At 24.5% G+C, this 72,089-nt stretch overlaps 4 protein-coding genes across 4 annotated transcripts; 2 read left to right on the top strand and 2 right to left on the bottom strand.

The window, feature by feature from the left end:
- Window positions 1-13,540: 13,540 nt before the first annotated feature.
- On the bottom strand, window positions 13,541-18,396 carry LOC145838252 (uncharacterized). Its single transcript, XM_082945816.1, has 7 exons — window positions 18,242-18,396; window positions 17,348-17,796; window positions 16,837-16,982; window positions 16,248-16,355; window positions 15,373-15,578; window positions 14,885-15,136; window positions 13,541-14,624 (listed from the first exon to the last, which is right to left on the bottom strand). Exons 1-7 carry the CDS (start codon window positions 18,349-18,351, stop codon window positions 14,381-14,383), a joined length of 1,515 nt encoding a protein of 504 aa, XP_082801942.1. The 5' UTR covers window positions 18,352-18,396; the 3' UTR covers window positions 13,541-14,380.
- An 11,905-nt stretch (window positions 18,397-30,301) lies between these two features.
- On the top strand, window positions 30,302-36,632 carry LOC145838595 (sialin-like). Its single transcript, XM_082946213.1, has 10 exons — window positions 30,302-30,447; window positions 31,434-31,643; window positions 31,877-32,110; window positions 32,444-32,618; window positions 33,390-33,520; window positions 33,736-33,891; window positions 34,474-34,714; window positions 35,090-35,226; window positions 35,593-35,725; window positions 36,190-36,632. Exons 1-10 carry the CDS (start codon window positions 30,322-30,324, stop codon window positions 36,234-36,236), a joined length of 1,590 nt encoding a protein of 529 aa, XP_082802339.1. The 5' UTR covers window positions 30,302-30,321; the 3' UTR covers window positions 36,237-36,632.
- A 4,115-nt stretch (window positions 36,633-40,747) lies between these two features.
- LOC145838636 (uncharacterized) lies at window positions 40,748-43,151 on the bottom strand. The gene is made up of 3 exons (XM_082946260.1): window positions 43,075-43,151; window positions 42,522-42,720; window positions 40,748-41,565 (listed from the first exon to the last, which is right to left on the bottom strand). Exons 1-3 carry the CDS (start codon window positions 43,121-43,123, stop codon window positions 41,433-41,435), a joined length of 381 nt encoding a protein of 126 aa, XP_082802386.1. The 5' UTR covers window positions 43,124-43,151; the 3' UTR covers window positions 40,748-41,432.
- Window positions 43,152-54,883: 11,732 nt separating this feature from the next.
- LOC145838388 (large ribosomal subunit protein bL27m-like) lies at window positions 54,884-64,390 on the top strand. Its single transcript, XM_082945968.1, has 4 exons — window positions 54,884-54,947; window positions 57,483-57,620; window positions 61,508-61,578; window positions 63,953-64,390. The coding sequence occupies exons 1-4, from the start codon at window positions 54,902-54,904 to the stop codon at window positions 64,154-64,156; spliced, it is 459 nt and encodes a 152-aa protein (XP_082802094.1). The 5' UTR covers window positions 54,884-54,901; the 3' UTR covers window positions 64,157-64,390.
- Window positions 64,391-72,089: the final 7,699 nt, after the last annotated feature.

The following is a 72,089-nucleotide window of genomic DNA, read 5'->3' as shown; positions in this document are numbered from 1 at the left end:
TTATCCTAAAACTTTTGAAAAAGTGAAACTAATATCGTATGTGTGAAATACGCATTTTGTTTTATGCTTTTTTTAAGATTTTCAGGATCTAAATTATTTGGAAAAATAAAAGTTAGTTTATAAACATTTTGTATCGAGTAAGATAATAAAAACGATTTATAGAGAAAAAAAAACGGAAATAAAGAAATGATAGGATACAGCATAAGTATTTTTTAACATTTTTTTTCATTTTCATTAGTTTAACAAGTTATGAAAAGAAAAGAAACGGTGTTAAGTTTGGGAAAACAAAGAAAAAAGTAATTTAAAGAAATATTTTAGTCCGATTTAAACAAACAAACTATGTTTTATGTCAACTAAAAGCTGAAGCTTATAATCAATTTGACTTTTGGTATATGGAACTACAAGATGGTCTCAATTATAAAAAACAGTTACGTATATCACACTTGAAATTGACAATAGTCGGAAAGCAGTTCATCAAATGAAATATACATAAAGCTACATACGGTCAAATAAATTCAGGAAGTTAAATAATTCAGAAAAAAAACTTTTAATAGCTTTGATATCTGGTACTAACGATTTTTAATAAAACATTGGTCATATACAAAGTCAGAGACACAAGATGTCGATAAATGATTTATTCATAAACAAAGTAAAAAATATTTCGGTTATTTATTTAGTACAGTTGTTTGCAACTAAATAAAATCAATCGGTGATTAGGATTTTCAAGAAGTCTTTTTAACGTAATCACTTCCACAGAGACAACTAAACTATTAAAAGATATACATTTTTCTAGTTGGAGAAATATCTTTGTAAATTCAATTCAAGAGTGTTTTATTTTAATTAGTTGTATGTTTGGTATGATTTTTACATATCAAGCTAATTCAAATAGGTTTTAGGTTCTACTTTAGCGTAAAAAGGCAGTTGTTTCATATTCTTATTTGTTTTCCTATAAAGTATAGTCATGTCTTCTACATTTACAAGTTCACAATGTCACGAATTATATATAAAGCAAGATGAGTATTAAAAAAAGTTAACTATTTACTAATTAATCACACATTTAAAGTTAGTAATAACTTTGAGATAAAATAAGTTTAATATTAACACTAAAAATATAAACACATAAATTTCATTTAGAAAAATTCAGTTTTTCAAGCAACTTTTTTTTTTAACAATAGCTAAAAACATTTAAAATTCCCAGTCGGAATTGCGACACCAGCTGAAGTAGAAATTCTAACTCATTTGAGAATTTTTAAGCCGCAGTCATCATTCGATAACCTTGTATATTTTCTATTAGAGTAGACTAGAAAAGGATTACACTTAGTAATAAATCAAAAAGCACTCTAGTGGTATAAGCTATTTGTAAAGTAGAAAACAAATTGATCTAACAGTTTCACTGTCTCTATTCTTAAAAAATGATTAATAGCTTTATTAAACCATAAAAACAAAAAATTAGTGTTTTTCAAAAGCTTATCCTAAATATAGAATTGTAAATAAAACAGTACAAATGTAAAAGTTATTAAAATAAGTGATGTTTATATATATCTTACTTAAGTTTGAAAATTAAAAACAAATACAGTAGACTCACTTAAATTTTATTGTTTAAAACCAAACTTTGTATGATAATGAAGTTTTTTAAAATTGATTTATTTCCTAAATGACAAAAATATCAGAGGTTTTAATAGATAATGTAAGTTATACTTAGATATATGCATTTAGTTTTGCTGTTTCAAGTACCATAAGAGTTGTTTTAAGCTCATAAAAATTTTAGAGAGTAGTGACTAGTGTGTGAATTTTCTAGCTGCTTATATTCGGAAAATAAAAATCCCTATAATAAACGAAAAAAAACCTAAACGATTAAGTAGTTTCATTTTAAAAACCGTTATGTAATTTTAAACTTTATAAGTAAGTTTATTAGTTTACAATATTTCCCTTATAAACACTTTGAAACTACGAAACAGAATTGTTTACGTTTATAGTTTGAGACAGTATGTAGTATTGTTTAATAATTACTACAAACTGTTTAAAGCAATCTTAACGTAAAATTGACTTTAAAATTTTTATTTTTAAAAACAACTCTGAAAATAAAAACAAATAAACAAACAGTAACTATGTTTTTTCGTAGTGAGCATAGTGAAAAATAAGAAAACATTAATTTTTATCTTTGTACCACCGTTATTTGTTTAGACAATTAGGTGCTTTAAACTAAAAAAACAAAGTAGACTATAGAAAATGATTTTATTATGTTGACGATGCTGTTTCTTTCTGTATTATAAATCTTCAGTCTACTGTTTGCAGTAAAGCTCAAATCTTTAGCTCTTGACTTGTCTTCATTCAAAACTCTTGTAAACAAAATATCTTAGTAAATTTTTTTTAAATAAATTCTTTAGTTTGTTATATTATAATTTCGATGTATAATTTTTTTTAAACGAAACTATCATAAGTACAACGGTTTAGGAAATATTAAGTTTATGTTATATGTTAACCAGTGTGTTACTTACATAAGATTAAGAACTCAGGTACTAAATTGTATTGTTTAAAGTTTAATTTTTAGTTGTATAACTTTTTTTTGTACTACTATTTACTTCTTTCACAGTATTCTTTACTATGACTAAAAACAATATTTCTAAAAATGTCACTACAGAAGATTAACTTAATATTTAAATTTATAGGTTCTGAACAAATTATTATCTTATATATGAAAAAGTTTTTATAAAAGCATTTATTTAATGGTTTGTTAAAAACTAAAGGTTTGTTTTTATGGCTATCTACTTCTTAAAAGCAAGTATAATGTGAAGATTTTTAAGTTAAAAAATATTGCATACAATAATCTTTTTTATCACTTTTACCTAAAAAATATGATACGTTTACAGCTAAAGTATTATTTTTAAAGCATAAATAATACTATGCTTTTTATCATAAATAAATAAAAAAATAAACTTTCTTGAAGGTTAGTTATGAAACCATTAGGCCAACTGTAGGGTTTCAAGTGTTTATGCATGATTACTTATCGACTATCAAAATGGAAACTAATTTTAGATTGATATAAATAGCTTTGCATAAAAGGTTAAATTTTCGAGTATTACGTCTTTTCTGTTTATGATTTAAACATCCTTGATTTATCTTTAAGACTTTGTATTACATCTATAATCCTTATTTTTATCAAGTAGTGATGTATAATACTGCTTGATTAAAATAACTAGTTTGAAATGGTCTGCAAAGCTTATAATCCTACCTACAATTTCTTTTTTGTAACTCAAAAATTGTTAAAAATTTTTATCAGAAACATAATTAAGAAAAAAAACTGCTGTGGAAATGTTTTGTAGCAATTTCTAAACCTTTTTTGGTTAGGTAAAGAATTTTAAGTAGCTTTTAATTCAAGTGCAGAGACAATTTTTGGAAACGACGATTATTTTCATACAATTAAACCTTCGTTTAAATATTTTTCGTTTATGTTTATACTTTGAAACTTACGTTTACCTTTTATTAGAAAAAAATGAAAAAGATTATTAAAGTAGCTCAAACTTTTATTTCAAAAAGTCGTTTTTAGTAATACAAAAGTCAAGTCATTGGTTATATAGCTGGGACAAATAGATACTATTTTAGCTAACAGTTTAAAGAGGCTCAATAAAATGTTTATTCGATTTTTTAATAGACAGTAAAGTATGATTTTTTTAGTTTTACAGCATTCTCTTAACAAAAAATGTAGAATATAATTTCAGGTTTGTAATTCTGGTCGTAAAACTTTTACTTTTCAGTTTTTAGTTTACATTTTTAAAATATTAGCTTCTAAAAATATAAATGACTTATTTTAGTAGTCCTTAAATGATGACTTGGTAAAAAAGTTTAAGCCTAAGAAAAAGTACTTATTGTGGCATATGGTTATCAAATGGAAATATGATGTGACGTATATTACAAAAATAGCTTACCTTTACGTTTTATCACATGTTATACTGCATGACTAGAAAAATAAATATTTGAAAATTTGTTCAATTACTATTTTATGTAAATAAAGTAAATAAACAGTTAAGGTATGATGAACCCTTATATAATAAATTAAAACCTATTCGTTAAGAATACTGAAAGGGCTTTGAAACGTTTAATAACAAACAAAACAATAACTTTATAATATGTTATATAACTTTAGCAACTTAAAAATACAATCACACATATATATCATGTAATAAAAAGATTTGAAAAATATCTCTTTACTCTTTTTTAAAAATTACTTAATACTTTAAATATTACCTTTAGAACTGTTCTACTACAAATAAGAAATTACTTAGCTTTAACTTAGTTTAATTAATTTTGTCATTTGAAAATTGAAATTTTAAAACTTTAAACAAGATTAAAATTTTTTACGACTTCACAAATTCTAAAAAAAATAATAACAACTTATACTTAAATACAATTAAAATTTTTTTTAAACTTTATTCTTTAGCTACTATTCTAATTTAGTTACAAAAGTTTTTAAAGTTATATTTGAAAAGTTATGAGTTTAGATTACTTGATAATAAAGCAAATTTATTTCTAAAAGTAACAATATAGTTTAAATAATTTAAAATTTTGATAAAGTTGTTTTTAACTTTCATTAATAAGTTAAATATTTTTGCTTCTACTTAAAACTGTTTTTTAAACTTATTGATTATCCACAAGGCTCTTACTTATCTTTAAAGAAAACCTACAAAAAAAATTCAAGCTTCAAAGTATATCATTTTAATTAGTATAGAATAGATAATAAAAAGATTTTCAGTTTTTAATTTTTTATCGTTTAGAACAAAACTTTAGATGTCTTTGTATAAAGTATAGTACTTTTTTTTTGTTTCAATACCTTATTTATAAACAAATATTTGGTGGTGTATGTTTCATGGTATCAAAAAATTAATTGCTGTTGTATAACATCAACAGATAAGTTACAAAAGTTAGGCTATTTCTATTTGTAAATTATTATAGAATATCAAATTAGAATATGTTTTCTAATTATCATTTAAGTTCTTTCAAAGTTTTAAAAGAAATTTGTAGAACTTTATTAGTTAATACTCTAATTTAGATAACATTACAGCTGTTTCAATATTTTGAAAAAAAGTATCAGTTTTTATTTATCTTTATTATGACTTATAATAATAAATATAGCTGTATGTTAAAATACAATTGTATGTTTGAACGTATTTTGTACGATTTAGGTAGTAAATACTTCTTAATAGTTTCGTTTAATTTTTCAATTTAATTATTACATAAAACTCTTTTATTTTTCAAAGCTATTACAGAGGAATTTAAATTTTGTAAGCAATTTTCATTTTGTTGTTTAAAAGGCGCTTTTCATTTGTTCATATTTCTTTCAACATTTTAAATTAATCTAAAAAATAACAAAAATATATCCTAAAGTACATCCTTTTAAAATTTATAAGACATTTCTAAACTTCCTTTTACGCACTTTGAAACATAAGCAAAGATAAACATCATCCTAAATGAACTTTATATACGTTTTATATTACGTAGTTGTGTACTTGTTCAATATCAAGTACTTTGTGTTGTTTATGCTGTTTGTATTCTGTGGTAAATTTTCAATATACTTTACTTTTTTAATGTAAAATTCATTTAAAAATTAAATGTAAAGACATTTCTTTAAAAGCAAATATATTTTTCTGTAAAACTTGTATTTTGGTAAATCTTTCTAAGTTAAATATATATATATATCTACCATATTTAAACTACAACATAAAAAAATATATATACAGTCAAACAATAATTTTATGTTTACATTACTTTTTAGTTCTAGTTTTCAAAGAAAATTTTTCTTTATTTAAAAAGAACATAGTGATTTTTTGCCATTTGAAATAATTTTTTTCTATCTTTATTGCAATTTAAAATGTTATAACTGTTTATTGGTTTAGGAAAAATACACTAAAGAAAATTTTAATATATTTCAAATGTTTTTTATAAAAGTCTTAGCTTAAAGCTATTTGACACAATTATAAAAGTTTTGGATTTTCTAAACTTTTTATCAAATAGAAAGTTTTTGTATATGCATATTAACAAAAAATATATTTAAAAGAACTTCCAGTAATAGAACATAATAACGTATTCTTTTTTATTTAAGATAGTTCTACAGGATAAATATAGTTTAATGTTTCGTACTTAAATTAATTGGTCATGATAAAGTTTTTAAAACATAAAAACAAGTTTTATTATGTGATACATTAAATTAAGGTAGAATAGCTTTTCTACTCTAAAAAAGTTTGATATGCTTTTATATGTGTATAAGTTTATTTAAATACTTTTTAATAAGTATTCAGTAAGGTTTGAAAAACACTTCGATACAGTGTTATAGAACACTTTTGTGTATTATAAAGTAAAATCGTTGTGAAACTCATCCTTACGTAGTTAGCTTTTAAGTAATGAATACCTAAAACCAGTGAGTTTGAAATGACATGTTTAGTCGTGTGGTCGCCTGAACAAATACGAATGACGTACACCGCGTTGTTTCTACAGCTTGTTAAAAATAAATGTTCGTTAGAGTAAAACTTTTTTTTTGTTTTCTAAAGTAATATAATATTTAATTTTTTTTAACACTTGCAACTTTCAAACAGTTGTTATAAATAAATAGATGGTTTAGTTATAGTTAGAAAAAAAAGTTTATTAGTCGTGTATACAGCTCAATTTTATATAAAAAATAAGAAAATTAATACATCTTTTGTAAAAATTAGTATAACTCTTGAAACTTTATAAAAGCAAATGATGAAATCTTTTACAAATTAACAAAGCTTAATATATGATAGCTGAAGTTCACAAGTTTAATATGAAACAAAAAATGATAGAATAAAACAGAAAACTTTAAACGTTATACCTATAAAAACCTTTGAAGTAAATAAGTTGTTGTAAACAGAATAAAAAAGACCTGCGTTTATAAAACTTGTTTTATTTTTAAACTTTTTTATACTTTTTTACTAATTTATTATCAGTAGATTAACTAAAATACATATATTAACTATTTACAAAAAATCCCAAAATATGTTATTTCCAAAAATGATTTTTTTAAATAGTGTTTCTCGTTTGTCTAAATTACTAAATTAAATAAATTGCTTATGTTTTTAAACGTTTTAAAAGAAACTTAATGCACATGCGATCAAATAAACTGAACTTTTAAATGGTTTGTAAAGTTTTTTTTTTCCTTTTACAATAATCTGTTAGAAATTAACGATAAAGTTTTTGGACTAAATAATAAGACGTTAAGAGATATCATCTAAGTTTGTTTTGTTTCCTAAGGTTTATATTCTGATATTACGTAATTTCATTTTACGCAAAAAAATTATGTGCTAGTCTTAATTCATTTAACTTTCACTTTAAATACATCCAATGCTAATTCGGAAATGTATACTAAAACACTTGCATATTGTTTAAAAGTTTTGAAAATTAAGTAGAAGAGTATATTTAAGTTTCTAAAGAAACATACAGCAAACTGAGAAAAACACAACTAGCATAGTAATTGTATGTACTAACTTCTTAACACTGACTTTATACTAAGCACTAATCTGATGTAAAAGTTACTTTAACATAATTTATAAATACTATAACACGTTTATGCGCTCTATAACAGTAAAACTTCATTTCACACGACTTTAAGTTATATGCAATAGACTGCAGTTTTGTATAGCTTGCATTTTATCAATAAACGCGAACAAGTTTTATTAACATATAAACTTCTTATTAGCTTATATGCATTTTTTCCTATTTTTAACACAAACTTTTAAATTTAACTTATTAATATATTGAAATAGTTGCAAAAAATTAAAGTGTTTCGTAAATTCAGTTTTCTGCTCTATACAATTTTCAAATAACCTTTACAATAGATTTCAATTTATACTACTTTAATAAACTACTCATAAACCCTTAAAGAAAAATACATATGCAATACCTAAAACTTGCATGACAAGATATTTAAACTTTCTAAGAGTTAGTTAGTTGAAAAATAGTTTTTATTTGAAAGTTTGTTTGAAAACATTATAAACTAAAGGTTTATTATAGATAATAAAACTATATTTGCCTATACAAGACATTAAAAGGTGTCTGTGGTCGATTCGATAACCATTAGGTTCTTCAGACCAAACATTTTGAGCATCTTTTTTTTCGTTCAATAAACTATAACTATGTTACAACTAGTAATAAATTTTAAAAGTTAAATAAAAGTTGGAAAAAAAAATTTGTTTACTACTTAGGTTATTATTTTCATAAAATGTTTTTATTTGTTTTGTAAAGGTTTTTTCAATTTAATTAAAAATACAAAGTGTTACTACTTAAAGAATTACTTTTAAGTTAATCTAACTTTTAACCTAGATGTTGTTTGATAATAAATAATCAAATAGTTTCCTATTTTCACCAGAAAAACATCACGAGTTTACTTTTCAAAGAAGGTTTCAAGGAAATGACCTATATAGTTATTATGATGTAAATTATTTGTCAAAGTTTAAGCAGATTTAAAAAACAAAAAAATCTGCAAACATCAAGTACTAAAATCACAAAAATAAAAAACTCATACAGTTTTAGTTTATCTACGTTTAATAATATTTATTAATAAAATGATATTGTACTAATATAAGTCTATGAATTTACTTCAAAGAAAACTTATAAATACAACTTTTATATAGCAATGTTTTAATAATTAAATACACATTAATTACTTTTTTAAATAACTTCTAATTGTATTTTTTTATTCACAAGCAGTTTTTATTTACTTAAATTTTATTTGTTAAATAATATTTTTACCATTGATTTTAATATTAAATTTTTAAAAGTCTTATACTTTTAAGATACTAATCATCTAACTTTTTTGTTTTTCTTTATTATATTTAAAAATATATCAAAATAAGCTTAGATAAAAATAAAAACAAATTAATTACAAGCAATATATTTACAAAAGTTACATAAAGTTTCACATCATTAAATAAATTTTTAATGTATCTAAAAGCATTTGCAAAGATAATAACGATTGTTCAACGTAATTGGCGGTTTTTTATTAAAAAAACTACCACTTATTCGAAATGTAAGAAGTTATACTTTTTAAATTTAAACAAGGAAACTAATATAACCTGGTAAAAATTAGTTTTCTTCTATTAGAATTTGCTTAAAATGTACGCACTTTAAACAGTAAAGAAAATAAAACTACTATTTGTTTACAACTATAGATTTATAAAATGTGAAGGAAAGTGAAAAAACAAATACATATAGAGCAAAGTCAATCATTTATGTAGTTAATTAAATGTTATGATTATATAAAAAAAATCTGCTTAATTAGCAAATTATTAGCTATTTTTTTACTTTTATCAATACTCAAAAATTTCAAACTTACATTTTATTGTATATCGTCCAGAAAGATCTGAAATACTTTAAGTTAGTAAGATACAAAATATTTAAAAATGTGATTTTTTTTCTTCATGGCGTTTCATAGAATATAAATACTTTAAAACAGTTTTCTTAGTAATGTAGCTTAAACAGTTGCTTATTTTATTATTATTTACTAATGCACTCAATAAACTTCATTTTAAACAACATTCTTGGAACTTTCTTACAAGTACTATTTTTGTAAACTATGCAAGTAATTTATATGTAACAAACAAAAGTTCATACTTTATTGTAATAGCATTTAACATTATACAGTTGATATTTACAGTGTAAATTTTACACATTAAATATCTATCAAACCTACATCTATTTACAAAAAATTCCAACATTTAAAATAATGATTGTAAACCATGTGTGTTATGCTATTAAGCTCAGTTTTTAAAGCTTTTGTAATTATAAAAATATCGGAAGTACTTGAAATAAATGAGTGTTTAGCTTGAGTTCATCAATTACTTTAATTATATACTTTTTTTTTCTTTTCAGTAGTAATAGAAAAAAATATAAATTTAAAAAAAAAAATTAAAATCTTATAACTGTTTTAAATTGCTGATTGATATAGTTTTTTATGCTTCTTGACCTTAATATTAAGTGTAAAAAAACTAAATTCTACTGTTAATAGTAATTATTTATATTTTTTTTGTAAATACTGTAAATCTTTATTCTATTAGATTTAAAAAAAAAATCTTATAAATAATTTAAAAAGAAAATAGTCGCTAGAATTTAGTAATGATTATTAAAACTATGCAAAAACTTTTAAATATAGAAAATTATGTTTTATAACTGTCACTAAATTAAAATTCTATAGGTGTAACCTGGCTCTTATATCCTTTCACATTTGGTTTAATTTTTTAAAATAACTTAGCTTTATTTTCTTATCAGATCTTATTAACTAATAAACTTGAATATCACTTATCCTCATTTACATAAATCTTTCGTTGCATTTTTTGCTAAACATGTTCATTAAGTTATAAAAGTTTAATTGAAAATTTTTAGACTCATATTTAATGTATTTTTGTATAAAAGATAAGTAATCTTAACGACAAATTACTATTATGAAAAAACAATAAAACAGTCTTATTTAGATTAAAAAAAGAAATCTTGATGAAAATTAAACAGTTTTGCAGAACTAAATATTCGCGAGTTTTTAGGTTTGGAATTTTAAGTGGCTGTAAAACTAATTTTGTATGCACACGCAAATACCATACAATAGTGTAAAAGTATTAAGCTATTTGAAGTAATGATAGTCTAGATGTTTGATTTATATTTGTAGTGAAGCTGATATAATATTGTTTGAAATCGCTGTTTCTTATGTAAGCTTGGGTTTTAGAAACAATTAAAATAGGTGATTTTACATGTCTAAAAAACTTTTAAAACTTTGAGACAACGCTAGAGTATTAGAATGTTTTGGTTTAATTTCATACATTATTCGAAAAGTATACAATTTGATAAAACAAAACTTTAAAGCTTTTGTTAGTAAAAGGTCATATGATTTAAGAACACAGTCATTTGTATTCTCCAATTTAGCTTTGAACAATTTAAATAAATGATTTAATTTGTATACAGGTGTTCAGTATCAAAGTAATAAAAACTATTTCAAATCTAAAGACTTTCATTTTAAATTAGATTTTTTTAGTTAAAAAATATAGTTTAATTGCTACTGCTACATACTATTGAATTTATTTCACATCTTTGAAAAATTTCTAGCTAAAAACAGCTGTGTAGTGTTTATGACGTATCGAATCCATTTGTTAGCGCAGAATTTTAATCGTGTTAAAAGCTTTTTGTTTGATTTGAATATGAACTAAAGTCGTAGAAAGATTCTAGTTTAAATTTAAACCGTTTCAATCATAGATTAACAAGAAGTTTAAAGAATAATAAGTATTATAAAGTTTTACAGACTGTATTGTTAATTAGTTTCGTAATCTTTCAAACTGATGCATTTTAATAGTATATCTGAGAAAATTCAATAAAGGAACCAAAAAGTAATCAATAATTAAATTTATTAACTACAAGTGTTTTTATCTACAAATGTATATTCAAATTTGGAGATAACTTAGATACTTCGTTTTATAATTTATGAAAAAAATTCATAGTAGAACATATTTTTGTCTTAAGTTAATCTTATTTTTTACTAAATTTTTAAATGTCTGTTGTCGTCATTATTTATTGATGCTTGAAAAATATTATAAATTTTTAATAAGCCTTCGAAAAAAGTTTATAGTCTGAATTTATACTTTGTAAAATTTAATATATTTGTAACAAAATTTACACAAATTTTATAGTATACAAAGTTTCTATACAAGTATTAAATAAAAAAATGTACAACTTGTAAAACGTTAGTACTTGAAACAAAAACTTATTGCATTATTTACGCTTTATATATTCGCATCATTCTACTATGTTTTATCGTATATAAAGCACAACTTTTTAAATGTTTATTTTAAAAACAAACATAAAGTGTTTACTTGTATAAAAGCTGAACTAAACGTTTTGTTATTCACAAAAGACTTTTTTGTCTGTTTTGAAACATATGGCTGTTCATATAGTTAAGTTTTTAAGATTTTCATTTGATATATTATTTTAATGAATTGGATAATAGTATATTTAGATACAATTAAATCAAGAAGTATTTTGTTTTAGTTTCGAAAAAAAAAGGCAGTATTTTTGATAGTCGTTTAAATTCTAAAATATTTTAAGAATTTTAAAGCTTACAATGACCAAATTACGACTATCAACTTTATTTATTTTTATGTTTTTTTTGGTCTGGTATTTCTTTCAATTTTGATCAAAAAAAAATATATGGTAAATTTGTTCTAAATAGTTTAAATAATTTTCAGACTAAAAGCTGCTAAAGTCGATTAATTAGCGATAATAAAGAATTTTAGTTACATTTTTTAATTAAAGAAAATAAAATTATTTAAAAACTTCGTCCCACATTTAACCAACATTAAACCAAATAGTGGTATAATTAAAGTTTTAAAATAAATAAAGTAATATATTGATTCAAAACAAAACATGTTTATCAAAAGATTCAATCATTACTATAGTTTTAATTTATTTTATAAATATCTTATATAATAGCTTAAGTTTTGTGAACTTCTATTTAATAAATAGATAAAATAACATCAAGGCTTAAAATGTCTGTTTAGAATAATAAAACATACTTATAAAAATATAAATATATATACATGTTTGATCATGAAATACTAATTTTGTTACTTTTTTTTATCCGAGTTAAGGTTTTCTAAAACATGTATAAAAAGTTTAATATCAGTTTGTTTTCTAAATATGTCCCGAAAAATTAAAAATAAACACTTAAATAAAAACATAAGATATTGTTTTGATATTTTTATAAAACAATGGTAGCTTATGAGTTTAAGCCGGAAATAGGCGAATGAACAAAAGTTAGTTTTTACTTGTGCTTTAGATTTGAATTTGTTCTATATTAAAAAAAATATTTTGGTAAAAACTAATTAATAATCGTTAAGTTAAAATATATTTTTAAGGTTTAGTATAAACAGTAAGACTTTTAAAGAATAGTATATATTTATTTCTGATGCATTAAAGCTTAGATAATCGTTTTAATTAAAATATAGACTAATGAAAGTAGTTGTAAAGTTAAACGAACTGTAATAAAAAGGAAAACTCTAGGTTCTCTCTACTTAAAAGGGTATTTCGTTATTTCAAATTAACTCCATCAATATTTTATAAAGTTGACAACTTAATTGCATTACTTGTATGCTAATTTCTTCTAATAAAAGTACATTGTATATTTTAGAAAGTGTTTTCTAGCTTTTATAATAATTTGAGAATAAAGAAACTAAAATTAGGTAAGCTAGTTTTTAATTTCTCCTTATAATGTTTGCAACCTAAACTAAATTACTTTTAAATAATAATAAAAATATAATGTTAAGTAAGTTTATAAAAATACACTAAAAAAATAGAAACTAAATATAAGTGATTATTTTTAATTTAATCATTAAATTTACACGGAATGTTTGCTTAGCAATTATACAAAACATAAAAAAAATTAAAACAAGCATTAAAATAATTAAAACAATAGATTTTTACTAAATTAAGTTTCAAAAAAAAATTTGTTGAAATATTCAGAAAATAAACAAATAGCATTATTCCAAACTAGTACCTATAACTTAAATATCTAATTTCAAAAAATTTCAACATCTTACAAGAATACTATTTATTAGTATACGCTGTACGTAATAGAAATACGTATTATGTTTTCCTAAAGTAAACGTTTCAATAAATTGTTTAAACGTTTAAAATTTTGTTTGTTTATAATTTTCAAAGACTACTAAATACAAGTAGTAATAGTTGAAAAGTATAACTAAACTGTAAAAAACATAACGAAAACTAATTTAAAGTTTTTAAAACAGTAGTTCACTCAGGCATCTGTGCACAGTATTTGCTATTTGTTTATCACGTTTATTTTTATTATATAAGATAATTGATAATTCAACAGTTATTAACACATTACTTCTGTTTTGATAAGCACAGTATGTAAACAAAAATTTTTTTTTTTTCTTAGTATAATTTTAACAATTGATTTTCAACTGAATTAATACATTCTAGTAAAGGTGAAAACCACTATTTTAAATTTATGTACTGTTATGTTAACTTATAAAAAAACAAAGTTACAAACAATTTAAAAAAATATAAATCAAAACTATTTAAAACATGTTTTAAAAGTTCATGATTAGTAAAAAAGTAGTTTTTTTCAAATCATCTAAAAAGTCTTATGAAAAGTTGGTTTTTGATTCCAAGTGCTTAGTTTATTTTTTCTTAAGAAAAATTATTTTTTCTAAACACATTACACTTGTTAGATAGATTTTCTTGAAATTTGATTAAGTTTCTTTATTTAATAGTTAAAAGTTAAGTTTTTGTCTTTCATTGTAATTTTCAGTTACATTTTGCTACATATAGTTTTGAACATTTAAGATTTCTATGACCTTTGTACTTTTGAAAACTATCTACATATAGCAAGGTGTTTAGCTTTTAGTTTTGAAATATTGTTGTGTAAATGACGAATATCATTATTCTCTATATCATAAAATCTACAGTAGAAAAATAAATTGTGTTCTTTATACTGATGTTCTTCTTTAAAAAGACAAGTTTCTTTTCTTTTATCATTTAATCCGAAGTTTAAACGCTTCTGAAAATTAAGCTTACAATTGTTGAAACGTCTGTTTGCAACTGCTCGATTAAATTTTCTGTTAGAAAATACGAATTTAAACTTAATGGCATTTTGTTTTAAACCATCAATATAAGAATGTTAACCGTCTACTTAAAAAAAAAACTTTAAAAAATACAAAACATCGTAAGAAATTTAACCAGTAAAAACATCATCAGTTTAAAAAAATCTTAAAAAATTATTTTCTAATCAGTATGTCTTTTAAAAAGCTGATAAAAAATGGAACAACATAAACAGAATTTGTAAACATAGGTATACAAAATAAGTTTTAGAACTTACAATAACCACTGCTTGTAATCTGAAAAAACAAAGCATTTTTCTTCCACTGTTGAAACATAAACACAATCTGAATGAGTCGATAAGTACAATTCAAATTTTCTACTCGACTTTAGTAAATTGCAATGCAACTGTTGTTTTTTCTCGAATTTCGTTTTACATGCAGATTTAGAGTATTTAATTTTTTGTTGGGGATTAAATGGATCGTATTTAGACTTGAACTTTTTTCTCAAAGGTTTGGTAAACTGGTTTTTTCTAAAAAGGTCAATTTATTGTACACACAACATACTTTACTTTAACTTTTTTCAATATTTACAAAAAAGCATGAAAATTTAACCATAAATTTCAATTTGGTAAGCATATGATAAACTACAAACCTTTTTTTTCATAAATAAAGTTTAAATAAGTTCAGTTATACTGTCAAAACATAATTATTAAACACAATTAGATTACTTTAATAAACACTTCTTACGTTAAATATTAAAACTCACTGATAAAACCAAATCAACGACAAACGAATATAGTTTAATTCGTCCAACCAAATTGCGCTAATTTTTCCGACGTAAGGAGCCTCGTCATTGTTCGCTCGCACCAATACGCAATCGTTCACTTTTATTGTTGTGACGTCACTAATGTTGTTCGAAGAAACTCGCTCGATTGCCGGATAGCAAACTCGTTGTTGGTACTTTTCTTCTGTCTAAAAACGTATTATGTTTGATATGATATTCATGGGATTTTTGTTACAAATAAAACAAACTTCTATTATCAAAACAAACAAAATAGTTTAAGTCTATTTATTTTTGTTACCTAATTTTGTAGCTTTATTTTTAAGTAAATATACTTTTAAACTGATTGAAAAATTTATGAAAATTTAAAAGACGTTTAATATTAACTTAGTTGAAACGAAGATTCTAATGTTACTGTTGGTTACAATGTTAGTTAATTCGATACTTCAAACATTTGTTACTTTTCCTTCATAAGTCTTTTAGGTTAATTATTCATAAAGTTTTATTTTTAAAACCCTAAAGATTTTTTTAGGAGGGCCGATCATAAATAGTGTTCAGTTTTCTAATTTGCACGTTTAAAACTTGTTATGTTTCTAACTTTATATGCTTATAAATTGACAATTTTAAATTTGATAACTTCTTCACTAACAAAAAGTCAAGTTAGAATTGTATCAAGTTAAAAAGCAAACATTTGAAATGAACGAATAAGAAACGTAAACTTTAAAAAGTTAAATAGACTTATTTTAGTATATTAACTTCAATCATTTTATTGATTTTTTAATGCTTTAGCTAGAGTTTAAAATCGGGTTAGTTAATATTTGTTTAATAGTGTAGCAATACTGAGAAATTTAATAACTTACTGATACAAAAGCAAATTGACTGTATTCCTTTCCTTTTACTACCCATTTGTTATTATTTTCCAAATAATCTGTACTTTGAGTCGAAGTAATTTTTTGTCTCTCAGAATTCTGTTTAAGTGTTTAATAAGATTTAAAGACTTAATTTATAAAATTTCAAATTAATAACTAAAGTATTGTTTTTGTAAATTAAATACCTTTTATTATTAGCAGTCTTGTAATTTAAAAAAGTACTAGTTTTAAATAAAAATTAGTTTTTTTATAATACTAATTTATCTAAAACTCTATCTAAATCATTTCGCTAATGTTTTTTTTTAGTTTTTAAGCTAACTTGTAAAACTAATTAAAAACGTTAAAAGAAAGCATTTAGCTTGAGTAACGGTCAATATTAAAAAAAAATATTATTAAAGTAGAGCTCCGTAGTCAGTTAACAAAAAAAGTAACTTATGTCTAAAAACAAAATTGCAGTTAAATAAAAATATAATTATATTAAATTAATAAGCTTCTCATATCTAAAAAGTTCAGTTGATGCCTTTAAATATTAAATACAATATTATGATTTAACATAAATATACTAAGTAAAGTGTCTAACGTCAAAATTTTTCCTACAGCTGAAACATTTACTCAAATAATCAATTTTGTATTCTTTTTTGAACATTTCATCTAATTGCTGCTTATCCTTTTTAACAAATAATTTTTTTGTTTTAAAGTCATCTTCTGCAGTTGTTTTGGCTTCTTCTGAAAGTTAAATGAATTTTGTAAATTTTTGAATAGTCACAGATATTTTTTATAATGACAAAAAACTAATAAATATGCAATTAATTAACAATAAAAGTATTTAACAACTTAATTAAACCTGTTTACAAAGCAAATATAACAGCTAAGCAAAAAAAAACATACGTTTATAACTATAAACCATGTGATCAAGCAACAAAGTCAACAAGTTTGTACTTATCTGTTGCCATTAAACTCTTGCTAGTAGCTACTATTATTTCAAGCTTTGTATTTACTTACACTTCAAAGCTTTAAACTTTAACTAAAAAACAAAAATGTTGGGAGATTAAATATTTTATAGGTATTGTCAAAGTATTTATTACGCCGACCTTTTCCGAATTCCTCACAAAATTTTAGCTGATTAGATTTGGAGCGTTCATGGTTTATTAATGGCATCGGATTTAAGTTTGCTTTTGTGTTTTTCTTCATGCTCAAATCTAAAGGTTGCTCGTCGACAAAAGGCGAAACTTCAGCTATTTTGCGTTTGACAGTTGATACTTCGCTTTCGTGTTTTGTAATTTTTTCATAGCCATTGGACGAGATACGGAACTTTAAAGGTTCTTTTACCATAAACAAATTGTTCTTAATTGAGTTAGTTTTTACAAATGTTTCCCGTCGGTTTATTTCACTGTTCTGATGTAAATTCATTTCAGGCTCTTTAATCCTCAGCATGGGTTGTACGGCTAATATTGGCTTAGAAATGCAGTTTGGCAAATTTTTGTAAGCACTCAAGTTGCTTACTTTTGTGAACTTTTTAACCGTCCTTGAAGATGATCTTCTGTGAAAAAAATACTTTTTTGTTTATAATTTTATAAAAAGTTTTTAGATTATATTTTAAACTGTTTGAAAATTTGAAACAGTTTTTATTTTCAATTATCACTGCTTCACTTGTATATCTTTTTTTTTCACTTCGTTAATATGTAAAAATATACGTCAAAAAATGTAAAAATTTTGATAAGCTTATTAATTTTGTTTGAAGTTCTTTTGATGTTTTGTATTTAGCAAACAAACAATAGCTTTAATTAAATTCTTTAATATATATTTTTTTTAACAATGAACAAAACAAAGGAAAGAAGTTACAAAATACTTTTGAAATACTATTACGATTTTCGGAACTAATAAGTTTTAATTTCTTAAAAAGTTACGAGTTTAAGATAACTAGTAAAACTTTTACACGTTCGAACAAAATATTTGCTAAACATGTTTATTGTACAAAATCAAACTTGGGTAAAAAATCATCGTCAGCAAATTCTTCGTCAATGAGAAAGTCCATTTTAATTCTTGCATTTTTCGATGCTTCACGTTTTGATCTTCTTTTTAAAGTCGATGACATTTTAGTTTAAAATAAATTTGCACGAAGAAAAGTGTATTTTTTTAATAATCTATAATGTTTTATATATTGCAGTTTTAAGCAAAGTTTTATCATAATTAATATTTATAATAAGTTTGTTTAAAAATTGCCTCTATTAAAAATAAAAATTTAACTAGTTTAATTACTTGGAAATTTAAAAAAAAACTTATTCGACCTTTCTAAAACTTGTTTTTATTACCTTATTTTTTATTGTATTTTAAAAGTTGTTCCAACTTAATGACTATACAAAAACGATAAAAGCATGCAAAATAAAAAGTAATTAAAATTGTATAGTCTTCTACTCAAAAGCTGCTGAAAAAACGTGTTTTACGGTTTTAAACTTTTTTTCCATTTTTTTCTAACTATTTACTTATTAAGTTAGATACTTTTTTTTATATAGAAACCAAAAACTTCCAGCCAAACTAAATTATTAAAATTTAAGTTATAGTTTTAAATTATTAAGAGTACACCTATGGCTTAATTTCGTATATTTTGCTAAAATTATTTTAAAAACATTTCTAAACAAAGATTTTATATAAAAAACAAGTTCACACAAAAAAAAAATTGACGTTAAGTTGATTAATACAAAATTTATCTGAAAAGCGTTTTTGGTAACAAATTAGAATTTGTTTTGCCAACAAACAATTTTAAAATCGATAAAGTTGATACAACGAAGTAAAGTTGCGACATAAAATCTTCTTGCGTTATTAAGATCACAGTTTTACGTCATTATCCTTTTTTTACTTACGTGTTTAAACCGATTAATTGACGTTCTAAAATTTTATCATACATATATGTATTTAGTTATAATTAGTTTTATCATACGATCTAAAAAAGAACAAAAGAAACTAAAAAAAACTTTCAAAAAAGTTAAACAATCCATTGAAATAAAATTTGACCGCCATGGTACAACTATTCTAAAACGTGTTTAAAATTTCACCTAAACATAACGACTAAATATTTAAAACAAGAATTAAGCATATCTTACAATATTTATTTATTTTTTTACGTAAAAACTCAAAAATGTAATTTCTTATGATTATTTTTTTTCTCGAGAAAAATATAGTGTTTTAAGTTTCATCACAACTTGCAATTTAGTGTTTAAACGCATTCTATTAATTAAATAAAAAACATTTAACTTTAAATCTATATTTGTGATTGGTTTTAATTATACAAAAATGGTAGTTTGATTACATTTTTTTATGTTTTGGTCTCTACATACATTTCTTAAATATTTCTTACCTAATTATAAACTTCTGTCAGTAAAATTAAAACAAAACGAAAGCTATTTTTTTTTTTAGCTTTGTGTATTTTTCTAACGATGGATTTTATATGTTACAAACATGTAAACTCTTAAACTGTTATTTTTTAGTTATTTAAACTTTAAATTTTGAAGAAATTTTCTACTAGTACTTTTAAATGTCGTTGAAACTATCTTCTACACAAACAGTTATTATTTAGTCAATGTTTTTCCAAAAGTTGCTACAACTTTTTTAATTAAAAAATTAGCAGACATTCTACAACTAAGTTTTTGTTTATAGAAACTCACGGTAGCACTATTTAAGCTTTTTGAAATATTAAGCACAAACTAAAACACATTAGAGTGTTATAGAAGCAGTTAGATTTTAAAGTTACGTAAACGAACTTTATGATTACAAAACAAACACGTTGGTTGTATTACGTAGTTCTTCTTATCATAAAACTAGCTCATTTTGTCTAACTTTTGTATTTATCATTTCTATTACAGTCTTATAAATACAAAATCTCTTGAACAACGTTTATTTTCAAAAAATTCTAAGTTAAACTTTTTTGTTAGGCAGTTGCAAAACAAAATGTTTTATTAAGTTTAAAAGAAACCAAAGAGCTATAACGTTTAGTTGCTCAAATTTGAACAAAAAAGTTACTCTAAATCAATATGTTCTCTATATTAACTGAAAAGTAAAAAATTTTCTTAAACTCTACAGCTGTAAAACTATTTAGTTTTCTAGACGGAAAGTTTTCTTTTTCTTTTTTACTACTCTCTATGCTTCAAACTTTTGAGCTCAGCAACGCTTTCTAGTGCAGAGTTTATTTGTTGTAAAATATTCCAGTTTCTTGAAAGTCTTAATTCTAATTTAAACTCCGGGTTCACAAAAATGTTATAAAGTTATATCGAAACTATTTTTAAAGTATAGTATTTACTAAAATAGTTTATTTATTTTATTTTATTTTATTTAAATTTGAATTTATTTGAAGCTATGTGTAATGGATATTTTGTTTTACTGAACATTTAGACTCTTTTTTGGACTTTGGCTTATTTAGTTCTGCATATTTTAGGACGAGTTTGCATAAAGTAAAATGCTTATTTATACATATAAAGCTAATAAAATGAACTCTACCCATTCAGTCTTTGTAATGATTCAGATAACAACAAACTTGATTTGCCGAAACCTATGTCTTTCAAAATTCATAACTGTATACTTGTGTATGAGTTGTTGTTAATTCATAAATTAAGCAAAGCAAACCACTTTATATACATAAACTCTAACTAAAAATTTTTTAAGTTCAGTAATCGGCCAACTAGGTACGCACTTGCTAAGTACGAACTGCCAGTATGGTCTGCACTTTTTAGACAAAAAACGCTGTGTTCAAAATGGAAATTTTATTTGGTTCGAAATTAAATAAAAAACCTTAAACTAGTAATACAAAAGCATTATATTTAAGATTAATTGTACTTTACTAAATTAAAACAATTTCAAACTAAAGGAATCATAAAATAATTAATGAACTTACAAACTGTGTATCAAACCCGATATCTAAAACAAAAATGTTTTAGTTTGTTTATTTAAGTAAAATAACGGATAGTGAAATTTGAGTTTGCATACCCTATGATTATAAAATATGAATAAAAATACTTAAAAATTCATACAAAATTTAGATAAACGAAAATAATGTTCAGTGAAATTAACGTTTACTTATGCAATGATTGTATCATAAATGTAATAAGCGTACAGTTAAACAACATTGACCAAATTTAAGAACATTGCAATTGACACTTACATACCCAATGATTGAAACGTAAATGTAAAAATTGTAAAAAGAACATTGTTATTAAGATTTATTTAAAACTAGATGCTTTTGAAAATATCACTGTTATTGTAGGTTGTCGTTTGGGTTTAGCGGACTTTTTTTTCTAAAACCCTAAACTACCGTTTTAGAATAAACACAATTAAATAAAAGCATGATCTATGTTTTATAAATGTTTATTTATTAGAAATTAGAAAACTTAATATTGTGTACTATGCAAATTTAAAAGTACAAGAAAATACAAGATAAATTAAAAATAAAATTGTGGGTTGAATATAAACTACATACGTAAAAAAGTACTTTTATATAAATGCTTAAGTTAAATAAGTACTATAGACTTCTGATACCCTTTTGATAATGTTAAATTCTTAAAAAATATATTTTGTTTTTTTTTGATGAAAGCTTTTACTTTTAAGGACTTTGCTTTGATTTGAAAGTTTAAGTGGCTTTTAACATGTTTGTACTTGAGTTAATGTAGTCAATTAAGGACAAAAAATTCATAGGTACGCACTGCCAGTTGGGTACGCTTTTTTGTGCTTAGTTGAAAGTGTGTCCCTATTTAGTAGGTTACTTTATAATTGTATTATATTTATATGAACAAGTATTTATAAAAGTTTTTTTTTGTAAAAGAAAATTGTACGTCATAAACTATGTATTAAATAGCTTTTACTATAACTTGAAAATTAAAAATAAAGTAATTTTACTACTATTAATAATAAAAGTAAGTTGTTTTAATATACTTTAAAAAATATTTTGTTTAAGAAACTACATATTTTGAACATTGAAACTTTTTTTTAGCTCTTTTATAGTTTTATTGTACACAAAATCATTTTTAATACTCATAATGCAATTTATTTCAATATATTACAAATTTAAAAAACTTTGAAGAAAAAATCAGTGTTACTATTTTTGTGTTACTATTTACTAAATTGTATTGTAAATATTTAAACTTTAGGAAAATCAAAGCATTAAACTATAATTAAACAGAGAAAGATTTTTTTCTTGATCTTCCGTTACTTTTATATATACAGTATGACTCAACTACAGTAAAACTGATTACTTCTGTTTAAAAAAGTTGTCTAAAATTTGAATTAATTTAAATTGATTAAATTTCATGATAGAAAAAATTTAAACAAAATTTTAAACATAAAGTTAAGTGTTTATGGCTAATGTGAAAGAAAATATTTTTTAATTTAAAATTTATCTTCAATGACCGCAGACAATAATGCCCGAAAAATCATGTTATCGCTGAGACAATAAACGTCACGTTCGTATTTTGATACAGACAAACAAAAGTTTACAGACGCAAACTTAATAAGCACTACCATGAACAAAAACAAGCCTTGTGTTTGTAATCAAACACATTTTTTACATAACACTTTTATTTCTGGCACGATAAAAATCTTTTTTACAAAACAATTAAGTAAGTTTAATTCAGATGTCAAAAGTCAACTACCTATATTTAAAAGTTTTTTTTAGTTTTTTTTTTTTATTGTACTTTTTATATCACGTTAACCTTTATCTATAAAGTAAACTTGCTTCCTTCAGTTTAGAAAATTAACATTAGTAAGTTGAAAAAAAAATAAATTTGAGAAATTTTTTTTTCAATAAGTGTTGAAAAGACTCATTAAAAAAAGTCTGACATTTTTTAAAGGTGTTCAAAATTAGCTCTAGTTTTTTGTGTTTTGATTTTTTATATTTTTAGACATAAAACTTTACTTTTCTAGAACATAACTAACTTGTTTTTACTAAGGTTACTTTCAACTTTTTGTTATAAACTAATTTCGTTGTGTTGGGATTAATTTAGTTGAATGCGTCTTGTTTTATGTAATTATTTGGTCTTAAGTTCGAAATAACTTTTCAATTTTCATTAAATCTATGTAATTCTTGATATTTTTAGTTTTGTTTATTCAAATATGATAACATTAAATTGGGTATTAGCAAAGATAATTACAATAATACTGAGATTTCTAAAACTACCAAGTAGTGTAAATTAAAAAAGGTTTTAATGACTATATAAAGAAACATTTTTTTGTATAAAACAATATATTTGTTATGAGTTCGGTAGTTTCGTAAAAGCTAGAATATTAACTATATAATATAAAAACACTTGATCTACAAATCTGATTTTAAAAATTCAACAGCAAATTAGTTGTCAAGCTTTGAAGCTTAATGATTGAATTTATTGAAAAAAATTAAATTTGAGGTCCTAGATTTTTTTCTAAAATATATAAGCATAGTTCAAACGTTTTAGATAACTTTGAAACAATATAAGTTATTGATTTGTAACAGAAATATTAAGACAAAACAAAGTTAAAGTTTATATATATCAATTACAGTTTTAAGCATTAAGGAAAAAATTAAATAACCCTTAGCTGTTTTAAAACAAAGACTGGTTGTTTAATAAACAAAAAGAACTATATTGTTTTGATTTATTAAAACAATATTAAATATATACAACAAAAATTATATTTAAAAATATCTATAACTTGCTAACCAGTTTACCTTTAAATGTTAACTGTATAGTTCGTAGTATTTAGTTGCGTACATAACTTTCAAACTACGTTTTCACAAAGTGGGCAATATCATGGTGCAATATCTAGTGAGGGGCAAAAAAAAATTAGGTAACTAACTAGTAAGAGGGTGAAATCTAATAAAGGGTACGATTTATTTTAAATTTCCGCTAAACGAGGCAATTACAAAATAAGTTTTGGAATCCATATTTAAAACCAACAATTTGACAAATGTAGGCTGTTCATTTTATTTAGAATACTTACAATTGACAGATTTCTTGCGAATTAAAAAGACTATCAACAAATTATCTTAAAACTAGACAAACGAAAAACAAATCTTTAAAAACTAAAACCTAATGCTTAAACCAAACTAGAATTTTTTTTAAACCCTACAGTTACTTAAGTCTTTAAAGGTGATTGTATCAAAATATAAAGTATTTTTTTACAGTTTCTCAAGTTATACGGTAAAACAAATGGTCTATAAAATTCGTATAAAATTGGTTTAAAAAAAATTTGAAAACTCTAAATATGTGGTATAAATCTTTTTAAACTATGCTAGAGTTGAGAATATTTTAATAACTAACTAAAACCATTAGCTGTAGATTTTAAGTTTAAAACTTTAACAAACAAGTGAACTGTTCCTACGTCAAAAATTAAACAAAATTAAATACTTTTTGTTTTTATAAATTCTTTGTTGAAACTTAAAAAAATTAAATGAAGTAATTTAAGCTATTTTAATTTTTATTTGTCAATGAATTATCAGTACTCATTTATTGCTCGTTTACTCACAACACTCAAAACTACGCCTTGTACAAAGTAAATGAATTTAACTAAATACTTAACTAAAGTTACAAACTATTTAGTTTAGTAAATATACTTAACTTTAGTGATTTTTGTTTATTAAAAGGTTGTTTTATTTTAATTTTTTCCTGGAACAAAAAAAAAGGTCTTCAATCGATGTTTTTAAGTGCTCAACAGTATGAAATAGCATAACAACCAGCAACATTTCAATACAGAAATAAGATTAAATTGTCTTAAAAACCTATCATTAGATGTAGCTTGTTTGTAAGAACCGTATACCATAGGACTTGTATCTTAATTTTTTTTCCATACAACTATGTTAGCGCTAAAATACATCAACTATATCTTATTATAACTGTATCGTGATAACACCATTCAATAGTTCTTATTTAATACAATATGATATTTTAAGTATGACTAAATATTTTCTTAAAGAAACTATTGAAAAACGAAACAAATTTAATTTTTTTCAAAGTAAGTATTAGATTTGAAACAACTATGTCTTAAGGACTAAGGAGGTCGTAGCATTACAAAATCAGCTGCAATTTAAAAATATTATGCGGCCTAAGCTGTTTGCTGCATAAAAACATGTTATTCTAATTAATCTAGATTGTTTTTTCCTTGTAAATAACCTGTTTAAAAGTTATTAAAGTTGTAGTAGATATTGCAAAGGCTACTTAAGGACGTTGAAAAGTTATACCACCACAAAATTGTCAATTTGATAACACATTGTCCCAAATATTGTAGTAGTACTATGACTACAGAAAAAAATAATGTTTGTTATATAAAAACTAGTTGTAAAACCTTACTGTAAAAATCTATTTAGTCAAAATTAGCTTTGATTAGACTGTTTTAAAATGCAGTTGTGTTTTTTGATTTAAAATAGTGTACAATAAAACTGAATATTGCTTTGAAATTTTTTAAGAAAAGCTTAAAACTGTCAGACAAACAGAACTTATTAAAACAAATAGTACATACTTCACAGTTATACAAATGTATATTTTTTTAATTTTTAAAAGTTTATTATCGAATTACTGCAATTCAGTTGCAAAGTTAAAAACTAATTTTTCCAGTTATCTACAATACCTTAAAGGTTCCATGATGTTCAAGCTAAAAGTATCAACAAAAAGTTTTGAAATAAAAACAACGCTATTAACAAGTTAAGAAGTCTTTGGAAATTGAAAGGACCATTATATTTTTATTAAATACGCAATTTTGTTACTTCGTAGATTTTATGAGTTAAGTTAATAGCATGGTCGTTTTACACCAAATTTTTCTATTTAAATTTTAGTTTTGATGTCCTAAAAACTTTTCAAGCTGTATTTGATAAAACAAAATAAAAATTATTTTTACAAGATAAATGAAAATGAATAGTAAATTGATTTAATTCAAACAAAAACTTGTTTGCACAAGAACGTTAAAAAGCTTTAAAGTCTGTGTAACAGCTAGTACCAAAAAACCATTAACTAACTCTTTTTTTTTTAATTCAATTTTGAAAGAAAAGTTTAGCTAAGTTTTTTCTATTAAAATTAAATAGTCAGCTAAAAACTAATGAGATTTAAAATTTTCTAGTTACAGTAAAAAGAAAACTATCAAAACTTAGTAAAACATAAAAATAGATACAGAAAAGCCTGCTTATGTTCAAGACAAATACTTTTATCAATTAAAATAAAAAAAAATTAAGGACAATATTTCCCGGAACAATAAAATTTTTGATGATACTTTAACTTCGCTTGAGTGTTCCTTTCTCTTGTTTTTTTTCCTTCGCTTTCCTAAAATTCATTATATCTCCAGATTTAACTGCCGTTGCATTAGTTTCAAACATACAAACTTTATTTGACTGTTCTTAATATTTTGAATTGTAATGATATAAAAATCTTTATTTATTTAACTAACAAAACATACTTTTTTTAAATTTATGCTTGAAAAGTTCTGTGAGTTAAAGTAATGCTTCATATGTTTTGTTTAGACTAACAGTAACACATAATTTATTAAAAGTTAATGTTGTTTTCTACAATTGATACTTTTTTAATTATAATTCAAAAACTACAAACTTTAATTTTATAAATTTAGTATCCAATTGTTGAAAGTTAAATTTTTATAGTGTTACTATAAAGCAAACTTTATGACTACTTAACGTTTTTTATCAACTTGTTCGAAATAAAATAACTTTTATGGTGTACATGTATTTCCTTAGCAAGAGTTTAAAAGTTATATTTAAAGTTAAGAAGTTTCTGTTTGGAATAAAAACTAGTTAACAAAAAAGACTTTTTTTGTTAACTTCTATTAACTATAATTTACAAACTTGTTTCTACAAGGTTTTTTAGTGATAGTTGCGTAGTTCATAATAAACTAGGTTTTTAAAGTGAAAATAATTCCCTAAAAACATCTTAAATTCTGGTAAAGCTTTAAGCAACTGTTTAATAGTATGAAGTTTATTGTAATATTATTTTGTTATAAAAATTTATTAAATTTTTATACCTTTAGTTTGTTTTTCAAGATAAAAAGGTTATGATAAGTTTGTTTAAAAAAACAACATTATACTTACTTTTGGAAATTAAGGAACAGAGTGTTTTTTATAATATTTTTTAATAAAAACAAAGGTTAATAATTGTTTGCTACTTTATTAATAGCACAAACAAAATGTTTGACCTAAAAATACCAAAAAGTATGTTCTTCGTATTGGAAAAAGTATTATAGTTTTTAAATAATAACTAGTTTCATATTTCTTTTACCACTCCATGTTTTTTTACGTAACTTATTAGTAATGGCTTGTAATTTTTGTTTTTTTATGCATTACCAAGATTTAAAGGAGAATATGAACCATAATAAGCATGTTACCTTAAATGTAATTTTATAACTAACGTTTTGTAGAAGGCTGTAAATGAACAAACTATTTTTATTACTAATTTCCTGTCATGTGTAACAGTTATGTTATGTGCTAAGCGCAGCTGTAAGTTAAACTACGCATGAATAACACGAGTGTTAATACATGAAACTGTTTTCATGACAAAAAAAATCTTAAAAAAAAGCAACATTTTAATGATACAGAGGTAAAAAAATTAGCTTTCATTAATTTCAAATAATACTTAATATTTAATCTTTAGATTAAGATAAACCCACTAAACCATTGTTGTTTTAGAATTATTTTAAAAGACCAGTTTATTAACAAATTTTAATACTGTTTCTACCATGTTGGGTTTATAATTTTCCTTTAAGCTAAATACAAATATATGGTTAATGATAACAAAATGTATTTACCTTTTCGTTCAATTTTTTAACAAAAAACACTAGAAATGTCGTACAAAAATAAATTTAAGAACAGTAGTAAACTACAGTGTTGACTCGCGGGGAAAACTATGGGGTACAGAGCAGTATGATATAACAAACTACAATTATATTTTAAGTTAATTGTTTCTTGTCTCGTGTTTTTGCAACTTTACATATTATTGTATGAAATTGTTTATACAAATCTTAAAAAAACTTTCAGGTGCTGTATTTATCTTTGTACTTCTAGTTTATTACTTTGCCGATTATAAACTACCGTAAAAAATTTTTATAAATTAGCTTGATAGTACAGTAAAGATACTGATAAAGTACGCCTTTTAAGAGGTACGCATCCGCAAAAAGTACTTACCCACGTAGGGCACGCATTGAATTTTTGAAGACATTAGTAAATAAATACTTTTTATTTAAAAAATTTCTTGATACCTTATTAAACGAACTTAAATGAAGTGAATCAAACACTATTTTATTTCTATCAGCGCAAATACAACAATACTATTTCTGAAAACATCATAAGATATCTATTTGGATCTTACATTTTCTAAAAATAAGTAGTTAATAGCTACTATTTAGTGTGAAAAGGGTAACATTTCTTTAAAAACTGTAAGGTACGCATTCTACTATCTTTACTGTTTTATAGTTTCAAAAATCGTAATATTTTTACTTATATTAGTTTAGTTATTCAAAAATTGGTAGTTTTTTGTTAAGAAAATTAAGTGTGATACTTTTATTTATTTACTATCATTAAATAAACATTAACTACTGTCATATTTAAAATTAAAGCTTTTTTCAAAACTTTAAAGTACGCGTAAGGTACGCACTTTTGCTCAATGTGTGTACCTTACCGATGTCCATACTGTATTTACGTTCTCATAACAAAATAAGCACCTTAAGTTATTATAACTGATGCGTTTTATTAAAAATATATCAGTGTTTTATAGAATTAAGCCTCGAATAAGTTTAAACTTTTAATAAAAAAGTTATACCAATATGTACATTCGTTCAGGTATACCAGTATTAAATTTAATTTTTGTAACTTTTTTAATATTTTTTAAATAACGTAAGATTTTAGTTCCAATTATTAATGACTTTTGTAAAAGCAACTTTAGCACAATTATAATATAAAATGTTTTAGATTTTAGAGAAGCTTTTGTTTCATTCAAAATAAAAAACTTCAAAGTATGTTATAAGAATAATAAAAAAAAATATTCTTATGTAAATTAATTTTTCCACTTTGCTTTTTCTTAAAATAAATAATTATTAACCACATTAAAATTTTTGTTTTTAAAAAGACCAACTGCAAAATTTTAATTTCTTTTTGTTATAACTTAAGATTTTTTGTGTAAATGAACTAGCTTAAAAACTGAAAATTTTCATGAAAAAAATTAAATGTTTAATTTTATCTAGCTTTGACCCAAGTTTATACATTTAATGTTTATTAATACTTTAATTTGTATTTAAATACATTATACTTCTAACTTTAATCATAGTTTTGTAAAATAATGATAGAGTTTATACTTGGAAAATGCTTAAAATGATGAAATTACAATAAAAGAAAACTTTAATTGAAACGAATTAGATTATTTTTTGATAGTTGTTGTTAGCTTTTACACAAATAAAAGGAATGTTACTAAAAACGAAGTACCAATAGAACTTGATTAATCAACTTTCATAACATATAGTTAATAACAAAATTTGCACTTTAAGTGGTTGTAAAAGCAGTTATGAAAACTGTTCACTTGATATTTATCCCTTTTTTAAAGCACTTTTACGTTCTTAACCGACTTAAAAGTTAATACATTTAAACTTTTTACTGGATAACAATTCCTGTTATTAGTTTAACAGTTTTAACTTTTCTACTAACAAAATACACTCAGAGCTTAATTTAATTTAAAGCAACATATATATGAAAATTGTTTTTTTTTTTTAACCTAACTTAAAATAAGCTTTAAACTTTTTTCATGTAAATCAAGTGTAAAAAGTTTCTACTTGACTGACAAAGAAGAATTCGTTCATTAAAAAGTCTGGACAAACGCAAAAAAGGGAAGCTGATATGAAGATAATATTTTCAAGGCAGTTTATAAAAAAACATAACCAGTTCGATAATAACAAAATGAGTTATACTTATTTTACAGTTTTACTTTAGCCAAAAAAGATTAGACAGAGTTAAAAAGAAACTTTTTTTTTCAAGTTTATTTTCATGTTTTTTTTTTACTGTTTTTTAAAGAAAAGATGTTAGATAAAATTTAAAGCTAAAAATAGATATTTTTAAAGTAAATTTCATGATATGAGTACAACTGCCGAGCCTCCGACTTATGATGCAGTCATACAAGAAAAAGAATTGGATGGAGAAAATGAAGACAAACGTGGTAGTACTGAAAACGGAAAACTTAATGAAAAAATCAACACAATAGTAAATATTCCTAAAAAAAGTACAAATTAGTTCAATTTTTTTTAATAATTTTCCATCTAATACTTTAAAATACCGTAATGCGTGTTTTTCCATCATAATTATAGTTATATTTTGTGAATTTGACAATTGTTTAAAGTCTCCCTTTGCTTATTAATAACTTAAAATTTTAGACCATTTTAGAGTTAAAGAATATTTGTTAAGTGGTTATAAAGTTTGTTATAATACTAATAATAAATAAGTAAAACCTACTTTTTTAAGATTTTTTTACTATTTTGTTAGGACACGGGTCAGTTTTTTACGGATTTCAGTTTTATAATTCAAGTAATATTCAAAATAAATCTGAAAAATCAATAAAATATACCAATCTTGAAATATAAACAATTATTAAAGAAAAACTAAATTGTGCTTCTGTTATAAGTATTAAATAACTTTTACTTATTTTAAAATAACTGTATAGGAATATAGTTTTAAATAAAACTAATTAGTCAACTAAAAGATATAATGTTTATTTAATAAAGTTGTAATTTCATTAACAAACATAAACATGAAAATTCAAAGTAATTACTATAAAAAGTATTTGTAGTTCTGTACTAAATATTGTATTAATATTATACGTTCTATGTTGTCATAGGACTTTATATGCATTTTAGTTAATAGTAATGCACTGAATCTAAAACAGTTTGGAAGTTTATGTCACATATATACTTTTGAAATAATAACATAGGTGTTAAATACACGATTTTAAGATTGATAACTTTGCAGTTTTTTGTTAAACAAAACATGTAAAAAAAACTACTATAAATGCTAAAATATTTGTATAAGTGCCTTAGTTAAGTTGACACATATAATTTTTTGTTAACAAGAAATCATTAATTATTTAATACAACTTAAACTCTGCTATGTTCATAGCTTATTGCAAAGATAAAAATTTTTAAACTCCTTATTTAAAACAAAACATAGTGTGTAAATAAATAACAAAAATTCAGATCAACTCAGTACCGGGGGTGGGTCGCGTCAAAGCGCGCCACGTGCTAGCAATCATGGGCTTCCTGGGCATGTTCAACGTGTACATACTGCGAACCAACCTCAACACCGCCATCGTTGACATGGTCAAGCAGACCCACGGGAAATCTGTTGAAGGCGATATCACCTTGATCTGCCCCGACCAGGGCTTCAGCAAAGACAATCGAAGCAATGTGAGCTTTTAAGGAAGTGTAATTTTGTAGTTGAACACGAGTTTTTAACGACAGTAAAGTTATTAGATATATGTAAAAGGTATTTGTAAAACTCTACTATAACTGCATAATTTACTCCTATGTATAACAACTAAATGTTTAACAAAACTAAATACTAACCGTCGTTTAATAAACACAGCAAATATTTTTGTACCCATTACATTAAAAAATCGCTACAAAAAACATTTTTTTAGACGGGGCTGTTCGACTGGAACTACAAACAGTACACATTAGCTTTGGGCTGCTACTTTTACGGTTACATAGTCAGCAACGTTCCTGGCGGCTGGTTGGCCAAGAACATCGGGTTCAAAAATGTTCTGGGGACCTCGATGTTCTTTTCCTCCCTCCTGACTTTCCTCACTCCAGCCGCCGTCAAGTCGTCTTTTGGTTTGTTTGTTGCCGTCAGAGTCATGCTGGGATTCTTGCAGGTTTTATATCATTTTGTGTATAAATACATAGAGTAGACTGTAATTATTTTGTGTAGTGGAAAGTATAAGTTGATATCTAAACTAGTAACGAGCTATTTTGGTTTGAGTTAGTCTAAATTGTTTTTTTTGTAAATGTGTTTCTGCAAAGTCTATGACTATGAAATTATTTTAATTTAAGTTAATTTAAACTTATATCTAGTAAATTAAAATGGAATGCAAGTGTATTTGAGGTACATATGAGTAAAAAATAGTACAAGTTATATACACAAGGTACATATTAAGAAAATAATAATGTAAGTTGTGTCTGTGAACTACTTCTTGTTTCTATTTTAGGGAGTGGCATTCCCCTGCATGCATGGAGCGTGGGGTCATTGGGCTCCACCCCTTGAAAGGAGCTTCCTGGTTGCAGTTCACATTGCGGGGGCGAGCCTTGGTAGCGTGGTAACCGCACCTCTTGCTGCTACCATAGCAACGTCTTATGGTTGGGAGGTTGTGTTCTACTTCACGGGTTTGTTTGAAATATTCTTTTAGTGTAGTAAACAAGTTGAAAGTACAACTTATCTTAGATTGTTTTGAAAAGGAGTGTTTAAAATTTATAATATAAGGCTGACTTTTTAAAATAATTTTTTTTTAATCAAACATAACAAATTTTTGACTTAACAGAAATTAAACAAAGAAATGCTTACTATAAATTGCATTTGACTAAATAAATGCAGTGCAGATTTCAATTAAACCTTTTTTTAAAAGAAATATATTTTTATCAAAATAGACTTTTAATGACTGTTTAAAATTTAAACAAAACGTACAAATTTACCTAAGCTAAAATATATTAGCTAAATATTAGGTAAATCTAATGAAAAGTTTGTTTGAAACTGTTAAGTTCTATTAGCTTTACAGTAGTCTACTTCGTAGTAACCTCGTCTTGAAACAAACAGTTTGTTATAAAGATTATAATTAAAACAAATTTTGAAGTAGTTTTTGGAAAGCTAACAAAAAAGTCACCCATAGTATAGTTTTAAAAGTCTTATAATATAACAATTTGTTTCAAAATGATGCTTAATAGAAAAATTAGTAGTGCATTTTGTTTAAACAATTTGTTGAAGTTTTTTAAGGAAGTCTTTTAAGCTGAATTTTTGTTATTTTTTTGTTTATTCAATTTATGCCGTAACGATACTCTACTAAACTTTGAATAAGAATATATTTAAAAAGCTAAAAAACATTAAAAAATCAACTTGAAATAGATTAAGGTTCACGGATGAATAACGAGTAGTAATTGCAGGAGGAGTAGCACTGCTGTGGACATTCTTCTGGTTCGCTCTGGTGCACGATACACCTTCGCAACATCCGAGAATTAGCGTGAAGGAAAAAGAGTACATAACACGTTCAATAAACTTACAAAAGAAAAAGAAGGTAAGCATTTTGAAATTTCTTTTTGAAACGAAACAATTTTTGTAGGTTAGTGGTAATTTATTTCAAACGAGTAAAAAATAAAAACTCTTTTAGTTATAAAGCGTTTTGCTTTATAAAAATTAAAATTCTATAAATGTTTTCTTCAAAAATAAATAAAGTAAAAATACTGCTTTAAATTTTTTAGTTTTAATTACAACATCTTATTTTTGTTTCAGACAGAGAAAAGAGCAACACCTTGGCTACAAATGTTGAAATCAGGACCACTTTGGGCAATTTTGTGCGGTCACTTTGCAAGCAACTGGGGAAACTATACTCTCATGACGTTACTGCCCACCTACATGACTCATGTGCTCAAGTTTAATATCAAATCGGTGAGTAAATAAAACATGCATTGTAAAACTTTTTAGGTAAAATAATCCGCCGAATAGTTATAACTTATGACATTTTAATAATTTCGGATTTTACATTAATATTAGTTAAGTAAAAGATAATGTGTTAGAGTTATATAAATTTGTTTTTAGTTATCAAAAAAACGCGTAAAATTAAAATTAAATTCATCAACATAGTCAAACTAAACTATATTATTATTTTTTCAAACAACTAGTAATAACAAATAGCTTATACTACTTGCTAAAATCTAATGATCTAAAAACTGCTTTTAAAGTATTTGAATTATTTTTTTTTGCCAAAATTTGTTTTTAATTTTCATTTGCTATGTTATTGAAATATATAATAAATTTAATTTTATAATAAAACTTATACAAAACTTGAAGTTTTTGCTAATTTGAGAGTTTTAATTAAATTAGATTTTTATTATGCAACAAATGTGTTCATTAACATATTAAGTTAATAACATTCCAAATAAAACAAAATATTTCTAACCTAAATCACTTTAAACTTAATTTAATTAGTTTAACAAAAGAGTTTACAAGAGTTTATACTCAAATCTTTAGAGTGGCTTCTTAACAGCACTACCTTTCCTTTTACAACTCTTTGTCGCCATTGGTGGAGGAAAGTTGACAGACTACATACTGAGAAAAAAGAAACAATCGGTTGTACAGATGCGCAAACTTAACACGGCAGTCGGGCTGATGGTTCCCGCGTTTTCATTGGTTGTTGCCGGATACGTCGGCTGTGATTGGGCGACTGCATTTGTTTTCTTCTGCTTATCGGTTGGCTTGAATTCATTAACTGGTTAGTAAGTTCCGTGTTGCTGTTTAATCTTTCTGACAATAGATAGAAAACATTCCTCATTATTAATCTCAAATAATTAATTGAACCATAAACTTTTGTTTGATTAGTCATGGTAAAAGTTGTGTGTCGTTCGTTAAAAACTATTTTTACTCATAACTAAAAATATCTTTAAATTTCGAAGTTAGTGTTAAATGGTTTAAATTAAAAATTTTTAAATAATCTCATCTAGTGAGTGAACATTTAAATAATTATAATTTAATTATTAAAGATATAATTTAATGTTTTAAGGAAAAACGAAATATTATCTCAAAATTGCCAAAGTTTTATTAGTTTGTATTTGGCTAATTTAGCTTAATTTCTAAAACATTTCAACAGTACCTGGATGCAAGGCCAACGCAATAGATATTGCACCGAGATACTCCGGAATAACATTTGCAATTTCCAACACTTTTGCTAACATTCCTGGTTTCCTAGCACCTCAGTTCGTCGGATACCTCCTTGATTTTGAAAATGTTACTTGCTTTTCAGTTTTTTTTTATTTTATTTTAATCAATAGTTCATATATTGTTCGAAAAAAGTTTAGTTTGAGAAATTTAATACACTTTTTCAGGTTATATTTTCTTAGCTACTACGATACAGTTTATAAAAGTCAAAAATTAAATCCATTGAACAAAAACGTATGCTTTTTATCAAAAACTAAATTTCTTTGGAAGTAGCAATACCTCAAATTTTATTTTACTTTATCTTTTTTATCTTACACTGAACTAAAAACTACTAGTATTCTCTTTTTATTTGTTTTAAAACGGTACAATACCAAAACAGCTTTTTATTCTAAAACATTTGAAAATTACTTATTGTAACCGGAACAAAAATGTCAGGGCTCTATAAGTCAGTGGCAGTTGAGTTTTGTGGTCGTTGCAGGAGTCTACCTACTCGGAACAATAGTCTACCTGTGGCTTGGCTCAGCAGAAGAACAAGAATGGGCAAGAGGTATAATTACAAATAGAGAAGGTTTGTTAGTCATATAGTTATTATAAAAATTCGTACCTTTTGAAGCTTTAAATTAACTAATAGAAAATAAAAAGCTATGGTTATTGTAAATTTTGCCGTCATAATGAATAAGTGTGCTGTTTAATATACTAAAAATTTAATTTTTGTGTTCTATTTATAATTTTGAAGCTGTTTTTTTGTCTTAATTAACCGTTATTTAAAGTTTAAGTACTTGTTCAAAACATTGTATACAATTTTGTCATTAGGCAAATAAAAATTAACGAACTATGTTGAATATAATGTAATATGATTATGACGCTTTATTTTTGTTTAAGTTTTAGTATTTTACGTTATATACAACTTTAATTTCACGTTAAATTACACTTTAAATTGTTTACGTCGTTTAAAGAAAAACATTCAGAACATTTATAAATTTCTGCTTGTAAAAGTTCTACTCGTAATTAATTTGGCATACAATTCTGCAGACGAAAACTTAGTCGTTGAAGAGCGTGGAAACGAGCAATCTCATTAAACATAAATGAAAAAAATGGCAAATGTATTACTTTTTATTACCATAAAAATTAGAAATTATTTAAATTTATCTAAAAGTTTATATTAGTATTTGATTCAAACAAAAACAATTAGTATTTGATTTAAACCTGTTTACTTTTTCATTAAGTTTTTATTTTTATTTTTTGTTACAATTTCTTAATTTTGTATTACAGACGTTTTAAAGATTTCATTTTTCTACACCCATTTCCTGCTTTAAATTGTCTTTACAACTCATTTAAGTAATTAATTTTGTTTTAATTCCTTTTTCACTTGATTAGAATTCTTTTAAAAAACATAGTAATGAACTTATCCTTATTTGAAAAGTTTAACTTAAAAACTAGCAAAAAAAAATTATATTAAGTCTACACTTTTACAAAAATTAAATTAGCATTTAACATGTTCATATAAAAACATATTTGCACAATAACAATTTTTTTTTTGTAAAAGCTGTTTAATAAATTTTGTTCAAACTCTTCAATAGAATTTTTGTAGTCTAACTAATTAAAATAAAATTGAAACAAAAGTCTTCGAAACAATTAATTAAAATAATATTTCAAAATGTAATTTGAAGTTTATTTAAAAAAAGACAATTAAGTCTTGTAAACTTTATGTATAAATACTTCATAAGAAGAACTAATAGATATAAGAGTTTTTTTTCTAAGTATAAGAAGGACTTTTTTATAAGATTTTTTTTAGGAAAAAATGTTAAAAAATTATTATGTATAAAAACACTTTTGTGCGTAAAATAAAAAACAGACGAACTTTTACTCAAAATTAAAAAAGTAAGTATGAACTTTTGTTATGTAATCGAATATTTTTAAAGTTTCAGCTTAACTGTTAATAATGTAAACAGGTTATAAACTTTTTTTCGTTAATTCTTGGTCAATTGATTAATAATTAAACAATTAGAAACAATTACTTAAGAGTGTCTAATACTCTTCCTTTCAATTAAATTATCTTTGCTAAAAGCTTCAATCACCGTGTATTTGTATACGTTTTTAGTAAGGTTTTTTTTTCAATTTTAGTATTTTATTTAATAAATCACTCAATTTTTGAACACGAAAGTTTATAATTTTTATCACTAATCTCTGAAATTAAAAATAAATTCAAAAACGTTTTGACTGTTGTCGTTAAATTCTTAGTTGTATTTTAAACATAATTACAGCACAAAATTGTTAAAACTCAGTTGAAAACTAATGATAATTGGCATAGAATTTTGATACTGTGTTATTATTGTTTATAACACTTAAAAACTTTTACATTATTTTAACATTATTGTACTTAAGCTGGTTCAAGCTTTAACAAATAACATTTAAATGATAAAATACAGACTTTTAAATAATTCCAAAAACGAGTCTTTGGAGTTATACTACGGTATATTAATAAAATAGTTAGTTAAGTTAAAATTAATAACGGCAAACATCGTATCTCAAAGAAAATGTCTTATTAAGATTTATGGTTTAAAAAAATGGCTTTTTAATGAGACGTGACTTCATAAATTATTCAGAGACGCAAGCCATTGTTTAAACGAAATTACAAGAAAAACCACAAGTTTTGGCACCATTGCCAATTATACTGCGTATGCTTTTTTTTTAAGCAGCACATTTAAAAAGCTTGTCAAATCGTAAGTGTTTTGTTATGTTTAAAAAGTCTTATGGTGCTTAATGATTTTATTTTTAGGCAATCAAGCTTTAAGCTCTTAAAATCAGTTTTATTATTTAGGCTTTGCAGGGTTAAAATAAAACAAACAGCAACAAACAGCAGCAGCTCTGTTTTTTTATTGTTAATAGAATATTTAATTAAAATATTAAGTTTAGAAAATTATTTTTCAGGAGTTTCGAAGAGCTTTATTCTAAATATTAAAATTTTAAATTTATGAGAAACATGTTTTTGTATTTAGAATTTTTATTACTTATAAACTTTTGCATTACTTAATAAATTTAACTTTCAATAAAAATAAAAACAAATAATATTTAAATAAGCTTTTTTTTTATCGAATATAACGAGACAAGATATTAAATCTCAAAATTCAAGACCATCGATGCGTCGAATTACGAAACAACTGTATTCGACTACAAAAATTTACTTAAAAACAATTAAACTTATTTTCATTATTTGAATAAACAACTATGCAGATAACAAAAATTTTTACCAATTTTTGGTTTTTGGTAAACTTTTATTTTAGAATAAATGAGTTTTAATAATACGTCATCCAAGTATAAAATGTTTCTTTTTCTAACTTTTCTAATAGAATTTAAATTAGTAGCAATAAGAATTGTAATACTTACAGCAAAAAAAGGCCTAAGTTATTCATGTTTTTAATTTGTAAATCTGGTTTTAATAAATCATTTTAAATAGATTTGAAACTTCTGTTTAGTCAAGCTTCTTTAAAATAATATTTTAAGAAAATAATAAATTATAGTAACTCTTTTTATCTAAAACTATAAATGTAACATTTTTTTCAAGAATATATTCAGTTTAAAAATTATTTTGAAAGCTTAAGACTTTAGGTCCATAATATTTGTCTTAGAATTGTCTTATGTATGTAACCTACTTCTTATCTTATTTAAATTTGTAGTCGACTTTGTGTATAAAAAAATTACTCTTTTTTAAGTCTTGATTTTACTAGCTAAGGTTTACTAACTTACTTATTTTTATCATAATTTAACTTCGACTGCTTTAAGACTTTTTTGTTATTTTCTAATTGTAAATTTTACTTACGTAAGTTATAATGTTTAAACAATAAATACCTTATCATATTTATTACACTACTATAATACCTTGTTTTTAAGAAAAAATTGAGTTTGAAGTTATGCTAAAAGTTATTCTACGAAGGTATTTTTTACGTTTTAATGTTATCTAAACAAAAATTATTTTCGAAGCTTATTTGTATATTTTCTTTAATTAAGTTTACTTAGTCATAACTAATGTAAACTTTGTAGAACATTTACTAAAATGTAAAGTTATATATAAAATAAATTGAAAAAAAATGTAAATACTGATTAATTTACTATAAACTTTTAAAGTATTTATAAAAAAAAGTTTTAGAAGTCTAAAATATTGTTATAAGACATTTGGAAAATATGAAAACAAAAGTAAATAGAAAAAGAAAATAACACACATTTTTTAGTTTTTTTTTTAAGAATAGTTTTATCTAATTAGCAATCAATAAAGAACTTCTTAATTCGATTTTACTAGATTACACACAAAAATTACTTGTTAAACAGAACAAGTGGTGTATCGAATCAGTGTAAAAATTTTGTGTAAACTTTTAAAGCCGTGTTAAACAATATGAAGAAAATCATGATTTTTATATAAAACTTTAATACCTTAAAAATTCATTAGCCAATGTAACAAAAATTTTTGGACTTTTTTTAACAGGTTACCTTTAAAAGCATTACTTTTAAAATGTCAAAGCTTTAACACCCGGTTTTTTGACTTTTATTTAGACCAGAAAGCATAAATACCCTAGTAAGTGCTTAGAACAAAAGAATTTTGGCAGCTAGAAGACTAAAAGGTTATAAAGTTTTAATTTTTTTTGACTTTAGAAGTGTAAAATGAGTTAACTTTTTATTTTCTCACAGAACACTTAAATACTATAAAAAAAAATTAATATTTTTATTTAGTTAATCATGGAACTGTACTATAATTCCTATAATATAATAACACATAACCAAAAAATAAAAGCAAATAAAACAGTTTACAAAAATTTTAATTTAAAACTTGTAACTACATTTTATAGACTTAACTATAAATTTGGCTAAACATGCTCTATGAAGATAGTTTTGTTTTGAACAATACTAAGAATTTTTTTTTGTAAAAAAAAAACTTTACTTATATTATAATCATTATAGATCTAATTTCTTGTAGCGTTTAAATATATAAATATTACTTAGTAGACGGCAACATGGTTTAAAACTTTTTTACAAACCTTTATTGCTGTGGTTAAGATTTGTAAAAATATATATAACTTTAATGTTTTTTCTTCTGTTTATTTAATACAATATTAAGAACTACAAAAATGTGTAACTACAGCAATTATTAACTAAAAATTTAATTTATTGTAGAAACGTTGTTAATTGCAGTTTTAATTAAGAACGATGTAAATTTTTACACAATGCGTATAAAAGAGACAAAAACAGTTTTCTAGTTCAAGATGTTTTTTCTAAACCAAAACCTTAAAAAGTATTTTTTTTAAATGCTTTGAAATGCGTTTATAATTTTTTTTCAGAATCATTTAAAATCACTTTAAACAATTTAGAAAATTAAAAAAAAACCTTAAAACTTTTATGTAAGTTTTAAAACATTTTAAATACTTAATAAACCTCTTAATTAGAATTTGACCCTTTTAGCACTAAACTTTTTCCCTTTTTTATTAATTTAAAAACCTATCAAAATTAAATTTAGACTATAGTATTACCTATCTTGTACTTTAATAGTGTTTATTCTATTACGCATATACTTTTACTACATTTTAACTAGATACAAATCAATTACGTAGTAAAAATTAAACTTAACAAAAAAAAACAATTGTTTTATTCAGTAAGGAATAAATAAACAAATTGCATCCTCTAATGCTAATCTGATAAAACGGTTCAAATAAGCTCAGGCAGACAAAAATTTTATTGATTATTAAATTGATGAAAGTTTATTGAAAGGTTTTATCGAAAACTCTTTTTTTTAACTTTAGATTAGTAAGTTTAAAGTATTATTGTATTAAAAAGAAATAATATAATAAGAATTAAAAAAAAATAAGATAAAAAACTTAAAGAAATAACAAACTTGTTAAACTATTTAAAGGTTGAAAAAAAAAAGCTGTTAAAAAAAGTTCACGCTAGCTTACTTACAAAAGTTTTAACAAAAGAAAACTTCGAGTAAGCTTTTATCAAAACAGTTCTTAAAAACATTTTGTATTGTATTTATATTGTTTACTCATGAATATAAGCATCTTTAGCCTTCGTCAAGTTAACAGGTTTTTATGTATAAATATCAAAACAAGCACTTTCAGTTATAAAACATTAACAACTGTACTAAAAGAAATATGTCAATTTTAATTTGAGATAAAAATTTAAAACTTTTTGACATATGTTTTAATGAAATAAGGTTTAAGATTTCACAACAAGCGAAAAAAACAACGTTATAAGGCAACTATCTATTGGAAACAAAATATTACATATCACAGTAGACTTTCCCCTTTTTTGTTCTGAGTTTTTCTTTGCTCTATTTTTCTTGGCATCAAGTCCAAGATTAAAATTGCTGCCAAAAAAAGAAGGTAGCAGACAGAAGTTATTTGCAAAAACAATCGTACTCTGATGAAAATGTACAAAGGTAAAATATTTTTGTATACAACCGGCAGTTTACAAATTTATATTCTTTATAGTTTAACAATGTTTAAATACTCAAAAACGAGGAAGTTTGTAAATTAGTCTTTATAATTTTAAAGCTCTGAGCTTACATTGCAGCATAAATTACTTTTTGTATTTGTATACTGATATATTAAATGTATGAGTAAAAATAAGCAAACATTTTTCATGAAGCAAATTACTGTTTAAAGTCAAAACTCATAGTAATAACGGGTATTCTAATAACTTTTATTACTAATGCTTATGTAAGCTTGTTATTAGATTGAAAAAAAAACATGTTCAACGATACATAGTTAATTTCAATCTAAAGTGATATAACAAAGTTTGTCATCTTTATAGTACTTTTAAGCCCTCAATAACTTACATGCACTATTTCTAAAACAAGTTTTTTATTTATTTTACTAACAGTTTTGATATTTTAAGCCTCATGAATTAAATTAGTAGAAATATTTTAGGATAAAGGTTTTTATTTTGAATTTGTTTTAATTTTGGAGTAACGTAGAAAATTTCAAAAGTACTACTTTCAAATGACAATTTCACTACATTCTATTTTTTATTTTAAACAGTATTTGTTTGGATTTTTACTAAATTCAAAACTGACTTGCTAAAATGTTTACCCTATGTGTTTTAAAACTTCAAAAACTTTATTTATTTATAGAAAATGTAAAACATAAAACTATATGAAAAATAAAATATGTGCTAAGAGGTAGGACACTATTTGAAACAATAAGTTTTATGTTTTTACAGACCACTTTTAAACCTTTTAAAATTTGCGCTTAATAAACAATGTCAGCTAATGTTTGTAAAAAAAATATTAAAGTTTTTTGATAACTTAGTTTTAAATATATAGCAGCGTGTTATCTCTTTATTTTCATTAATAATACTTTTTACTATTTCACCACCTGTAGTCTGCTTCAATTTCGTGAACTTTGTGGTTACGATGCACTGACAAGTTTGAGTTTTGGCAACAATAAAAATTGGTCTGGTTGTTTTCCTGACAGCAGAAAGTCGCTTCTCTTGGATCGGACATTCGCGGACAGCTGAAGTGGGGCTTTTTGTTAGTCGACACGCTTTGCAGGCAAACCTCGGCTAATGTGGTTGCTGTGGAAAATTTTTAATGCATGAAACTTAATTGGGAAAATTGTGTGCAATACTTTTTTTTACTAAAACAAAAAATATGCCACGTTTTTAGCGTTAATTTAGTATTGTAATAGCACTAAAAATAAATAATTTTAACGTTTTTAGAACATAAAAAAACAGTTTATTTTGATTTTTTGTAGATGAAACAGTTTTAAACTGTTTTAGATTAAACTTTTTTCAAAGTGATAGTTAATATTGATGAAGAAGTTAATATAATTGATGTACGATCACTGCTTTTTGTTTTTAACATAAACTTTTTCCTTTTTTAAATTTATGTTAAGATGTAAAGTTAAAGTAGGATTGAAATGCTCATACAAAAAGCCGTAGATAATGTCATGATCCCCGAAAAAATGTTTTTCATCATTGCTTTCTTTTAACTTATAACAAATTCTGCAAAATTTTGTTTAAACTTAAATAAATTTTTTACAACAAAGCATAAAAACTTTACTAATTATCTTAAACTGTTTATTAAGCTGTTTTCACATTTCAAAAAAACTTAATTTAAAATAATCGGGCTTTAAGGCGCATTCTGAACATCAAAAAATAAATTTGACTTAGCTGCCAAAACATTCTTGTCTTTTGTGTAAGTTCTTTCACGAAATTGCTTCTATGTGTAAATAATTCATGATATCGGCGCCTCGTTATAAAGCTCCCTTTCGACAAATATTTTAATTAACTTGTTTTCCTTTCAAAGTACGTCCTTATATCAAACTTTAAAGTCAAGCATAAGCCATTTACAATTTGCATCTAAAATTAAAACAAAAAAAATCCTAACTTAATAGAAATATTTTAAAAATTTACTTTATTATAATACAACATATATAATAAGTTTAACCTGCAAGTTAATTTTTATAATAAGCTTTGATTTTTGAGTTGTTCTGTAAAGTGTTTTTTTGGGCTGTTGAGAATAGTATTAATAGCATAAAAGTTTTAAAAACAAAAAATTGATACATTTTCAAACGAAGAGAAAGCTTAACTAAAAAGTTGTTCAATTAAGAAATTAAATTAGAGTAAAATTACCTTTGACACAATTAAGTAACCTCATAAAATCAATCTATTTTCAAATAACAACACTATCAAGTATGATAAAAGTGTTCACTATTCAGTTACTTGATATGATATTTTATTTAACTAAGCAAACTTTCCACACAATTAATACATCATAACATTAGTAGGTTACTTCATAAATTAAAATTCTAAACTTTTAAAACAAAAAACTTAGAAACTTGACTAAAACGCTGTTTAAGGCGACTTTATTTCGTCAAGTAATCTTAGCTGTTAGCAAAAATAGAACTTTTTTTTCTCTCTCATAAGCAAAAACGTTTGGAACAATACTTAAATCTTTAGACAAAGTCATACTCGAAAAAATAAAGTAATGTTTCATTTGGCATATAAAAAGCTTTTAATCTACGTTTTATACTTGAAATTTAAAATCAATAGACTTTAAAAACAAACTTTTACCCATATTTAAAACAAACTTATTGAACAAACTTGTACATAAACATTCAAAGTTATAAAGAAATTTTTTTGACTTTATTTGTTTATAACAAATATTATTGAATCTACTTTTGAAGTAAACGCGTTACATATATATTTTTTTCAAATACATTTAGATCTACTTAAAATAGGTTTAAATGAAATTTTAAGAAGTAAAATAAATAACATAAATTTAGGTAGAATATAGTGGTTAAATTAGTTTTTTAAACAATAAAATACTTTAGTTCATATTATATATAAGATACAACTTCTTAAAACAAAACAAAACTCTAGCTATTAAGAGTAGTACTTGTTTTGGAATATCGGTTATTTTAGAGCAGCACTTGTTTAATAATCATTTCATTAAAAGTTTTCATTTAAAGAGTATTTTCTCCAACTTATAAATAATAACAGCCGAGAAAATGTTTTTCTTACAACTCCGACCAAAAAAGAACTTAATATAATAAATCTAGCCCCTCAAATAAGACTGCCGACCATATTGCAAACAAAAATATAGGAACTAACATTTTTTATATACCAAGTCTAAAGTCGTTCAAAACTATAAAATAAATCTTAATTTTTTTTATAAAAGTACTTAATGTGACATCATAATCGTTCTTTAACATTTTTTAAAACATGTAAAATTTTTGATTAAGTTTGTTGCCTGTGTTGTTTGTTTGTTTAGCTTGTCTGCTAATTTGTTTTATCTGTAAAGTTAGCGAGTAAAACGTGGAGTTATCTTGATTTGTAGCGAGTAAGTTTTTTTACAAGTTACTGGTAGTGAAGAAAAAACAAAAAATTACAAACTCATTTAATACTTATGTTAATGATTAAAAGAAAGTAGTTTTTATAAGACTGATAGTTTAAAATATATTCAAACTTTACTAACCACACTTAAAAAGAATAGGTCTGTTATATAATTTATTTTTACAAAGAAATTAACTTTCAAAAAACCGCATGCTTATAATTAATATTACTTGAAGAATATCAGCTTTTATGTAGTAAGTTCACTTTTTACTTCTAGAGATCCTTCGATGCAACATTGAAAATTAGATCCTTGAAGTAACTTTAACAGAAAACAAACAAGATGAGCTGCTCTAGTGTGTGTGAAGTAAATCGTGAGTAGTTTAAAGTTGTTAAAAAGATGTTTAGTCTTTATATAAAACAGTTTTTGTCGTTGGTCTAACAAAACTGACACCTTTAATTTAGTTTAGGAAATTTATCGTTGATTGTATATAAACCATGATCTTATTTAACAAAGTAGTTGTTAGTATAGATTATTTTACGTTTAATTTTTCAAAATGTTAAAGGTGAGTGAAAATTAAACTAGAATATTATTATTTTTTCAACTACTTTACGACACGTACAAATTAATAAATTTAAATGATACAACAAAATATAAAAATACAGAACTGTGCGTTTTTGTGGTTATATGAGCTAATCAATGTTAAGCTCAAATTTTTAAAGCCAAAGTTTCAACATAAAAGTAGTTTTATCAAACCATTTTCTAATTTTTTGATTTACACAAGGTACTTTTTAAGCTAATATAACTAGTATACTAAATTATATGTAATCTGTATAGCCAAGATGTTTTTCAACATCATACCAATGTTTAGAAAGACTTTTACAGGAGTTTCTTGTGACTATGTCTACCTGATTAGTTTTGATAAGAACGAAATCAGGGTAGCAGTCGTGGGAACTGCCGTTGTTGGTCATACAGTGCAGCCTAAGTAGTTTTAATTTTTTTTAAACTGTAATTTCTAAAAACTGTTTGTGATGCTTAATTGCATCTTATATGTATTGCTTATTTTTGTTTTTGAACTTAAAAAATTGTCTAATTTCATAGTTTATAAAATTTTCAGGCGAAGAATTAATTAAAAGATTATTTATAAGTTTAAATTTCTGTAGTTTTTACCAGCCCCATTCTCCTTATTCTATCAAAATGTTTTATTAATTATATCTTTGGAGTTTAATGAATTTAATTAAATTTAACCTGGTTTTTTTTTATTAAGTAGTTATATTTCTATTCGTAGGCAAAAAACGTTTTTATTTGCAGTTAAAGTTTAATATTTAACTTATTTCTGTTGCCTTTACTAATATTTTGTAAGTCTTTATAAAATTAAATACGCCCAGAATGGCCAAATCTAAATAACAATGTCATTTAAAAGTTGCTAATAAAAAATAAATTGTTAAAATATTATCTTTTAAGAATCCCATAAAGAGTTCGTGAAAAAGTTATTTTTTTAAATGTGTACAAATTGCTTTATACTAAAGATTTAACCATATTTTATTCCATATTGGTGCAAATCAAAAAATAAATTCCTTTTAAATAACTACTCTGCAAAATCCAACTTTAACGGTTTTACTTCAGTAATTAGTAAAAACAACTTTAATTCAAAAAAAAAGTCAATTGAAAGCAAGTGGGCTTCAAAGTAATATAATAAAAGATGACTTTCGTTTTCAACTATGTTTTTATAAGCATCAATATTATTCATAAAAGTAGCTGAACTGCTAAAAAAAGTTTATTTTTCAGTACAGTTTAAAATAGATAAAAACTAAATGTAGTTTTAAAAATTTTAAAATACACATTTATGTTATTTGAAGTACAAATTTTATTAATTAACCCTGAACTTCTAAGACACTATTTCGTTCAATTCTAATTGCAAACCTTATGTACAGTTGTTTAAAGTCATTCAAAAATAACTTTCTCTGATAAAGCATAATTGGAAGACTAAATGTTATTTTAAGTTTGAAAATAGATTTAAACAAACTATACAAAATTTGAACTCTTTTAGTGAACAGCTTTAACAAGCACACAAACACATTTAGCTTAGAAAATAAACAATTGATGGTTTAAGCGTACATAATGTCTCCTTGTAATCCATATGTTTGCTAGATTTTTCAATAAAAAATCTTTAGTACAATTTAAGGATTTGGATTGTTTACTAAGCTCACAATTCATTGGTTTCCAAACTTCTCATCCTCAAAACTTAAAACTAATGTTTTTAAGATGGCAAAACTAATCATAAACCAAACTCTTTTCAGCAACCAGCTCTGAAAAGCTGGGCTTGTTCCTGACTGCCGTCTCCATGACATTCTCCCTCGTCGTCGGCTGCTTCTGCGCCACCAGGATCTACGACGAGGCCACCCAGCACGTGGCGTGCCAACAGAGCAGCAGGAGAAGAAGACAATCGTCGATCACCGCGGAAGACTTGAAGAAACTGCTCATCCCCGACGCCTGGTACGCCTTCAAAAGCGATCCGGCCAACAGCGTCCGCATGTGGTTCCGGAAGGTCACAAGCAAAATGGCGACCACGGCTGACTACTTGGACCAGGTGTCCGGTTTCCTGAGCGACCCTGACTGCAGCCAGCAAAGATGTGAGTGAAATTTCTATAATGTTGTAAATTTGTAGAAAAATAAACATTTAGAAAGAATTTAGTTTGCTAACTTTTCTTGATGTATTTTAAAACATTTTTTAACCGCTTTTTATTTACCAGGTGATCGAAAATAAAACATTTATAAATATTTTATATTCTACAAAACTTGTTTGTTTTACTTTATATATGTAAATATGTTAATTACGTATGTAATTATTTTTTTACTTTTTAGCTAAGCTATTAAGTACAAAAAACAGTATTTTTTTGTCTATTTTTTTGCTTATTTTTTCTGATTTAAGATTTAAATATCTGTATAACTATTTAAGCATTGTATTTTTTAAGAGTATCAACTGTCTAAGAAAAGTTTATAAGAGCTTTTTTATTGTTTTTGTTTTACTTGATTTTTTACTTATTTTTTCAAGAAAACTCATCGTTTTTAAGCTTATAGACAAAAGTCTAAAATGTTTTTTTTATATGGTTCACTACTTTACAAGAAAACTCTTAAACAGTTAACAAAACTGACATTTATTATACATTTTATAATTAAATGTTTTTAGTATTCCCTTTTTATTCATACTTTTAATGATAACTTTAGAATAAAGAAAAACTTACAAACTATGAAAATAGTTTATTTATTCATGAGTATTGAAGTGTAACAAAAAATAAACTATAGCTCCGGAATGTGAACCAGTTGTCTGTGCACCAGTTATCTGTGCACCAGTGGTGTGTGCACCAGTGAGAAGTGAATGCTCAAATTGAGGATAAGTTGAATAAACATACAATAATAAAACTGTGGTTGTTTGTGTTATAATCATTATTTAATTTAAAAGTATTCGAAGTACTCGTGACTTCATAATTTGGTATGGCGACAGCGCGATTGCGTTTTGATTCTCTAGTAGCTTCACTTCGATCGAGTGCGGCTCTTTCGGCTTCTAATTCGCGTAATTCTTGTAAGGATTTGGTTAGGGTGAATCAGACGAGGAAAACTCTGTTATTAATGTTTTATATTTGTCTTGTTTAAATTCCTCCCAGTCCCTATAAAATTGGCATCTATTAAGCCTAAAATAAAGTATATCCTTGATACTATTAGATTTTGTTTAAAGTCTTAATAAAGTCTTAAACTAATTTTGGGTCACCACTACGAAAAGTAGAAAATAAAAAGAAGTTACGGACTTAAATAAGGTGCGTGTTACACAACTAGGGGTCACCATTTAACTATCCCAAATTACTTATGTTACTTATACGCGCGATGCTGGTTATTATCTGACTCCGTGCGCGTTATAAGTATTTTTCGGTGATGTTATTTAAATGTTTAGATATGACTTAGCTAAGTTTTTTAGCTAAGTCGACTTAATGAATTGCGAACTAAACTTAGACTATCTTTTAAGCTTAGTTTAATTAAATAGTTAGATTGTTAGAATGCTTAACTAATTGTATATAAGAAATCGAGTCTAGAAACACAAATTGTATTGAAATGAATATAAACTGCGATACATGATAACAAAATATACAAACAAGCTATTCCAATTTACAAGTTAATATAAAAAACAGTCGCCTTCGTACAAGAAGTACGAGGCGACCACAATCTTTTCAAACAATATACTATCAGTACAAAGGTAAAACTAGACTGACTAGAAACTCGCGTTTTACTCAACTTAAGCATTTTTTGAGAGAAAAGGAAGAAAGAACAGCGATGCTGTTACACTAATATATTAGTCTTATTCGTTGTCCTTGTGGGAGAATAATTTTAATTAGGCATAAATTTATTAAGATTTCAATTAAAAGTAATGTTTTGTTTTAATAGCTTGTTTTTCGAAATAATTTCGTCAGTCAAATTAATTTTAGTATGTTGCTACAGTGTTATTGTGTTTTTTTTTTGTATAATTCAACTTATTTCAGCAATTTTTAACTAATCACTCTGACTTAATCTACCTTAAATTAAGATTGATATTTTTTATTAATTTTCTTTCCATTTCCAAAATATATTTTTTTTTAACTGAGAACAGCTGATATAAGAAAAGAAAGATACGTGTTCAATTTTATTAAAACATCAACGATGGTAACCGTCTTTAGGATACAAAGTAAATTAGTGATTGTTAAAAGTAATAAATAAACAAAATTTAGTTATATCTAGAATTTTTTCAATAAAACGAGTCTAAATCTAAAAGATATCTACATAAACTTAGTGCCTGGATAATAAAAAGTATGTTTTTACCAATAACTTAATTTGATTCTTAAATTTATTAGCTGCATTAATGTATAAAAAAAAACATTATAGAAGTTCTTTATTTTTCTGCTCAAACTTTAAAGCATCATTGCCTGTATATTAAAATATTCATCTATGCATTTATTGTAGAAAATACTATAGTATTTAATATTAAGCTTGCTGTAGTATCAAGTAAAAATTTAGTTCATAGTTTAGAAGAAGGGTCGGCAAACTCTGGTCCGCGGGCCAAATGCGGCCCTTAAAGTTAAAATCTGCGGCCGCGAGTTTTTCCATGTAAAAAAATAAAATAGAAAAAAAAACGTGACAAAAACTTACAGTGTTTGGCTTTTAGTTTAATATCTGATTTTTACTATTGCCTCCTTTTTGCTAATACTTTTTCATTTTTGGTTTAAAATAGTATTTTATATTGATTGTTATAAAAAATAAGTGAGGCCCGCAAATAAGGATTTCAAAAAGGCTGCTGAGCTGATCTTTAGAACCAATTTTTCAGCTTATCTATAAACGCTAACTCGTGCTAAATTTATGTTATTTTAAATTCTGCTAGTATTATTACATTTGGTAATTTGCTATACGAGCTCAAGTAGAATAAATTTAAAATGAAAAATTAATTTCCAAACTAATTTTATAAGCCAAATTTTGTTAACTATTTTATATTTTTGAAAACACTATTTACATTATTTGTATAAAACGACAGAAGCAAAAAGCAAAGTCTTTCAAAGCAGAATATTAGTAAATGCAACATTATAAAAAGTAATAACACAATTCTGCTGCAATTTACCTAGCTTAGAATTGAATAGAAAGCGTTATTCTTATAGAGCGACTATATTGGTAATTTTAAAGTTTATATTCGAAAAGTGATAGATTTGACACTTTGTAAGTTTTATAATAAAATAAAACAATAATAAGCCATTTAATTTTTGTCATAAAAAAATAATGCGTTTTATTTCTGCTAATCGTTAACTTTAAGCAAACATTATTAAAAAAATTTTTAAATAGTAGAATAGAAACTATCTTATTGAAGATAAAGTGCGTACTGCGTACTACGTACTAAAGATCAAATATTGTTGCTGATTAAGGCAATAAAAATAACAAATATTTCTACTTTTACAGCCATTCCGCGTGATTTATGGTACAGTGGCTTAAATATTTTCTTCTATTTTTGTATAAAATAGCTGACATAAACTAAGCCTTTATTAATCTGACAGTTTTAAATATGTTTATGTTTTAATTTTAGATTTCTATGTCTTGAGAAAAGAATTCTATTGCAAAAAATGCAATTGTTTAAACTTTGAACTGTTAAATTTAAAGGGACTTCATTAATAATGACCTTGATTTAAGTTAAGATTTATAACCTAAAATTAATTGCCACTAAAAGACATAAGGGCTGTCTTTCTAATCGTTTAGCTTTTTGATAAAGAAAACATTTTTTCTAAATTCAAGTTACCAAGTTTCTAAACCATTTTACCTTGTTTCGTCATTAAACTTTTTTTTCTATACAACTTTAAAGTTTTAAATAGGTCTATTTATAGATAGTATACATGCAAAAACACGTGATAATTTAAAAAAAAATTACTCTGTTAGTTTAAATACTATTGTACTAAAATAATATACTTAAAATAAAATTATGGTATTTTTTTTACACCTTTGTAGTTGTGGTATGGCGTAGTGATACATTAATGCTGTCCTGGAAAAAAAAACTTTAAAAGGTGTCCGTGGTGTGCGACTCAATAACTGAAAGGTTTTTACGTGCACCCGGTCCAAGGACAAATTTTTTTGTGCGTATTTTTGTCGTTTGCTGGAAAATTTGATTTTTTAAAGTAATAACTACGAGCATAAAGTTAGTTTTATAGGCAAATTTACTAATTTTTCAAAAAACATGTAACTTTAATGTCAATTAATTTCCTTATCTTAAAAGCTATCTAAAATATTTTTATTTCATTTTAGAGAACGCACCTTTGTCTTTAATTCAAAAAAAAAAAAAATGGTTTGGGGTTGGAATTATTTCATGGTGTCCCTCCAAAAATAAAGGTTTTTTTTTCATTATTATTGACTTGGAACCAAAAAATTTTTTTTTTCCTTAGTTTGCAGTTTGTTTAATATCTTAAATGTTTATTTTGTTTTTCCCTTATTTCGCATGTTATTTAAACTCTCAAATTTTTATTTTATAAATAATGTTAATATCTTTTACGATTTGGCCCCAAAGCAAAATGATGTATATTACACTTTCATTTGACTTGGCCATTTCCTTGAAAAAATTGATAAAAGGAAAAAATAATAATAAGTGTGTGAATGAAAACAAATTTAATTAAATTATTTTAGTTTTTAGTTAACATTTTTTATAAAAAAAAACATTTAAGATATTAAAAAAAAAGCCAATTTTATTTTTTTGAATTAAAGACAAAGGTGCGTAATCTAAAATGAAATAAAATTTTTTGACATAGCTTTTAAGATAAGGAAAATAATTGACATTAAAGTTTTATTTTTTTTGAAAAATTAATAAATTTGCCTATAAAATTAACTTTATGCTCGTGTAATAACTTATTTAATTCAGATCATTAAAAATATGTTAGGGGAAGAACCAAGTTTTTGACTTTGTATTAATTTTAGAATTTAGATACATGCTAAACATAATTTTTTGGAATTGTATCTCTGCACTAATTTTTTCATAATTTAAGTTGGAAAATAAATAAATTGTTATTATAAGCAACTAAAGTATATATATTAGGAGCGAAAATATTAAAAATAAGGATGACACCTTTAAAAAAATTTAAAACAATCTTTTGGTATGATATATTTTTATGGTAAAAAAACATCAGTCTCAAACTATATCCTTTATAATCATAAAGGATTTCATAGGTTATTCACATTGAATTAAAAAAATGCTCATTCTGTTTGATGTCTTTTATGTATATATAAAAAATCAAATGCTTGTATGAAATTCAAGCAATTTGAACTTTTGGTTTTACTTAAAGTTTAAAATTTTCAATTAATCTTTTATCAAGTTTAACCAGCTCCTTATCAATTATCCTTTACTACTAACATAACCAGGACAACTGTTTATGTTTAAAACACACATTAACTTTGTAGAAGAAAATGTCACTAATATATACAGGCATTCTTAAATTACAAATTTTACAAAAAAGAGTGTACAATTTTGCTAATTTTTACAAAGCTCTTGTAAGGAAATTAGTAAATTTAAGAAACTTCCACATAAATCAGCCATCACATTACAAGCATTTAACTGAAGAAAGTATATTATAACAAGTTTCATATTATAATCATTATTCTGAACAATATCTAATTAAAGATTTTTTTTTGTACAATCTTTACATCAAAAACAATCTTCATTACATCTATAAATTTAATACTCTGTGTAAGATAATTCAGAAAATCCTGAATGTATTCATCTCTCAAATTAATAACAACAAATAGAATCAACATTTAGAGGTTCAATTTTTTTGAACTGCTTAACAGACATTATCTACACAAATAAAAGCAAAACTATCAGTCTCAGATTTCAAAGAACACATCTAAAACAAATATTTTACTTTTATTTCAAAACAATAAAAAATTCTATTTATTTTGATATTTTTTAAAGTTTTTGATTGAGTTTAATATTGTGGCTTGAAATTCATCAGATTTTTAAATGCTTGTTATACTATTTTAAGTCAAGGTATACTTCAAACTAGTGGCAACACATGGTATTTTTGTTATAGTGTTATGTGTTAACTTGTATAAGTTATAAAAAATGTTTTAAGAATTTTTTTTTTTTTTTTTTTTATTATTATTATTATATTGTTTGTTGTGCAATGTTGGACTCAGGCATCAAAACCTGAGCCACTTAAACAGGACACACAAAAAGCAAAAAAAAAATTTGAAAGCAACTCAAGACAGTTGTTTTTATATCAAAGACTGACAGCCCTGTGTTGAATACTGAAATTTAAATAAGAGATAACTATTAAAATAAAAACTATTGCACACAATGAGTGTTTGTATATTATTTAGAGTTTTTTTGTTATTAATCTTATTTAAACTAGCACTACATTATCTTTTAAGAATATTTTTTACATCAAATTTAAGTTTCTATAAAAAAGGGACAAGAAATATTGTACTTCAAACACCTGATAAAAAATTTTAAAATGTCAGTGGTTAGCCTGATAATTTTGAAGCCAAAGTCTAAAACTAAATATTTACTGATGCTAGAACAAAAAACTTTTTGGTCATCTAATTATGTGATCACAGTAACAAAATAAATAATAAATTCTCATATAAAACAATTTAAGGCCATAGGGGGTCCAACATTTTTTTTACAAAAATTAACTTTGGATTTTATATGAAAGCTTTAAATACAAACTACAAGTCTGTTTTTATAGAATTCAAAAATATCATTTAACGTTTGAGATATTTTATTTTTTGTAAAAAGTTTCCAAAACAAACGTATAGACCGCAAAGTTTTCTGGGATCAATTTTCTCGGAAAATTTAAAAATTACTAAAAATCTATCTTCTTCATTTTTTAAGCAATCTTCTTCAAATTTTAAGGAAATGTTCCTTATTTTTAAAGAAATAATGTTACTTATGAATTTTAACAATTAAAAAAATAAAAACTTTATGACAAAAATAAAAAGAAAAAGTCTTTTCCAAAATAATTTTTTTTATTATTGTATAAAGATTAGACTGTGAAAGTTTGAAGAAGGTTGCTTGAAAAATGTTTTGAGGAGATAGATTTTAAATAAAATAGTCTTTTTTTGTTGTTTTAGTTTTACCTTCCTATAAGGAATCTATTATGTGGCCCAACTTTGACTGGACTTATCTCAAAAAATAGTTTGAATTTTTTAAAACGATAAAAAGAATCTTGAAGCTTAGAAAAAACTCTATAAAATAAGATCAATTTGTAAAAAACATGACTTACCCCCCTTACTGCCTTAATTTAACCAACAATTTTTAATTTTAAATGTACATGAAAACAAAAAATCCTTATTTTAGTAGCTAGTTAGTTTTTTAATTAGTAAGTGTTATTTAAACAATTTTTTAACTTTAGAAAAGTTTATAATATTGTAAAAATGAGTTTACTTTCAAGAGCGCTTAAACTGCATGGAAACACATCAGGTTATAGTTTTACATAACTTTGAAGTAACATTATATAGTGACGATATTGCTACAATTATAATGTTATAATTTTATTAAATTTTTATTTGACTTTTAAGATCCAAACTTAATAATAATACTTGATTACTAATTTTTTAGCTTTAATTCTACTGATAATTTATAATTTTAACTCAAAAACAATCAGATGACAATATTTTTGTTGTGTTAGAATCCAACAAAAATACATAATAATACAAAAGAAAATAATGTAAATCTAAGTACAGAGAAAAAATTCTTTTTTTTTAAGTTGAACTTATAGAGTTAAAATTTTTTCACATACTTTTTATAGTAGGTGTCTGAATTTCATATTTTTATATTTTCATGGGCAACACTTTTCCATCAGTTTTAAATAATTTGTTTGGTGGTTCTTTTTAACAGGTGTTGAAACTATTCAAGTAATTTTTTTTACCAAGTTTGTTGTTGATTGAAAATATTTTTGTAAACTAAATTGTTTTGTACATAATTTCACATTTTTTAAAGTTTTTCAGCCCAATGATACTATAAATTAGTTTTCAATACTTTAGTTTTAAATGTATAGATTTCTAGACACAAACGGCCTATTAGAATTGTTAAGGACATAGAGAAAAGCCTTGTATTTTTAAAGTTAATTATATGTTGTTGAATTTTGTCTCAGCTACATCAGACACTTTATACTACTTAGAAAAATTTAAGGTTTAAAGGATCTTAGTTGATGAGTTTCTTTAATATCGCAAAGTACCTAATTCTTTATGGAAAGTAAGTAATAAATACTTTTATAATACATGTTTAAGTTCTTGATTATTTTTTACCTAACTTTCTTAAAACTTTTACATTTAAGCCATTTATAATAGTTCAATAATTTGCTTTTTTATTTTTTAAAGGTTATAATATACTACTATTTTAGTTTTATGTTAGTTTTTTTATATGTTTGTGTATCAAAAGAGTTCTTATTAAAGGCGAAAACTAAAAGGGTTAAAAGAAGCTATTTGCTAAAAAGTTCACCTTCTGTTTTCTTTTTTAACTTACATTTTTAAAGTTTACTCTTGATCAGTTTATTCACCTGAAAAAATTTTAAAATTAGAATAAAAAACTAAACTACTTTTATTCCTCTAAATGTTAATTTATTTAAACAATTTAATAATTTTTTCCTTAAAAATTTAGGTATTTCTTACACTAATAAAAGAGTAGTTATAGTTTAATGATTTTATTTTAGTTCTGTAGAAAGTTTGTGTCCATTTTTTGTATATAAAAGTAACTTAAAAAAAGACTTACATTTTGTAGTTTTATAGAAGATTTAATTTAAATTTGTAAATGTCCATACTCTTTGTATATTCTTAATATTATTACAAGAAATTGTGTATTATGGTTTTATAAGTGTCAATTAAGAGCAGTCTAGATTTTTAAAATGTCTTTTTTATATAAAAGCTAAAGATTTAGGTGAATAACTTTCTTGTTGGTGTGCTAAATTTTTGAAAATTGTTATGCAAGCTAGAATTGTTAAAAAAAAATTGTGTGGTACAGAGTTTAAAAAAATTGTAAAAAAAAAAAATTGTAATAAATGAACATCTGATAAATACTACTGTTTACTGAAAACCAAACTATAAATACTATTAATTGCGTTTTTATAAAGATTTTTTTTGTTTACTTAAGTTGTTTCAAACTTTAAAGTGCCTTGCAGGCCAGAGATTATGTTTGGCAGATGAACTGGCTTGCAGGTTGCCTAATTTTATACTATGCAGTCTTACAAAAATTTTAATTAAGCACTGTTTCTTTAGGGGCTTTAAATCATTCAATAGTTAAAAAAATTAACGATTATTTAATTCATTTAAAACAAAGCCATTTGAAATTTTTATTATTAAACTATGATTTAAAATTTCTTACCATTTCGTAATTTAGGCAAAACTGAGTTTTTGTTTAAAGTTTTATATTTTTTGTAATTTATTTTCAAATAGTTGCAAATTTTTTTATGTTAAAATTGTAACTGATCAAAGATGCTACGAAGTAAGGTTATTTAATTTTTTAGCCATAAAATTGTTATAAAATGATTTAAAAGTAAGTGTTAATTAATTAGTAGTTGATTTTTAAGTTATACTTTATAAAAGTTTGATATTTATAAAAAACAATTACAATTAATTAAATACCATTCTTTAAGGTACAGAATCTTTTTTTACTTTGTTTTAATTAACGTATATTAAGGAGCTACCAATTGCTTTCTACAGCCTTTTAAAATTCAAAACAATTTTTGAGATAGAGCGGATTAATGTTAGATATTTACCTCATAAAAGGAGCTTACTAAATTATTAAAAAAAAAATATTTACTCAAAGTTTTTGTTCTTTACATCAAAAACCTCAAATATTTAAGAGATTTAAATCTGTATTATGTTAGGTTTAATATATTCTAAATGCATTAATAAGTTTTATATTCAAAATCATTTTACAAGACATTGAACATTTCTTAAAACCTATACAGCCATTTTAAATTTTTCTACATTTTCCTTAAACTGTTAAACTGTTCAGGCGTGCTTTTGAAGTGTGTCATGGGCGAGAGTCCACTGGTAATGAGCAAGGCAGAAGCTTCTAGCGGTCAGAAAGGAAACACAAGAAATACTTACAGAGCAAACAGAAAAAGAATGAGAGGCATCAGGGTTGCCGATGGTTTGTTCTTTATATAAGATTTTATAATATCATATGTTACTACAATAATTTTTTCATATGTTTTTAAACACTGACTAGTTTTTTCAAAGCACAAAAAATAACAAGTTACATAAGGAATAAGTTTTATGAAAATAAACTTTATTGTAAAAATTATCACTGATATAAAAGAGGGTTAATATTCAAGATTGTTTTATACGGAATCTTAATTATACGTACTGTGTTGTAAAACATTCTTTATTTTTCTCTTTAAAGTATTTTTAAAGCCTTGTAATTACCTAGAATGAAAGTGCTGAATTAAGGTAATGCTATTTTTTCTCAATCGTATTTGTATATACTTAATCTTGAGTACTTTTAAGAGTGGCAAATATTGTCATAGTTGCAACAATATTTTTTCTTGTAAAAGTTATGTTTTGGAAGCACTATAGTTTGTAGTAAGACTTGGTTAATGTTTGTCTTATTTGTAGCTACTATCTAATGTTATTAAATCTGTTTATATTTAATTTTTTGTTTGTTATAATGCTGTTAATATTGTTCATTTTTATTGTTAATTAGAATATTTGAAATAAAGTATTTGATTATTGACACAACTTTATCAAATGTTAAAAAATCGAAATTTTCTAACCTGTTATGAGAAAGCACTGTATTTTTATTTCATCATATTTATTTACAAAACTTCATTTTACATCTATGTTTTTAACTAGGTATAAGTTATAAAGTTAAGTTTTAGCATTATGATTGTTGTTTTTTTTTAAATTTACTTTTCAACTGTAAGTATATGTTCTTTAATATTTTAAACACTTATTCTTAATTAAATATTATGTAAGTACTAGTTTTGGATTAGTTTTTTCTTTATGTTTTGTGTTTATTTTTTAAGATTAATTAGAACATCGGTTTTAATCACATTTGATTAGAACTATGATTTGTTCAAGTATGCCACAATACCTTGGTTTTGACAATTTAAACAAAAAAAAAACAGAAAAACATGGTATTTTGAACAAAAATCATTAAAAATCTCAAAAAAAAAAACAAATTTAAAAAAATTTTTAATGTTAAATATAGAAATTTAACATAGATACAAAAAATCTCTTGTAAACAATAAAAAAATATGTTCAGCATTTTACTGATTTTCCAGAAAAATCATGTTAAGAGGTGCATTACACTATCTTTTTAAGGGCATGGGGGGGGAGTCCGACATTTTTTTTACTAAAAATAACGTTTTATCTTATATGAAAGTTTAAAGTACAAACTACAAGCCAGTTTTTACAGAATTAAAAAATCTTATTTAACGTTTGAGATATTTTAATTTTTATAAAAAGTGTCCGATACAAACGTATGGAACGCAAATTTTTCTACATCAATTTTCTCGGAAATTTAAAAAATTACTAAAAATATATCTTCTCCTTAATTTTTTGAGCTAGAGACCTCAAACTTTCAGGAAACGTTCCTTTTGTAATTTAGAAGACTTTGAATGTTGGAATTTTGAAAATATTCAAAAATTAAAATTTTAGACAAAAAAAAATAGGTAGTTTTTTTTTAATAAAAATTTTAGTTTTCAAAATTAAAAAAAATCCTCCATTCAATCTTTTTAAAATTTAATAATACACTTTCTGTGAAAATTTGAAGAAGATCGCTTAAAAAATGAAGGAGGAGATAGATTTGTAGAGAAATGGTCTTTTTTCGCATTTTTAGTTTGCGCCTTCCATTAGAAACCTAGGTCACCGACTTTGATCGCTCATATCTCAAAAAATACTTTTAATTTTTTCAAGCGGTTAATACAGGGTTGCCACTCGGTCAGGAAATCAGGAAAAGTCAGGAAAAATTTAAAAAAATTGACAAAAGTCAGGAAAAAGTGGGGGGTTATGAAAAAAAGTCAGGAAATTTGACAAAATTAAAAAAAAAGTCAGATTTTGTCAGTTTTTATTTACAAATTCCTTGTTTTCCAATGCCTTTAAATGGTAATAATTAATTAAAAGTCAGAAAAATATTCCAAGATTTTCTTAGAAATTTACAAAAATATTTAATTTTATTTTAAACGCCTTCATCTGGTATAAATTAGTAAAATATTCTTTACAAAACTGCAAAAAATTTCTATTAACATATTAAACAAGTACCCTACTCGAACAAGCAGATTTTGTAAGGTTTTTAGTATTGATGATCTGTAGTAAGGACACTTCCATAGTGAAACTGTGATATATACACAAAAGTTTATCTAGCATAATTTTAGAATCAAAGTGTTTTTTGTTTAAGTAAATATTTGAGTTCTTTATAACTAAGCAGTTAGTTTAGTATTTTATGTAACAAGTTAATGTTTATACTTTACCTCTTTATAATTTTTTTAAAGTTGTTTAAATTTATAAAATAAGTTATAAGAGAGGTATATGCCAAGATTAAGTTTACTTATTATTTGTATTTTTTGTAGAGTAACTTAAGTTTTTAAAGTAAATAAGAGTATATTTATTTGTTACAAATTTTATATTAAATGATAAGAGGAAATATTTTATAAATGAAAGTAAAAATAAATGAGTGCCAAAAGAAAAGAAATGAAGCCCACAAGTTGTGGTTTGATTTAAAGAAAAGATTCTTTTCAACAAGTGTAGGGGCAGCAAATGAGAGCGATTTAAATAAAATAAGGAAAATTATTTTAGCTGCCAAGAAAATGAAGCGGAATGCAGTTAAGGTGAAGGAAACCATATCTTCATTAGATGAAAAGGTTGAAGTGCTAATAAAAAACAAAGAAAATAAATTTTAGTACATACATTTCAAAAAAACAGTATTTGATATTCTTAATTGTTTTAATGTTTTAACTGTGAAAGTTCCTTATTGATTTAAGGTTTTAATTGTAAAAGTTCCTTATATGTTATTTCGTTTATTTAGACACATTTATGCTAGGAAATTCTAAAAAATTGTGTTCTTTATTGTTTTAAGGTTTCAAATGTAAAAAATTGTTATTGTTTTAAGATTTTAGTTGTGATAGTTCGTTATTAATTCAAGGTTTTAATTGTAAAAATTCCTTATATTTCGTTTGTTTATCTATATACATTTATGCTAGGAAATGCTAAAAATGTGTCTTTTTTCAGTCAAGCTGTGTTTATAAGCTAATAGTACAAGTATTTTGCTGATAAAGCTGTTTATTACAAACATCAGTCATACACAGATGGTTTAAGTGATGTACTTGAAGTTTGATGATAGAATTCATCAAAAAACTGTTGTTTTTAACCTGTATTAAAATTAGATCGAAAGCTTTATGGTTTCAAGTGTTAGATTATTTATTTTAGAATAAGTTTAATTTAAGAGTTTGATTTAGAAAAGTCAGGAAAATTTTAGTAAAAATTCAGGAAGTTTTTCTCAGCTTGATCAGTGGCAACCATGTTAATAACGTCTGATAGATCAGATAAAACTCTATAAAATAAGATCAACTTATTATAATCAAGGTGGACCCCACCTATGCCCTTAATATCTTTATGCTAATCAAAGCAGTTTTTTATCTTAGATTTAATTTTAGACTAAAAATTTATGAATAATGTTTACTTTCAAAATCCTGGTAAATTTTTTCGAAAAACTTTGGCAACCCTGAGACAAGAAAACTTGTACTTTTGAAACTTTATATTAAAAAAATGTCTTAAAAATCAGCAACCCTGAGTTTTACTTGAACTAATAATGTTATATTGATCCTTCATTCAAAAATCACAAATAAAATTTTTATGTTATACATTGTAAGCTTGAAAACTGTCATGCTTTAACTTACTCATTAAACATAGTTCAACTTTAAAAATTATCTCCATGTGTTTTAAAGTTCTCTGAAAGTCTTTGGTTATAAGAATACAAAAAGGCTATGTAGTTAGTATTTTAATGTCTCGACTCTGATTTACTTAGTATTAATATTTCAGGTGATTATGTTCATCCAGGGTACATCATCGCCAAACAAGTTTCTGCTTTTAGATGGTATCCTGGTGCTAACGTTAGTTTAAAATTATTATGAAATAAGAAATAATAAAATCTTCTAACAAGGAGTTCTACATAGTTAAGAGTTTATCTTGTATTTCCAATGTATTTTGCTATTGAGTTGTTTAGTTTTTATGTATTAAAAATATTTAGAGATAAAAAATTGAGTAGCACAATTAAATATGTTATAAAACTTTGATTTTTTTCTTCAGAAATAAATTTTTATTATACTTTTTAATATTTTTTTTTTTCATACGTAAGTTGTTGCTCAAAATAAACGTTATAGTGTCATACAGGGACGTGGCTTGGTACGTTTCTGCAAATCTGCAGAAACGTGTACTTATGTGCGAAAAAACTTGCTTTTATTTTAGCTTGAAAAGACTCTACTTTCTTTTAGTATTCATTTATTTTTCTTTAGCTTTTAGTGTTCATTTATACTTAGTTATGCACTCCTGAGAGATAATTTTGACATATATGTACTCTTTAGCATTTTTAGTGTCGTAAAAATTTAACGAATTAAATGCATTCAAATTGTAACATTTAGCGCGTTAAAGATTTAATTTGATACATTTTTATGTTACAAAAATTTGCATAACTTTTTGTTACTATTGACTACTTAAATGTTTGATTTTGAAAACGCTATAAATGATTTTGAATTAAATTGTTATTTTCTTATACTTATTTATAATGAATGTTTTCTGGGTTTACACAAATGGCATGACATAAAGAGTCATAGGGAGTGTGGAGCAAAATAAATTGCCTTGTTTACAGTTATCACTCGTACTTTAACATTCCATTTTTGATATATTAACATAACTGCATATTTTCGGATTAAATATAAGAGGCAGTTTAAATTGCTGTGTTCCCGCTAGGACGTTATCACGCGTAATTTCAGACGTTTTAATTTTTGCAGATTTGTAACTTTTTTGAGCTAGCTACGTCCCTGGTATCATACAACAACCAACTTTCCAAAAAAATAGTTTGTAACTTAATTAATATTTTAATAGAGATCAATCATTAATTTATAACACACCCTTTAACATAAATTTCGTTAAGTTAAAGTAAAAGTAAAACATTTCTTTAAAGTTTAAAGCTTTGATTGATTATGAGTTTTTTAAATTTATTAAAATAATTTAATTTCAAAAATCATTTGCAATATGTTATTTCACTTAATTTTTTCAAATTTTTTAAATAAAATAAATTTTAAAACAGCTTTTTAAAGAATACACATTATAACACTTAAACTTTCTATTTTTAATTTCTGTGAATTAATTTTATAAGGATAAAAGCAGGTGAAATCAATCTTAACACGAAGAGATATTTATTACTATTAATATTAATTTAACTTCATACAAGTAATTATGTTCCACTGTAGAAGAGGTTCATCATAGGTAAATATAGCAAACTTAACTCCACTTGAATAAGCTGTATTTTCTCTGATGAACTGCTCTTGCAGTGAAACGTCGTTGCATGTATAAAGTTAAAACAAAATTAATTGCTGACTTGAATGTTAATAAAAACTGTTTTATTGTTAACATTTCAAAGTACTTTTAAAACTATTTTAACCAACAATCCAGTTGAGCAAAAATTAAAATTGAGGCTTCGTTATTGTTATAGTAGATAAACACTAAAAATAACAAAACATGTTTCACTAAAAGTTATCCTTATTTAGAGTTATTCTGTAGTTCATAAAACTTTAAAACCACTTATTTCTCCATATATAGAAAATCAAAACCGTTGGTTGTTACACACTTATAAATTAAGAAATATGAGATTAGAGCACAAAATTTTAAAAGCTGATATCAACTATTAAAACAAAAAATTTGACTCCCCAAGGATTAAATTTGTATTTTTTAATAATTTTATTTTCTTAGGTTAATTTAGAGTAGAGTATCCAACCTAAGATGAAACTGTAGATCATAATTACATAAATGGTTTTTTTAAAGAGCCATACTTATATAGTTATGATAAGAGAAATAGATATATTTAGCTATAATGCCAAACAATTATACGTGAATTGCGGTAAATTATTAACTTATGTGATATTTTTTTTAGGTTTAAACTACCAAAAAAATATGAAACACAACAAGCTGCTACTCTTTTTTTAAATTTCTTCTATGTTCAAATATTTTTCTGCCATCTAAAAAAATTTTGAGTCTAACCGGTTAAAGCAGGGTTACAATTTTGAGTCTTTAAAAGGCTTTAATTATTTAAGCAGCGAAAACCAAATGGGCTCTTGTAAACGGGTGATGTCTAAAAAACAAAGGCGGTAGTCTTTTTAATTTCCGTCACAAGTTTTATGGAAATTAGTTTAGGAAAACCTGATTTAAAGCATTGTATTATTTATGAGCAAATAAATTTTAAAGTACAATCTCAATGTGTCGTCACAGGTGACATCGGGCAAGAGAAAGACGCTGACCGCCCAGGTGTCGGGCACCGTCAGGTTCACCAAGGAAATCTTCATACCGAGCCCGGGAAGTCCCGACGCCGAGAAGGTGGCTAAATTGCCCAGGGGAGCGTTCCTGTACAAAACTAGCGTGAACGTGGTACCGGAAATCGAAGTTGGCGAGTACCGGCTAGTTGAAACTATTTAGAAGAAGTTTGCGATTGTTGAAAAAATAACTGTTGAAAATTTTAAGTAGTTTACTTTAAAGGAAAAGATTATAAACACTAGGTTACTTAAAATTTATATGCCAGATAATAGAAGTTTAGAAGTATTTTTTTAGGAATAGGTGTATAAATTTTGAACTTAATGATTTATAAACTAAATATTTTACTATTTTGGCATGAAAACTTTATACTACAAAGTAAAAGTTATCACATGAGCTGAAGCTGATATTAATTTATTATTTAAAAAATTGTTTTATTACTTAAATTCAAACTTTATTAATTATTTTTTGTCACTATTTTCTATTTAAATTGACAAAATGGTCAAATTAAAATAATTGAGTTGTGCTTGTTTTTTATAGGAAATTTTCTATATATTTTTTCTTCATAATTAAGTAGTTATATAGCTAAAACTTTTTAAAGTTGGAAATACGATTTTCAAATATAATTATTGAAATTAAATGATATACAGAATAACTTAACACCTATTATCTTTTAGCAGGTTTTTTTTATCAAATTTTAACAAATAACTGTATAAATAAATACTAACCTCGTTTTATTATTTGGACAGCTTTATTATAATTTTTTAAACGATACTATAAATACTATTTCATAAGTTTCTTCGTAAGTAATTAGTTACCTTTTTAATGGAAAAAGTATGTTATAATTAAAATAATTAAATTAAAATTAATTGAGTTTTTTTTTTTAATTTGAGTCAATATTTTGTAAAAATGTTTTTAAGTTTGTCTTAAAGTTGTTTGTATACAAATAAAGAAAATATTAAGGGTCGCATCTTTCACAAGAACAAAAATCACATACGTTTTAACTAACGTGTTCATTTTAGTTTGATGTTTTTGTAATTATTAAAGTCTTAACTACTATTTTTAGTATTTAAACATACCTGATACTATTAGGAAACTTTCTTAAGTGAAAAATTATTTTTGTAAGTTTATTATGTATAACATCTCTTTATTTTGCTATATTTTATAATATAAATGATTTAAACTATAATTTTGCTTTCCTTTTATCAGGCTTTTATTGAACTGCATTTTAAAGAAAGGAATATTTTACTTTTAGATCGTAATATGTCTACCCTTGAAACTACTCAAATTAAATAAACCTTAGTATAAAGTTTAGAACCGCTAAAATTAAAAAAAAAAGTATTTGTTACAGCTCTGCTAAATATACAAAATAACTTTACAGATATCATTTTTAAAGGCGTGTTAAACTTATAGCTTCCTTAAATTAGTCGGTTGTTATACGTACTTTGAAAATGATTTAACTGTATTCGTAGTTTATTTATAAAACACAGGCAATAACTTTCAAATAAAATTAATAAACCATACTCTTTAATAATTATTTCTTCTAATGAACGTTTTAATTAGTGACAATTTTACTCATTTACTTGATTGGTTCGTGCGCGTCAGAGCAATTACTAAAAAACTTACAAGTTGAAGAAAAATATTTATACCTAAATTCCTACCTATCGGCTACGCCATCGCAACTAAACTAGGAGGTTACGTCGATATACCTCGTTGTAAGCCCAACATGGGTAGAACTTCAATATACAAGTATTGTTTATAAAAGGTATGTCTTAATAATACTAAGATAAACTTATTTTATTTCAAGCGACTCCAAAGTTTGGTTTTAGCAAGAAACGTTTATGAAAAAAAAATTGAAGCTGCTAGGCAAACAGATACCACCTATTGAATACTAAAGATATAAATCTGTTAGCTATCTAATACCAAATTTGGGTTTCTCTAGGTTATTTACTAGAGATTATTTACTTCAGAATTACTTAATTAATAGCAGTTTTTCTTCTTAAAAATATTACTAGTTGAGTTTCATATTTAGATAGATAAAAATTTATTTAGAGCTATAAATTAAGTTACAATAATGCATTGTGGACTCCAAAGGTTTTGCAAAATAAAGCTGTTTTCATTTAAAATAGTGATGAAGTAATACTTTCTTGCTAGATATAGAAAGAAGTTAATAGAGTAAAGAAGCATTTAGATTTAAGTTAGTAAACTTCAAAAAAGCAGTTGTAAAATTCATATATATTCATTTGCTTCCGTTCTCTATTATTAGATCGAAATACTGTTCTAAGAATGTACTTTAGGCGACATAAAAAATCGATAATCAGTATAATATCTACCTAATACATTTTAAATTATTGTTGTAAAAACCTTTAATTTATTTAAATCCAAAGAAAATATCGAGTTTAAACGTTAATTTTAATTAACAGTTATAGTAATTAAAAAAAAAATCTGATAAAACTTAAACTAGGTTACGGTTTACAGAAACTAAAGTATATAATTGTTTTATGTACCAACGTGTTATTTAGCAAATACTTTTTATTCAACAACTTATAGAAAATTTAGTTTGGTGCAAACAGTTTATGATTTTTGATATTTTTTATAATTTTTAAATATTTTATTCATGTAACTATTTCGATCCTAACTTCTTGAAAATATTTTTATTTGTTATTATTAACTATCAGTTAAATTAAAAGTATAGATTGCTGATTTATAATTTGAATAAGTCAACTTATACGGAATAAACTAAAAAAAAAAACAGATCATTATTTTACATTCGAAAATTAAAACTTAACCCAATATGTTACCCATTGATAACTTTTGATTAAGTTTTAAGAGTCAAGTGATTCTGTCTTCTTCTTTATATGATAGTAATATTTTCAATTAAACGCTTAACAATTATAATTCATGATGTTTTGATAAGTCTTTTATACCACTACTACTTAATTTTTATTACAAGTTTTTGTTTAATGTAAAAGTTGTTTAAATTGGTTTTTAAGTTGCAACAAAAAAAGATGCTATTTGTTTTGAGTTATTTTTTTCGATTATAATTAATGTAATACATCAAAGAGTCTAACCTACTAGAAGCAGTTCGTAAATAATAATTAGCTATAATAAGAAATTTAATACATCATAAATTAGAAAAAACCTTTGGCTAAAACCTATTTCGAATAAATCATTTATTGAGGAGAAAAAAATAATTCTAAAAAAAAAAGAAAGCTGATGAATTTAAAAACATTTACTAGTTACGGAAGCTTTTGAAGTAAAGGTACATACTTATAAATCTAATTCTTCACTTAAAAAGTTAGGACAAAATTAAAGCTATCTTTATTTATTTCTTTTTACATTTATTTTTACAAATAAAAAATTAAATGGTAAAGTTTATTTGATTTGACGCCAGCTAGAGTCAGTAGATTTGACTAGTAGAATTAAATGTGACAATTAAAAAAAAAAAAGAATTATATTACAAATACTTGATCAATACTGTTAAAATACTATGTTAGTTTTTTAAAACTTTAATTTGCAACACTTTTATTTAAAACACAATACTTTTACAGCTGTCGTAATTAAAAGAACTTAATATATTTATTAAAGTATCAAGAGAACTTACACCTTTCATAGCTAAAAAGTGTACTAAGTGTTATTTTTCTAAAAACTCTTAAATTTAATTTTAAAACTATTTTCATCAAAAAATATTGCTAAGTTATTAAAAGCGCTACTTGAAGTATAAATTTTGTTGGTTTCAAAACATCAACTACTAGTTTCTTCGTATTTCAAAACTTGTTGCACATAAAAATTCATTCATATTTTTTTGAGTAATGAAGGTTTAAAGTATTGAGAATAAACAGCCAATGTTTTAAAGTAAAAAACTAGTGCGAAGAAGTTCAAGTTATAAAACGACTGGACTTAATCAAGCTGAATTGAAAACTTCTCTGTTTTGAAAACAAATATACACTTGGCTACGAAGTTGTAGCATTAGAGCAGGGTTACCAATTTTGTTTCTTAAGGCCCCCTTTGAAGAAATTTCAAAAGCTCTAACAAAATTTCTCAAAAAGCTCACCTTTTATATGACTAAGATTATGTTTTGCTCTTTATCATCACCTCCAGAATCACTAGAGCAAGTTTAAAACTATAGCCTTATTGCTTTCCCCCTTAAAGCTTATGGCCCTCTAACTTTCTAAAATGGCCTACTTTGGGAAGTCCTTGTCTAGTGTAAGTTTTTAGTCGAATGTAATATTTAGTAAAAGTTTTAAAACTACCCTTAAATACGCCTAAAACCTTTTTTTGGTGTTCTTAAACCTTAAACTCCAAACTATCTAGTACAAGTTTTAAATTATAACGTTATGTTAGCTTAATTTTAATATTAATTTTTAAAATGGCCTCCATAGGAGTTATATAGCCCACTTTGGAAAACTCTGGTTAAAATAAACAAGAATAACTTCTTATTAAAAAGTCTTAAGCGTGAAACTAAAGAAATATATACAAATTATTAATTAAAACAGTAAAAATTAAGTCAAGTTTAATAAATTTAAATAATGCTATTTAAACTTGTACTGAGAACTTTTACCTAAAAGAATTCAGTTTACATTTTTTCTATAAGCACTGAAAAGGTCTTTGACCGAAACTTAGTTTGCACAATAAAATGTTTAAAGAATTAGAATATTTTGTTTTAATTTGTTTAATATTAGGCTTAACTTGTAATTTTTTTTTTTGCAAGTCAGTTAAGAATAAATACAGGGTCAAGTTCATTTAAACATTTTTAAGGTGTAATTTAAAATCATCAAAAAGACAAAATTATTAGACTTTACCAAGTTGACTTTACAAAAAAGGCGCTCTTTTTGCATTATTCTTAGCTCTTTTTACTAAAACCATAAATTAGTATGTATGCACTTAGTAATAGGAAGTTAGAAAGTTAATTGTACAAAAAAAGATCATTTTCAATTAAAGATTCGCTGCATCACAAAGTTTATAGACAGTTAAAAAACGAAAAACAATAGCTATAAGCTTGAGTTAACAAATTAAATCAGTACATTAAAAAAATTTACGCAAGCAAATTAATTTTTTTCATTTTTTTAAGTAAAATTCTAAGATAAACAATAATTTTAAGGGGTAGCAAAACGTTGCTAGTATAAAATTGTAGATTAGACTCGAAAATACCATTTTTCTGGCTTAAAAAAATTGTTATCATCATTATCAACGGAGTCGTGTTTATTACAAGCTAAAGAAAATTATTTAATTATAAAAATTTTATTAATTATAGTTTATTATCAAAACTAAATTTTATGTTAGTGTATGTATATATTTTATAGCACATAACGCAAATGAGTTAAACTATGATACTAATAAACATATTGTAAAACATTGGAGTACTAACTTAAATGTATAGACGCTATATTGAAAATTGATAATTTGTATTTGTTGTTCTTTCTATACTTTCTACTAAGGTACCAAATGGAATGCTTTTATCTTTTTTTAAACAAATTAAACTAAAAATTTTGATTTTTTCATTAAACTTTCTTCGCCATCATTCGAACTATATAATACAAAAGAAATATAATAAGCAACGTATGTGAAAGTAACTAACAAAGAAGTAACTTTTCCCATAAACAATGTTTGATTCTTGTATAAAATCACGAACACAAATATATGATCGATTTTGATATTAATTGGTTTTCTTCTGAAAACTAAACGTTTTTTACGCATTATTAATCCTGTTGCTGCAGCAGCTTCAGTTCCTTCTTCACCTGTTTCAACGAAAGCTTTATGTGTAACTTCAGACACATAAAGTAAACTTGTTTGTATGCACATTGCACTAAAATTTGCTTTTCCTTCATCGAATGCATCTTCTATTCCCAACGAACGGAGATTGTTTTATAAGCTTTCGTCATATTCCAATTTGAACTTTGGCATTTTTAACAAGACGTATTCTCTCCAAGTTTTACCGTCTTTAATGTTTTTAATAGTTTTAACGTCAAGTTGGTTGATTACACTCTGCAACCCGAACCTTTTATCAGGTAAAATTGTCAGCATACTAAAATATGGTTGCTTGTAAGGAATCTGTATGAACCCTTTTTCATCAACGAAGTATACGAGTAATTTGTCTGTGTCATCATTTTAACATTCGAAGTTTTCTATTTGTTACAATAGAATGAAGCATCTCTAGTGTTATACGATTTGAATTTGTTTAACCAATCACCTTTAAAGTAGATACAGCTAACTAAAACACACGCAGTATAAGGATTCATGTTACTAAACAAATCTTTAATTTTTCCATCAGTACAACTTGCAACCAAATCATTGATAACATTTTTCGAACCGTCTGCATTGTTCAGATAGTCTAACGACTGAATTTGGCATTCAAAACCAGATTACATGTCAGTTTTGTACTTTGCAATCAACTGAAACAATTTTTATGGAAAGATAGAGTTGGCAAGCTTGATTTTTAAACCTTCGGAGTTGGAATTGAGTACATCATTCAGCTCTATAAGCTCGGAAAGAAGTTTTTCATCTTTTACATATCCTATTGCCACTTCAAGCTGCTGCTTGGTTGTTCCATTTGAACTTAATAGCAGCATTGACAAGGCAAGCGAAATGCTCAGTGGTGAAATGAAAATGTTTTCATTTTCATCAGTATCTAACAAAGCTTGTTAAAGTGGTTTATATCAAATGAACTTTCATTCATACTGATTTTAAAAACCACTAACCTTGAGTCCTAAAATCTAATATATGTATTATTATTAATTAACGTATTTTACTTAATCAGTTTTTATTTGAAAAAATAATAATTTTAAAGTGTGCCAAAGTAAATTATTAGTTTATAATGACCTACTACTCCTTGTAGAAATAAAATGCACTAATAACCTTCTGCAGGTTACATAACAATTTAAATTACGATAAATTGTTGTAAAAATATTACAGGTCTATACTTCAAAAACTCTTAAATTTTAACAATTTTACCCGAAGTTCTAATTAACAAGACTAATGGTGAAACAAAAGAAATAAAAAGAGAAAGTTAATAGTTAGTGTACAGCCATATTAAGGTATTTCAAAAAACCTTTTTTTCCTAATGTTAAAAGGCATTTTCAATAAAAAAAAATTAAAAATTGTTTTGCAGGTCTAATCAATAAAAACATAATGTTTTGAAAAAATTAGTAAACAACATTTACTTAAGTAGATACTTTATAATAACTCAGAATTGTTAGAATTTATAAAGTCAGAATTTAAGTTTTCAGATCTAAAACTGTAGTGCACCTTTTAAAAAATTCAAGTAGTTTATTTAAGTCTTGTTTAATACTTAATACTTAACTATTTTAAAGTGTTACATATTTATGTTAATGAAATGTATAAACAACGTTAAATTCTATTTTTTAAGTTGTTTTTATCCTTAGATAGATTTCTAGCTAGAAGCATAATTAATTTACTTAGCTTTGAAAGAACTACAACTTCTAAGTAACTGATTTGAGTTATATTTTTTTTTATTACAATACTATGATTTGTCACGATACTAGTGGCGCAAATCAGCTACACTCGTTCTGCTGGAGGTAAATATACAGCATAATATATAATTTAGGAAAAAATAACTGTTGTTATATTAGTTCATATCTTTATAAAAACTTTGGGAATAAGTAATATGGTTTAATACTTAATTGTTGTATAAAATGAAATTTTGTTGCTGCAAACATTTTCACGCCGCGGGCCAATTTCTCTATAAAAAGTTACTCTCAGGCGGCAGTTGATAGTTGCGATAGTCAACGTTACAGATCAATTTAAAAAATTGGTAAAAAAAAGCAATAACAACGTATTTATAATTAGTAGTTGTAAAGTTAAGAGCTTATTTCTAATTATTTATTAGAAAAAATACTTTTAATTGTTTTAAAAAGGTATGTTTTTGAATAAAAACTACATCGAGGATCGTAGATGCTTTTACATACATGATTTTAGGTCCGGATTTGGCCCGTGGGCCGCAATCCGCTAACCTTGCTCTAAGTTTTTTACTATGTGAACGAAGTGTTTTTGTTAACGTTTTGTTTTACTTTTGCAATAAAAGCTATATTTAGTTATAAAAATGCTATTTAACAATTGAAAATGATAAATAATGTTGAAG

The sequence above is a fragment of the Thalia democratica genome, chromosome 6 (assembly GCF_965202585.1).
Source record: "Thalia democratica chromosome 6, ktThaDemo2.hap1.1, whole genome shotgun sequence".
NCBI lineage: Eukaryota > Metazoa > Chordata > Thaliacea > Salpida > Salpidae > Thalia > Thalia democratica.
The sequence above is the reverse complement of the archived record's forward strand: the minus strand, read 5'-3'. Positions and strand labels throughout refer to the sequence as shown.

Coding starts and splice junctions, on each gene's coding strand:
- LOC145838252 (XM_082945816.1), bottom strand. CDS start 18,351: ATGTCATCGACTTTAAAAAGAAGATCAAAACGTGAAGCATCGAAAAAT. Junction 16,983..17,347: donor TTGTGAGGAATTCGGAAAAG/GTCGGCGTAATA, acceptor TTTAACTTTCAG/AAGAAGCCAAAACAACTGCA. Junction 14,625..14,884: donor GATTACAAGCAGTGGTTATT/GTAAGTTCTAAA, acceptor ATTTTCTAACAG/AAAATTTAATCGAGCAGTTG.
- LOC145838595 (XM_082946213.1), top strand. CDS start 30,322: ATGAGTACAACTGCCGAGCCTCCGACTTATGATGCAGTCATACAAGAA. Junction 35,227..35,592: donor ACCTCCTTGATTTTGAAAAT/GTTACTTGCTTT, acceptor CAAAAATGTCAG/GGCTCTATAAGTCAGTGGCA. Junction 35,726..36,189: donor TATAATTACAAATAGAGAAG/GTTTGTTAGTCA, acceptor ACAATTCTGCAG/ACGAAAACTTAGTCGTTGAA.
- LOC145838636 (XM_082946260.1), bottom strand. CDS start 43,123: ATGATGAAAAACATTTTTTCGGGGATCATGACATTATCTACGGCTTTT. Junction 42,721..43,074: donor GACATTATCTACGGCTTTTT/GTATGAGCATTT, acceptor AATTTTCCACAG/CAACCACATTAGCCGAGGTT. Junction 41,566..42,521: donor GAAATTGAAGCAGACTACAG/GTGGTGAAATAG, acceptor CATTTTCATCAG/AGTACGATTGTTTTTGCAAA.
- LOC145838388 (XM_082945968.1), top strand. CDS start 54,902: ATGAGTTTACTTTCAAGAGCGCTTAAACTGCATGGAAACACATCAG. Junction 54,948..57,482: donor ACTGCATGGAAACACATCAG/GTTATAGTTTTA, acceptor TAAACTGTTCAG/GCGTGCTTTTGAAGTGTGTC. Junction 57,621..61,507: donor AGGCATCAGGGTTGCCGATG/GTTTGTTCTTTA, acceptor TTAATATTTCAG/GTGATTATGTTCATCCAGGG.